Consider the following 72,089-nt stretch of genomic DNA (forward strand, 5'->3'; position numbering starts at 1 on the left):
AGGAGGGTATCTAGAGGCATTACCTAGATTTACGTGCCAAAAGATACTTAGGGTAGTGTCTGATGGCATCTGTAAGTACCGCGGTCCTTCGGGACGAAGGTTTCCTCAGCCCTTCTTTCTGGTGATTTTGGTGACATAGGATTTTGGGAGATACATGTGTGTGTGTATGGATGTGGATAACATTGTCAATATATGATAAATAGGGGATTGGGATCATGCATTAAAATATGTTAACCTAATGAGAAGTCGCCACCTAGGGTTAGGGCCTAGGACCCATTAAGTGTAGCCCTACCCGTGGTGAGCGGAATCGGGCTACGTGACTCCATATGGTCCAACCAAAGGTTCGGGCAAGGGGTCAGGTTACGAGTGTGGGAAGGTGTTAGGCACCCACCTCGCCCGGCCGAAGCCGGTCTCTCTGTGTTAGATGCTACGTAAGGACGAATGTTGTTTCTCTCTTATTACGGGGATGGGGGATATTATGAACTACATTCAGGTGCTATGAATTAAACTAAAGTACAATAAACTACATTATATATGTAAAAAGTGCAGATTAAAGCGGTAAAACATGAAAGGACTACATTGGATCGACAAAATGCAATAATTATACCTGTATGGTTGTATGCCCCTGGCTCAGGGGAGATGGACGAATGGACTGACGCTGCTTCTTTCTCGGCGGAGTAACGGCTCTTTCGAGTGATTTGGAAAAGAGTAAACAGACAGAATAGCGACTGTAACAAGGGAGTTTTGATGGTTATCCGTGCACAGATGGGATACCAAAGCGCTCTATACTCAGAGGGACAATCGAAGGATCTGTCTACCCCAGGGAAACCTCACATACTCACACACTCATGAGAGAAGAAGGAGAAATGAGGGTGAAAAGGGGGAAAAGATGCAAGGAATCACTTGGGGAGGGTCTCTCTACCCAAAATTCCTTGGGAAATGTGGGAGGGGACCCTCCTATTTATAGGGAGGGATATTTTCTCTCTCCTGGCCGAAAAGTCCTCCACGGCGCCGTGGAGATGTCCAGGTGCCGTGGGGGGCTTTTCCACGGCGCCGTGGGTGACGTCAGCAGGCTGATGTCACACCCCCTCATGGCGTCGTGGAAATCCGATACACCTCCCCACAGTGCCGTGGGAAGGTACCCACGGTGCCGTGGGCGCGCAGTGCCATTTTTCCTTTTTTTTGGGCCTAAAATGGGTCATTTTGTGCTCAGCATGATTCTTGGTCCTATGGGCCAGGTATCTTTGGGTTTGAAAAGAGGGGGGGGGTGCGTCGTCCATCGTCCATGTCCCGTTGTCATCATCGCCAATTAGGGGGTGACAAAAATCAGTGTCTACAGTTTGCCCCTCTTTGGCCGAGGCCTGTGCCAACAGCCGAAGGGTAAAGACAAAAGACCAACTAATTTTGTCACCAAGAGCAAGTACTGCTGACGCTTTGCTCAAAGGCGGCAGAGTTGCTAAAAATAGGCGGTTAATCGCGATGAAATCTTTCGATAATCCTCAAAAGAAAAACTCGAAAGAACCAAATCTTTATTGCTCAAACAATTTTTTAGGGTGATAAGGCACCGCTCGACCAAAGACCTAGGTAAGGCACCACTCGGCCTACCGGATCGAATATGAGGGACTCCACTGGGATAGAATTTTGAGGGTGATAAGGCACCACTCAACCGACGATCTAAATAAGGCACCACTCGACCCGAAGATCCAATTTGAGGGTGATAAGGCACCACTCGGCCCGAAGATCCAATTTGAGGGTGATAAGGCACCACTCGACCAAAAGTCAAACTTGGATGGTTATAAGGTTCCACTCGACCGAAACCATCAAGTCTGGAGGGTGATAAGGCACCACTCGACCAAAAGTTAGTATTGAGGGATTTCACTGGGGATATTTTATATATATATATATATATATATATATATATATATTTTTTTTTTTTATTTTTTTTTTTTTTTTTTTTTTTTTTTTTTGGGTCCACGACGCCGTGTGGGGGTCCGCACGGCCCAGTGTATGGGCGGCACCGTGCTTGCACGGCCCCGTGTGCACGGCACCGTGCCAGACTTCACGGCTCCGTGGGCAATCCTCCACGGCGCCGTGGGCCGCTGTTCCACGGGACCGTGGAGAATTCCACGGCGCCGTGGGCGCGATAGAGAATTTATAAATAGAGGGTTCCCTCCCTCATTCCTTCACTCCCATTTCTGCTGCGAAGCTCTGCTGTTTTTTATTTTTGACTTCAAACCCTGTTTATTTGCTCACACCATGTCTTTTCGCCGACGAGGATGCCAGTCTCACCGGGAGCCACTACTCGGTACCACTGATCGCGATGCACGGGCTGCATGGTATCTTTCAGGGGTCACCCTGGCCGACACGGCCCGCCATGGTTGTCGCTCCATATGGGGCCAGGTCAGTATTCTTACTCTTTCCCTTTCAATTTATGCATTTATTTATATTAGCTTCATACTTCATCGCATAGATTAGAGGTAATGCCCCTAGATTCTGCCCCAATGCTCCTAATGGCACGCAAACGTTGGTACTGCCCCCAGATATTATCTTAGGCACCTAGCAGCACACAAATTTAAGCGAGGCCATCAGACAAATATTCTAAGTGTCTTTTGGCACGCAAATCTAGGTAATGCCTCTAGATACCCTCCTAGGCACCTAGTGGCACACAAATCCAAGCGAGGCCATCAGACACCACCTTAAGTGTTATTTGGCATGCAAATCAAGGCAACGCCTCTAGATACCCTCCTGGGCACCTAGTGGCTCACAAATTAAAGCGAGGCCATCAGACACTACCCTAAGTGTCCTTTGGTACGCAAATCTGGGTAACGCCCCCTTTTACAGCCTCTCCCTCTTTCTCTCTTTTTTCTTTTTTTTTTTTTATTTTATTTTATTTAATTGTTTAATTGTTGTCCTCACTATCTCGGCTAACCATTTGCCTTATTTTTCTTTGCAGGGCAGCTCCCTTCCTTCGCCCAAGAAATATTGCGGGCTGGAGGCTGTTTCAGAGTGGTACCGCACACTTTGCCCAGCGGTACAGTCGCGGGTTGTTCGGACCGGGCTGGGGCACATCGCCTCGTCCCTGGCTCGCGAGTTGGACAGTCCTATGTGAGAGCTCTGATAGAGAGGTGGTGGCCGAGCACCCATACATTTCACCTTCCCTTTGGTGAGGCGACGGTCACCCCCTTAGATTTCTACATGATCACGGGACTCCCCTTTGGTGGATTACCCGTGACACTGACTCCGGAGGAGAGGATTATAGCCTCGGCAGAGCCATCAGAGCGTCTGGAGTACTACAGGCAGCAGTTGGGGATTGCCGTTATAGGGAGAGAGATCCCCGCGTCGGTCCTGAGGGGTAGCTGGGATGAGAGGGTTGTTACAAACCAGTCGCCGTCCGTCCTTCAAGATCAACAGGCTCGATGCTTCCTCCTATTCTTGCTGGCGGAGGTGATCTTCAGCGATATGACGGGTACGGTGATAGCCGACGCCGCATATGTTCGCTTCTTCGAGCATTTTGATGTGGCCGTGGGCTACGATTGGGGGGGCTCGGCGTATGCCTACTTCCTGGATATGTTAGATTATCTGGTTGTGGGGTCACCGAACCTGATCGAATGCTGCTATGTCTTATGGGTGAGTTCTCTCAACTTTTCCTTTTTCTCTTTTCCCTCTTTTTTTTTTTTGTTTTCATTTTATTCTTACTTTTTTGGGCTCATTTATGATTGCCTATTGCAGACGTGGAGCTATGAGATCCTTCGGTTTCGGGTCCCTACTTTCAGACCTGGGGATGACCCCGGAATCACCTTTCCTCGGACTACGCGATGGCGTAAGTCCCACTTACTCAGGAGCGGTCGCCATAAGGACCTTGGGTCCATTCGTGGCCTCCTAAATGAGCTGCAGCTGATCGAGGTAAATTTAAAGTGATTGTTTATCTTATTTTCTCTTTTCTCCTCTTCCTTTTTATTTTTGCATTGATCTGATGTCTCTCTTGACAGGCTTCTCTCCGTCCTTATTTGGGGGAGGTGATTTTAGAGCCGGACATGTTTGACAGGGCCTCAGCTCTCTCCACTCGCAGGGTCCTTTTTGAGGGCCCATGGGGGTTGGCTTTTTACTTGGGAGAGCGAGTGTCCCTGCAGTGGTCTGAGGCTCGCTTGGTGCCCTGCCCTCCTCCTGCTCGGGTCCATCAGCCAGCCTTGATGGATCGAGATGAGATCAGGCACTGGAGGGTTGGTGAGCCCGTGATTGGGTTGGTGCTAGCCGAGACGGACTACACCGACTTCCTTCTTCGAGAGACAGTCTGCGTCCCCCTCACCCGCGAGGGTCCTCAGGTAAGATCTTCTCCATTTTCCCCTCTTCTTCTCAGATTGTTAATCTATCCTTTATTCTGATGTGTTTTCTCCTCTTGACAGTTTCCAGGTCGCCCCATGATTCCAGGGGTCTATGGTGGTGGGAGTTCTTCTTGCGCCTCTCGAGTAGGGGAGGTGGAGTCAGGTGTTGGGCCTTCTGGAGAGGTTCCAGCCCTGCGGATTGCTGGTCCAGACGACCACATTCCAGGGTATCGTTCGTGGTTCATTCGCCACCACGAGCCTGGGATGGTTGAGGTCATCTTACCACCCCCTCGGGCTGCGGATACGGACCTAGGCCTCCCTCTTCCTTATGATGGGGTAAGCACATCCGACTTTCCTAACTTCATCCATTATTTTTCAAACTCTTGACATCTTGGGTGGTTATCATGGTTAGGTGGATGCGAGCCGATACGCCGATATGAGGCGCATGATGGCGAGCATGGATGAGATGATCATCTCGCGTGTGGACGCAGGCCATAGTATGGTAATACTTTGTCTCTCCCCCCCCCCCTTTCTTCTTTTCTTTTTTTTTTCTTTCTTTTTTTTTTTGATTTCAATTTTTATTATTGTTATTTCTTGCTTATCTTTTGATTTTCCTCTCTCTCTCTTTCTCTCTCCTTTTTTAGAGGGTTGAGCTCGACCATTGTCGGAGAGAGATTGAGAGACTCAGGCTTGCAAATGATCAGCTGCAGTTCAACCTTACGCGGGCTGAGGTCGAGAGGGATGCCTTGATAGCATCCCAAAGCGGAGAGGGGGGAGGCTTGGACGTTGACGATTATTCCCCTGAGTCATGACTGCTCTTCTCTTCTTTTTTTTTTCTTTTATATTTTTTTTTATTTGGAGATATTGTTACACTTATGTATTTTTATTTTCCTTCCCTTCTCTTTTTTGTTTATACACTTTGGTATGGATACTGGTGTAATTTTTATGTATACTTTTCTTCTCTTTTTTTTTTGTACACAAACGAATTGTCTATGAATTCATTGGATATTTCTTTCTTTGAAATGCACATGAGACTCCATCCCTTTCCTTAGAAGCACAAATTCCATTGGTAAATGGTTCCATTACATGAGCAAGGACAGAGAAATTGAGAAAAGAAAGACAGACAAGTAAAGATAGGAACATCCAATTGATATCACTTATTTGTAACATTTTTCGGATAATAGCATCACCACTTCTTGTGTCACATCTCTGAGGTTCTGAAATTTTCCATCTTAGGTTGTTCCTGCCTTGGAGATACTAAGGAAGTGATATAAAAACTGATGTGAGTTTAAACCATGAATCTCACATAATTGTTCCCTGATGTTTCTGATTTTTCTCTCTCGGCCTTCATCCAAGGACAGTTCCACTGGATTTCTTGGACATCTCTCTCCTCCAGATATTTCTTCCAGTCTTGGACCTTGTGGAATTCTGACTTTTCCCTTTGTATTTGATAATGCATAGGCCGGAGATGAGGACATGGAATTGGTGCGACCAATTTTAGTTTTTCCATCAACCACATTTGGAATACCGCCGGAGATCCATGAAGGAAATCTGTACCGTATTTCTGAGACTGACTCATGGTATCAAACCCTTTGAATGTTTCTGCTAAAACGGTAGGAGCGATGTCGCATCCTTCTTCAATTTGCCTCACCACTTCTGCAATTATTGATGGCATGCCTTTTCCTGGAGATGCTAGCAAGTACCTCCCAATCATACTGAATAAGTATGCCCACTTTCTGCGTCGGATCTGTCTTTCTTCTTCAAACCCATTGTTGTTGAAGATCTTCACAACTTTCAACGCATCCACCTTGTCATAATTGAGAACTTGTTTTAACTCCTTCTTATTCATGGCAAAGAAATCTCCCAACTTTTTGAAGAGCTGCTCTTTCTTCATAGTTGGGAGGAACTACTTTTCTCGAGGGGGTGACATCATGCAAGCCCGAAATTCTTCAATGGTCGGAGCCAGCCAGACTTTTCCGAAGTGAAACGTGTGCAATTGGGGGTTCCAGCACTTCGACACTTCCCTTAGCAAATCATGATGGAGCTTGAAACAACCGATCCTTCCCAATACTATCAGATGGTGATCCTCTAGGAGTGTAGGCTCGTCCACATTCATCCGGAGAGTCCACTGACGCAACCGTTCGTCGAGTCCTTCTTTCTTTGATCCTCTCATGCTACCTGTATCAAGGATGGGGTTAGCATTTTGCGACACAGAATGAATAAATTCTTTGTTAATAACCAGCTCTAGATGACTTTTACTTCTAAGCTAGGTCAAGGAATGGAAGGCCAAATGGCAAGATTTACCCATATGTGCAAGGGACGCCGGCTGGCGGAATTTATGGGAGGAAACCGATACAATGCCTTCTTTTTTTTTTTTTTTTTTTTTTGTTTTTTTTGTTTTTGTTTTTGAGACCGTACCCGAATACATCAAGTTGCCTACGTATCCCTTCGGAGGAATCAGGTCTAACGTAGTTCAAATTGCTTCACATATCTCAGACAAAATACTTCTTTAGTTGGTCCATATTGACCAGACCCCGAAGATCTTCTCCGTCAAGATCAGAGAGTTGGACCGCTTGTCTTGGCAATATGGTCTTGACTTTGTAGGGTCCACTCCAATTGGGTCGGAATTTTCCTCTTGGGTCATGGATCGGAGCTCGCTGCTCTCTAAGGACCAAATCTCCTTCCTCAATGCTCCGAGTGCGGACACCTTTATTGAATGCCCTAGCCATTCTTTGCTGATATTTCTTGAGATTATCCATGGCCTTCATCCTTTTCTCATCCAGGAGATTGAGCTCTTCGTACCTGGCCCTTACCCATTCTCCTTCTGGAAATTGACTATCGAGTAAGACTCGAAGAGAAGGGACCTGAATTTCCACCGGTAATACGGCTTCCATCCCATATACCAGAGAATACGGGGTAGCTCCGGTAGAGGTTCGGATAGATGTCCGATATGCCCATAAAGCTAGTGGAAGTTTCTCTGCCCAGTCATTGTGTGTATCTGCCATCTTTTGCAATATGACCTTCATATTCTTGTTGGCTGCTTCTACTGCTCCATTAGTCTGTGGTCGGTAAGTAGTAGACTTATGCCTCTTAATGCCAAATTGGTTGCAGAGTTCTTCCACTTTTCCCCTGAAATGCAGGCCTTGATCTGAAATCAACTGTTGTGGCACCCCATATCTGCAGATGAGATTCTCTTTTATGAACTTTGCCACCTTGGCAGAAGTTAGGACTACATAAGATTGAGCCTCTACCCATTTTGTGAAATAGTCGATGGCGACTAACACGAATTGATGTCCATTTGAAGCCTTTGGAGTTATTTTTCCAACCACATCAATTCCCCAAGTAGAAAATGGCCAAGGGGCATTTAATGAGTGCAACTCTGTCGGAGGAATATGAATGATGTTGGCAAATATCTGGCATTTATGACATCGCCTTACGAAGGTAGCACATTCAGCTTCCATAGTGGCCCAATAGTATCCCATCCTGAGAATTTTCTTGGCCAGCATCCTTGCATTCATGTGTGGTCCACATATTCCTTGATGGATTTCTTCCATGATGATTTGAGCCTGATCCTCATCCACACATAATAGTTGGATACCATCATAAGACCTTTTATACAACAAGTTTCCTTGGAGGATGAACTGAGTGGCATATTTTCGTAAATGCCTCTTCTCTCTTTCTGAAAACTCTTCAGGATATCTCCTTTCCTTGATGTAGTCGACCACTGGAGCATACCAAGGTCTTCCATCCTCGGTGAGCGTGTTGACTGGTTCTCCATATGCTGGGCAAGTCCTTCTTTCTATTAGGAAGGGCTGGACCTTGTCTTGAGTATCACATTCTACCATAGACGCTAAAGTGGCTAGAGCATCAGCGAACCGATTGCTATCCCTGGGCAGATACTCAAAAGAAACTTCCTTGAAGCATTGCGTCAGTTGTTCCAGATAGACTTGGTAGGGCTTCAACTTCTCATCCTTAGTCTTCCACTTTCCTTGTGTTTGACGAGATCACTACGAGAGGAATCCCCGTAAACTTTAATTTTGTCAACTCCTACAGACAGAGCCATTTCTAACCCAATAGCACAAGCTTCATACTCTGCTATGTTATTGGTACAACTAAATTCCAATCTGAAGGCCATCGGCAAGTAAAAGTCTTTTGGGGTTATCAATAACACCCCTGCGCCAAATCCTTTTTGATTGGCGGCTCCATCAAAAACGATTGCCACCCCTTAGTTGGTCGGCTTCCCACAGTACAAATCTTCATCGGGAAGAGGTCCTCTGTTGCTCGGGAATCATGCTCGAGGGAAATGCTGCTAGATGGTCGAGGCTGCTCGCCCTTTTCACGAGACTTTTGGTGACATAGGTTATGTCGGTCGATAATAGCAACAACCACCTAGCCATCCTTCCTGTCAATGCTGGTTTCTCGAAGAGGTACTTAATGGGATCCATACGAGAGATCAACCTGACGGGATGTGACACCATATAGTGCCTCAGGCGCTTAGTTACCCAAACCAGAGATGTACATGTCTTTTCTACTGGGGCATATCGAGTTTCATACTCGATGAATTTTCTGCTCACATAGTAGATTACATGCTCTTCTCCATCCGCCTTGCCAACTTGGGCCATCATTGATCCAACCGCTGTTTCTCCTACTAACAAATATAGGGGCAAAGGTTCACCGAACATTGGAGGGACAAGTATAGGAGGAGAAAGTAGATACTCTTTGATTTTCATAAAGGCATCTTGACAATTCTCATTCCATTATTTCGGCTCTTTCTTCCTTAGGAGTTTGAAGATAGGTTCACAAGTGGATGTCAACCGAGATATGAATCTGCTGATGTACTGGATGCAGCCCAAAAACCCTTGTACCTCTTTTTCTGTCCGGGGTGGTGGCATTTCCATGATGGCTTTTATCTTGTCAGGGTCCACTTCTATCCCTCTTTCGCTGACAAGAAATCCCAGTAATTTTCCTGCTTTGGCCCCAAACACACACTTCTGAGGGTTCAGCCTCAGCTTGTATTCGTTGATTCTTTCAAAGAACTTTCTGAGAGCTGCAACATGGCCTTGTCGGTCAATAGATTTGACTATCATATCATCGACATATACCTCTACTTCTTTGTGTATCATGTCGTGTAGGATAGCCGTGGCCGCTCTTTGATATGTTGCCCCAGCATTTTTTAACCCAAAAGGCATTACTTTGTAACAAAACGTGCCCCAGGGTGTGGTGAAGGAAGTTTTCTCCCTGTCCTCCGGGCACATACTAATTTGGTTATATCCTGAGAAACCATCCATGAAGGATAGTAGAGCATGGCCTGCAGTGTTGTCTACCAAAATGTCAATGTGGGGTAACAGAAAATCATCCTTCGGGCTGACCCTATTTAGGTCACAAAAATCCACACACATTCTGACCTTCCCATCTTTCTTAGGGACTGGGATAATATTGGACAACCATTGAGGGTACTGAGTTACTTGAAGAAATCCTGCATTCCATTGTTTGATTACTTCTTCCCGATCTTCTCACTCCATTCGGCCGCATCCTTCTTAACCACGCTTGGTAGGCGAGCCTCCGGATATGTTGGTAATTCGTGTTGCACAATCTTTGGATGATGCTAGGCATATCCTTGTAGGACCAGGCGAAGACTTCCTCAAATTCCTTGAGGAGAGAGATCATTTAGGATGTTTCGTTATTGTTGAGAGAAGCACCAATTTTGATTATTCGAGGGCATTGATCGGTCCCTATATTTACGGGGTGGGTATCCTCTCGGACGGGTTGAGCTCTTCTTTGCTCCAATTGTTCTAATAGATTACGATGTTCTAAGACATTATCATCATCAGAAGAATAGGAAGAAGAAGAAGAAACATACTTAGAATCAGTAATTTCATTCATGATAAAGGGAAGAGTACAGACAGGCCCAATGGACTGGACATTTCCACCGGACTCAGATACAGACTCAGATACAGACTTAGACAGGACTATACTAGAGCTGGTTACAACTTCAGATTCATTAATATGGAAATCTTCCATCATTACGGCCCAATTCGCTATGGATCCTTGGAGAGGTTGTATGAGAAGATGCGGTGCGGTCCTTATTCTTCTTCTTCAATGATCTTTGCTACTTGAGCAGTTTGCGATCCCTTGATCCCCTATGACTTCCTTCTTGCTGGCTTGATCCAATTCCATGGCTATCCGGTCTACTTCGTTCTTAAAGAATATTTCAAGTCCTGGTAGGCGTTCGCCTGTTCTTAATTGAACCATGGTTCGGATTTCCACGATGAGGAAGTCTTCTCCCTCTTTCACGAAGTACTGTTGAGTCTTGAAATATGGCTCACCATTTGCCATACTATTCTTACGTCCTGTGGTTTTCTTCCTTGGGTTCTTCGGGTTAAACCCTAATCCACAACAATTGGCATTGGCTGGTATCTCCGAGAACGCCGGTACCCCTTGTTGGTTTTTACCCAATCCCAATCCAGGGAAATATTTCATCTTTCTCATAATCTTTACAGAGGCCTCGCTCCACATTGTCAGGATTTTCCCTAGACTCTGGTCTTCTTCTCTTGCAGAGGTAGTACAAATGTGGCCAATTTCAAACCCCCCCAGCTGCACTTCTTGTGAGGATGAACCACCTACTTCAATGTTGGCCAAAGTGTGTACCATTTCTAGGTCTCCAAAAATGGTAATCACTTTCTGATCATATATGAACTTCAGCTTTTGATGAAGACTTGATGCTAGGGCTCCAGTTGAATGTAACCATGGTCTTCCAAGCAACATATTGAAGGATGCTTGAATGTCGATGACTTGGAAGTCTATGGTAAAGCAGGCTGGTCCAATCTTGACACTGGTGGTAAGAATCCCAATCACCTCCCTTCTGGAATTGTCGTATGCCCTGATGGTTTGACTGGACGACTCCATTTTGTCTAGAGATAAACCCATACATCTGGCTACTTTGAGGGGCATCACATTGAGGGCGGGCCCATTGTCTGTCAGAACCTGGGGGACCTGATTCTTGTTACATTCCACCGTAATGTAAAGTGCCCGGTTGTGATTCTTTCCTCCTGGGGGTAAATCTTCTTCTGAGAAAAAGAGTGACTGAATGGCATAAGTGGCTCCCACTATGTGAGATAACTCTTCAGGCCCCATTTCTATGGGCACTTGAACCTTGGTAAGAGCTTTCAGAACAGCTTCTCGGTGGGTTGGTGACGCCATTAATAAACCCCAGATTGAGATGTTGGCTTAGGCTTTCTTCAATTGGTCTAGTACTCGGTTTTTTGGCTCAACAACTGCCGTGGACTGGCTAGACCGATATTTTTCCACTGTCAACTCTTTATTCTTGAAGTTTCGGCCACTCCTGGTTTCCGCCACCTCTGACTCTCTTTCTTTAGTGACCAACCGGACTGGGCAAAAGTCCCCATCTTCTTCGTCACTATCAGTGATGATAAGAGGACCCTTGGGACAAATTCGGGTTTTACCTCCTTCGTCAGACAAGGCCACGATAGACTTCCGGGCTTGATTTAGGATTCCTGACAGGGTTTCTCGCTTTTCAGCAACCTGCTGGACTGTATGGGGTTCTTCTGGTATCAATTGGCCAATGGCATGAAAGGCTTCCGAAGCCACTTGGTACATCTTCCTTGCTTCCGCCAATGACTTATAGAAGCTGTGATCCTTCTTTTCTCCTTGAGAAACTAAAATTTCAGACCTCTTTGTTGAAATAATTGGGTGGATATTCCCTGTTGGGTCATTTACCGCTTCTCCCTCATTGACATGACACATATAGAAATCATCATGTGCTCTTGCCCATGCGCGGTATTCTCTGTTACCCTGATACGGAGACGAGGGAGGAGTCCCACACAGGTCTTGTGTCAAGGCCAAAGTTAACTTTACAGAGTGTTTTCCAAATGGCGAATTGCTTGAGGGAGCACCTTTGTTCTCTAATGATTCCAGTGTTGAAGCTCCTCCCTGGTACTTATCATCCAAGACCACCGTCCTCATGAGTGTTTCCTGGATTTTATCTACATCCCGGTGGATCTTGTTCACCCAGAATGATAATTCCCATGGTGCGGGTCCACAAGTGTTCTCATACTTCTCCAGACGTGTCCTTGGTTGCCAAGGTTCCTCATCCTCCGTTTCTTCTTCCCCTTCGGACACTTCATCATTGGATTCCTCTGATGCTGATTCTTGCTCACTTTCATCTTCTTCAGATGATTGTTCTTCTTCCAACGGTTCTTCCCCTTCATCATCGATGTCCATAGGAAAGATACCTCTGGTGGGGTCATTCTGAAATTCCCCGAGGCTGATATCATTGATCCATGCGTCCCAGGTTTCACTTCTTTGGGGTGGATCGGGATAGGAAAATGAATCTGAATACAAGACCAGGTCTTTTGGAGGAGTTCCGAACAGATCACAGGCCAAAGCATTGACTAACCAAGTCATATTTTTCAGCTCATGGAGGGTGCAAGCGAGTTCATCGCTCTCATTTGGCATCACCAAGCTCTCACAACGTGCTGTAAAGTTACTACACACCAGATCTGGAAATAGAGAAGTAGCCTTATACAGGATCTCTTGAGTATGGGTGGAAACGGCAGTATATCTGCGACACGATAGAAGGCGCTCATGTTCCAATGCTCGAAATCTTCTCTGGACACCGTCCAATCGCCTCTGGGAACCTCGGAGATGATATCTCCTCATCATCTCTGCTTTCATACTCATCGATGATACAGGTTGAATAAGGCCGGTAGGGTCATTATTATCATCGTTTCCGATGTTATTTACCCAATCCATCTCTTCTACTCCTTCGTCCTCCATCGTCGGACTTTGCTCGGCATACTCTATCCATCCCTCGTGGATATCTTGGTCGTCTTCCTCATCTGAGCTGTTGTCAATATCTCCCCTTATATGGGCAAGAGAGACTTCTTTGGTCAGAGCTTGTCCAATAGCTAACGCTGAGACTGCTTTAAGGAGCTGAGATGTGACTCTGGTGATTTTAGTCCCTTCTTCTTCTTCAGGAACCAGGTGAGATATTTCGGATGAGGAGAAACCATACTTGCACAATGGTGTCATCATCTCGAGACCCTCTAATCCATACTCCAAGAAATCCAACTTTCGAAGCCGGTTGATGGATGCTATACCTCTACCTTGGTCACATGGTTGCCCGCCTGTTCGGATATTCCAGTCACAGTTGGTTCAGGCGTAATAAACGCAAATCTACATCCTTTCTGCCCGTGCTTGCCGTGACCGCTTGTCTCTTCCTGAATACCACGGGATGGGCTGGATTGATGTGGTAGGATCTTGGAATGGTGTCTCTTCCTGCAGCATGTTCACTGATCCCGTAGACGACTCTGGGGAATAGGTCCCTTCCACCAATGGTTGTGAGATTTTCCATGCAGGTATCTGGTATTCTACCCATGTGGCACCTTCTGACTTTGGATGATAGAAAGGGGAATCAGGCCGATCCACTTCCTGAGACACCTCTTGTCGAATCTGTGGTTCTTTTTCCTCCTTGAGTTTCTTGGTCAACATTGCTATATAGACGTGTGCTTTCATTAGCTTCCTCTTTCCGACTGGATGAATCAAGGTAGTAGGATCTTCTTGCTCGGCACCCTCTTGAAGCATATTTACTCCATGGTTAGGTAGAGGATTTGTGGTGACATTTGGCGGCTGCTTCTTCTGAAGTTCAATTTTACCCTCGTCAATCAAGTCTTGGATCGCATGCTTAAGAGCTAGGCATCTATCCGTATGATGGCCTTATTGGTCGTGGTAATGACAGTACAGATTGCGCTTATACCAGGTAGGTGGATTGTTCAAATCCACAGGCTTAGGAGGGACGGAATTGATCATTCCCTGTTTCTTGAGCTTGGTGAATAACAACAAGGGCATCATTCCTTCAAAGTTGAAATTCCTCCTGGGTGCTTCATATTCAGTTTGGATCACGAGAGGGGTGGATCCTGTGGCTACCACCTGGACTTCTGCCGCCTGGCTGCTTGTCCCTACAGCATTTCCTCCTTTGGCTCTTGGGCTTTTCCTTGCTGAATAGCTTCCTGATGCTTCACGGGTCATACCCTGATTCTGTCTTTCTTTAAAGATCTTATCTTCAATCTTCTTCCCGATTGTCATAAGAGCATCAAATGTTTTGATGTCTTTGGTAGTATATCTTCTCACGGTACTCCCCATACAGATTTTCTAACAATATCTCAACCTGCTCCTCCTCAGTAGGGCGGTTCCACATTTTCGCGGCCTTCTCCCTGAACCGCATGATGTAGTTTGAGAACTCTTCACTTGGTTCTTGCCTCAAGGTTTCCAATTCTCTTCGAGTAATGTCCATCTCAGTGTTGTATGAATATTGCTTAGTGAAGGCTTTAACCACAGAGGCCCATGACTGGGTTTGGGTGTGATCAAGCTGGGTTAACCATCTCAAAGCAGATCCGGCCAAAGAATATAAGAACGCCTGTCCCATTTGGTTTTCAGAAAGTCCCCATGATCTGGCAATGGTGGTAAAAATCTTGAGATGAGCCCTAGGATCTCCCGATCCGTCGAACTTATCCAATTTCCATTTGAAATATTTGGGGATTTTCCCTTCGGGAAAGAACACCAGGTCTTCTTCATCTTTTTCTTTGACTTTGCCCTTGACAACCACTTCCAACTCAGCTACTTTTTCTCTCATTTTCTTCTCCCTTTCAGTCTCAGGAGGGTCCATAGGGTGGCTATCTTCCCCTTCTTCCACTGGTATGATGATTGGAGTCTTGAGGGTTGCGGGGTTAGTTTTTCGAACTTCTTGCTCTGCAGGTCTAGCTATGGATCCGGCCCTAGATAGTTCATTGACCGACTGAACTAGTCGTGCCATGAGTTGCCGTATTTCGGCCATGTCTACTTGTAGCCTATCCACTCGATCTTCGACGTGACTTTCAGACAAATGATCCTCCGGAGGATTCATGTTACTCACAAGTGATATCTCAGAAGATGAACTAGAAGAATGAGAAGGAATCAGGGATCTTGAGGAGAATGGTGGGTTAGCTCGAGTCAACCTTCCGTCGCGTCGGACCCAGATGGATAAGGACGGAATCGTGCTTCTACGAAAGAGAGAAGAATACCTAGTTTAGACCCTAAGAAGGCTAAAGAAGAATTTTATTTTATTTATCTTTTTTTTTTGTTTGTGATTTTTTTTGTATTTTATGACATTTGTTTCATTTTATTATTTTATTCGACTTAAGTAATCGGAGTGGTCATCAGAGTTTCAGCAGACTCCTTCTGAGACCAGACTTCGAATGCCGTCATTGCCCAAGTATTTTCAAACACAACAAAAAACAAACAAAAGAAAGATCCTAGTTACCGGGTCATTGATGATTATGTCTGGAGTCAAGATGAGATGCCTTCTTTTTTTTTTCTCGAGGGACATGTAAGGTTCCATTATATGGAAGTGGATTTCCATTTTTCTTTGAGGGACCATCGTGGGACTATGGAATTCCTTATCTTTGGCGGTATCTCATATCAAAACCAGGTTAATCGTCAAATGACCTTAAACTCGGTCTTTCTTACAGCTAACAAAGGTTAGTTTGTGTCGTACCCTAATCATATGTGGTCTATTTTCCTACATGATGCATGTAATGGGTAGGCTTTCATAGGACAGAACAAGGCCACCCTTGACAGAACCGATATACCTATCGCTCGTGGTCGCGAATTGTAGGCACGTGGTTCTTTTGATATACCTGGAGAATAGGTCACACAAACTCAGAGTAATCGAGCTAGTGCCTTTTTTTGAGTGGCAGAGCACTCCACAGCACACTAGTGAATACCCTCGCTGGTGATTCTAAACTCGTACAGTAAATATCAAGGGCTGTAGCTTCGCCGCGAATTACCCATGACTACTCATGGGGTCCAATGACTAACTACGAGGGTAAGAGGAGTTCCCATGCAGTCTATGTGTGCAAGAGAGTGGTACAGGAAGCGGCTATCATTCGATCTCAGAGTACTTAGTATGACGTGCCTCACCTCCCCGGGGGTAAAGGCACGACAGGGAGTACCCTCGCCGTTTGATTTCACTTCGAGCACTATGCATGATGCGGTTAGTACACACAAAGGTTAGCCAGACAAATATATTATGGTATTTATTTATTCATTTATTTTTTTTTTTTGTATTTTGTTTTGCATATTTTTTTTTTTATTTTTTTTTTATCATATTTTTTTTCTTTTTATAAAAGTTTAGAGAGAACATTCTGTCATTTATTGATAGCACCTATTTAGAGAGTTTGACCTCGGGTGGACATTTGCCCACCATTCCCCAGTGAAGTCGCCACTGTAAGTACCGCGGTCCTTCGGGACGAAGGTTTCCTCAGCCCTTCTTTCTGGTGATTTTGGTGACATAGGATTTTGGGAGATACATGTGTGTGTGTATGGATGTGGATAACATTGTCAATATATGATAAATAGGGGATTGGGATCATGCATTAAAATATGTTAACCTAATGAGAAGTCGCCACCTAGGGTTAGGGCCTAGGACCCATTAAGTGTAGCCCTACCCGTGGTGAGCGGAATCAGGCTACGTGACTCCATATGGTCCAACCAAAGGTTCGGGTAAGGGGTCAGGTTACGAGTGTGGGAAGGTGTTAGGCACCCACCTCGCCCGGCCGAAGCCGGTCTCTCTGTGTTAGATGCTACGTAAGGACGAATGTTGTTTCTCTCTTATTACGGGGATGAGGGATATTATGAACTACATTCAGGTGCTACGAATTAAACTAAAGTACAATAAACTACATTATATATGTAAAAAGTGCAGATTAAAGCGGTAAAACATGAAAGGACTACATTGGATCGACAAAATGCAATAATTATACCTGTATGGTTGTATGCCCCTGGCTCGGGGAGATGGACGAATGGATGACGCTGCTTCTTTCTCGGCGGAGTAACGGCTCTTTCGAGTGATTTGGAAAAGAGTAAACAGACAGAATAACGTCTGTAACAAGGGAGTTTTGATGGTTATCCGTGCACAGACGGGATACCAAAGCTAAGGAGCCAAAGCGCTCTATACTCAGAGGGACAATCGAAGGATCTGTCCACCCCAGGGAAACCTCACATACTCACACACTCATGAGAGAAGAAGGAGAAATGAGGGTGAAAAGGGGGAAAAGATGCAAGGAATCACTTGGGGAGGGTCTCTCTACCCAAAATTCCTTGGGAAATGTGGGAGGGGACCCTCCTATTTATAGGGAGGGACATTTTCTCTCTCCTAGCCGAAAAGTCCTCCACGACGCCGTGGAGATGTCCACGGCGCCGTGGGTGACGTCAGCAGGCTGATGTCACACCCCCTCATGGCGCCGTGGAAATCCGGTACACCTCCCCACAGTGCCGTGGGAAGGTACCCACGGTGCCGTGGGAATAGTCCACGGCGCCGTGGGCGCGCAGTGCCATTTTTCCTTTTTTTTTGGCCTAAAATGGGTCATTTTGTGCTCAGCATGATTCTTGGTCCTATGGGCCAGGTATCTTTGGGTCTGAAAAGAGGGGGGGTGCGTCGTCCATCGTCCATGTCCCATTGTCATCATCACCAATTAGGGGGTGACAAAAATCAGTGTCTACAGCATCACTTTGATTTACGTGCCACTAGGTGCCTAGGGTGGTATCTAGAGGCATTACCTAGATTTGCATGCCAAAAGATACTTAGGATAGTGTCTGATGGCATCACTTTGATTTACGTGCCACTAGGTGCCTAGGTGCCTAGGGTGGTATCTAGAGGCATTACCTAGATTTGCATGCCAAAAGACACTTAGGGTAGTGTCTGATGGCTTCACTTTGATTTGCGTGCCACTAGGTGCCTAGGAGGGTATCTAGAGGCATTACCTAGATTTACGTGCCAAAAGACACTTAGGGTGGTGTCTGATGGCCTTGCTTTGATTTGTGTGCCACTAGGTGCCTAGGATGGTATCTAGAGGCATTGCCTAGATTTACATGCCAAAAGACACTTAGGATGGTGTCTGATGGCCTTGCTTTGATTTGCATGCCACTAGGTGCCTAGGATGGTATCTAGAGGTGTTACCTTGATTTGCATGCCAAAAGACAGCTAGGGTAGTATCTGATGGCCTCACTTTGATTTGCATGCCACTAGGTGCCTAGGAGAGTATCTAGAGACGTTATCTAGATTTGCGTGCCAAAAGACACTTAGGGTAGTGTCTGATGGCCTCGCTTTGACTTATGTGCCACTAGGTGCTTAGGATGGTATCTAAAGGCGTTACCTAGATTTATGAGCCATGGGCAGAATCTAGGGACGTTACCTCGAATCTATGCAGTGAGGTATAAAGCTAATATAAATAAAATGCATAGATTGAAAGGGAAAGAGTAAGAGTACTGACCTGGCCCCATATGGAGCGGCAACCATGGCGCGCAGTGTCGGCTAAGGTAACCCCTGAAGGATACCATGCAGCTCGTGCATCACGAGCGGTAGTACCGAGTAGTGGCTCCCGGTGAGACTGGCATCCTCGTCGGCGGAAAGACATGATGTGAGTGTATAAAAAGGGAGTGAAGTCAAAAATCAAAAACAGCAGAAATGAGAGTGAAGAAATGAGAGAGGGAGCCCTCTATTTATAAACTCTCCATCGCGCCCACGGCGCCGTGGAATTCTCCACGATCCCATGGGACAGCGGCCCACGGCACCGTGGAGGTTTGCCCACGGAGCCGTGAAGTTTGGCATGGAGCCATGCACGCGGGGCCGTGCAAGCATGGTGCCGCCCATACACGGGGCCATGCAGACCCCCACACGGCGCCGTGGACCAAAAAAAAAAAAAGAAAAGAAAAGAAAAAAGAGAGAAGAAAAAAAAAAGGGGGGAAGAAAAGAAGAAAGAACATAAAGAAAACAAAAAAAAAAAAAAAGAAGAAAGAAAAAAAAAGGAGAAGAAAAAAAAAAAAAAAAAAAAGAGAAGAAAAGAAAAAAAAAAGAAAGAAGAAAAGAAAAGAAAGAAGAGAAGAAAGAACATAAAAAAAAAAAAGAAAAGGAAAAGAAAATAAAAAAAATCCCCAGTGAAATCCCTCAATACTGAATGCTTCGGTCGAGTGGTGCCTTATCACCCTCCAAACTTGATGGTTTCGGTTGAGTGGCACCTTATAACCATCCAAGTTTGACTTTCGGTCGAGTGGTGCCTTATCACCCTCCAAACTGGATGGTTTCGGTCGAGTGACACTTTATAACCATCCAAGTTTGACTTTCGGTTGAGTGGGGCCTTATCACCCTCAAATTTGATCTTCGGGGCGAGTGGTGCCTTATCTAGATCTTTGGTCAAGTGGTGCCTTATCACCCTCCAAACTTGATGGTTTTGGTCGAGTGGCACCTTATAACCATCCAAGTTTGACTTTTGGTTGAGTGGTGCCTTATCACTCTCAAATTTGATCTTCGGGCCGAGTAGTGCCTTATCTAGATCTTCGATCGAGTGGTGCCTTATCACCCTCCAAACTTGATGGTTTCGGTCGAGTAGCACCTTATAACCATCCAAGTTTGACTTTCGGTTGAGTGGTGCCTTATCACCCTCAAATTTGATCTTTGGGCCGAGTGGTGCCTTATTTAGATCTTCGATTGAGTGGTGCCTTATCACCCTCAAAATTCTATCCCAGTGGAGTCCCTCATATTCGATCTTGTGGGCCGAGTGGTGCCTTATCTCGATCTTTGGTCGAGCGGTGCCTTATCGCCCTAAAAAATTGTTTGAGCAATGCTCACAAGATAAAGATTTGGTTCTTCTGAGTTTTTCTTTTGAGGATTATCGAAAGATTTCATCGTGATTAACCGCCTATTTTTAGCAACTCTGTCGCCTTTGAGCAAAGCGTCAGCAGTACATGCTCTTAGTGACAAAATTAGTTGATCTTTTATCTTTACCCTTCGGTTGTTTGCATAGGCCTCGGCCAAAGAGGGGCAAACTATGGACGCTGATTTTTTGTCACCCCCTAATTGGCGATGATGACAACGGGACATGGACGATGGACGATGCACTCTCCCTCTTTTTAGACCCAAGATACCTGACCCATAAGACCAAGAGCCATGCTGAGCACAAAATGGCCCATTTTAGGCCAAAACACAAGGAAAAATGGCACTATGCTCCCACGGCGCCATGGACTCTTCCCACGGTGCCGTGGACGCCTTCCCATGGCACTGTGGGCGCCTTCCCACGACACCATGGGGATTTATACCGAATTTCCACGACGCCATGAGGGGGTGTGACATCAGCTCGCTGACGTCACCCACGGCGCCGTGGAGGACTTACCCGGCCGGGAGAGAGAAGGGGTCCCTCCCTATAAATAGGAGGGTCCCCTCCCACATTTCCCAAGGGAATTTTGGGTGGAGAGACCCTCCCCAAGTGATTCCTAGCCTCTTTCCCTCCCTTTTCACCCTCATTTCTCCTCCTTCTCTCATAAGAGTGTGAGTGCTTGAAGTTTTCTTGTGGCGGACAGATCCTTCGATTGTCCCTCTGAGTATAGAGCGCTTTTGCTCATTGGCGTTGTTATCCCGTCTGTGCACGGATAACCTTCAAAACTCCTTTATTACAGACATTATTCTGTCTGTTTACCCCTCGCCAAATCACTTGAAAGAGCCGTTACTCTGCCGAGAAAGAATCGGCGTCAGTCTATTCGTCTATCTCCCCTGAGCCAGGGGAATACAACCGTACAGGTATAATTACTGCATTCTTGTTGATTCAATGTAGTCCTTCCGTTTTTCATCGTTTTAGTCCGTACTTCTCATTAATGTAATGTAGTTTATTATGTTTAGTTCAATTCATAGCAACTGAATGTAGTTCATAATATCCCCCATCCCCATAATAAAAGAGAGAACATTCGTCTTTATGTAGCATCTAATACAGAGAGATCGGCTTCGACCGGGCGAGGTGGGTGCCTTACACCTTCCCACACTCGTAACCTGACCCCTTACCCGAACCTTTGGTCAGAACATATGGACTCATGTAGCCCGATTCCGTTCACAACGGATAGAGCTACACTTAATGGGTCCTAGGCCCTAACCCTAGGTGGCGACTTCACATTATATTAGCATATTTTAATGCATGATCCTAATCCCCCTATTTATCAATATTATACATTGACAATATTATCCATATCCATGTACACACACACATGCTTCTCCCAAAACCTTATGTCGCCATATACCATGAGGGCTAAGGAACCCTCATCCTGAGGACCATGGTACTTACACTTGTCGAGCAAGGAAACATGTTGAGTGGTTGAGACTCTTCGGAATAGCCAACCTTGCCAATCCAAAGATCGTCTGCCCATGGTTTTAGGAATCGGATAAGCATAATGATACCGATCTGATACCAATTGAGAGTGCCTTGTATTGGCCCAGACGACCCCTGGTCTTCTTCCACACACAAAACAAAAAAATATTGACTCATTTCCGACCAACCAATTGGGGGAATAAAGTAATATTAATTTCAGTCGACAAGAAATAGAAAAGTGAATCTTTCCTCGTATAAAAATCAATTGTTTTCGTCAATTGGAAAGCTACTTATCTTTAATAAATCCTACCTATGGCATAAGCAAACAAATGCGCACAAGATGATACAAAATTGTTATCCTCTCTTGTTACAGCACAGTGCTGTAGTGCATCGTGCGGTGACTGCAGAGGCTATGTGCACCATGTGGGGTGCGCTGTGCCACATGGCCTCTGCAGCACAGCACAATGCAGTACAGCACCGTGCTGTAACAGAAGAGGATAAAAATTTAGATGATACATGCCTATGTCTTTTTTTTATATTTTTTTTATGAGAAAAAAACCCTTATTTCTTCTTTCTTTCTTTTTTTGGGGGGGGGTGTGGTTGAAGCTTCTTTTCTGTAATTTATGAGAAAATATGCCAATGTCTTTAATACTGTATTTCATTAGTTTATGTTAATTTACTTTATAATCGTCCAAATGCAATTGCTTGCAAGTGCCAAGTCAAGTAAAACATAACTTAACCACTAAAAGGAACGAGAGAGAGAGAGAGAGAGAGAGAGAGAGAGAGAGAGAGAGAGAGAGAGAGAGAGATTCCATTGACTAGAATGGTCAAGGATCCAATAAAGGTGGATCATATGGTTAAGTGGAATTATCAAAGTCTTGCTATCTATCCAACTAATTACATTGGCCGTATCATTTCCCCGTATGGTTCCTGTGTTCCTCCAACCTCCATTTCATCTTATGGTCCACTACAAGCTGCTTTCTATCATTATTATTTAAACGGTTCAGTTCGATTTAAATCGTTTAATTAAATTGTCTTAATTTTGAAATCATAATTGAATCATTTATTAAACAGTTTTATTATTTTAATTTCAACGGTTCGATTCGATTTCAATAAATGATTTTTTTTTTTTTGGCACATTTATGTACATCTAAAAGTGTTAAACAGTTCAACTTGGTTTAAACTATTTATTTAAACAGCTTCAATTTTGAAACCATAACTGAACCATTTATCAACGGTTTCATGGTATTGATTTAAACAGTTCGATTTCAATAAACGATTTTGGTTTGATTTTGACATCCTTAGTTTTCCCATCTTATTCTTAAGGTTCAACTACCAGCTTTGTGTTTACTATTCCATAACTCTCTCTCTCTCTCTATATTCCTTAACTCATGGGTTCTCTCATGCATTAAAAGCTAGGAATTACAGAAGATAATAAGAAGGTTTTGAACTTCCATATTTTACTAACAGTCCATGCTTACAAGTTTTTATTATAAAAGCAACACCAACAGACAATTGACATGACTACGTACATATTTTTCATTACTGGAATAAAACATAAAGAACTGGAGTTCCTTCATCACTTTATTCTATAAGCTATAACTTATTATTATATAGTAGGGTAAGATGCTTTCATGGCAAGTCCACAAAGACCTTCTTTTTCAGCAACATCTCTTTGAATCTTCATGTACCCATTTTCACCCCAACCAGTCCCCCAAGAATTCTTCAGCAACCAATACTTAGTTCCATCATTATTCTCACCATAACCAATCACAGTAACTGCATGATCCAGATTAGTGCTACACTCCCCAGTGAATAACCCACTTGAGTAGAACTGAAAAGAAGATCCACTTCCTTCTATGGCAACAGAGACAGGTTGATTAGCCACTGCTTGGAGTAGTGCCTGCTCATTGTTAGCAGGAACATCTTCATATCCAGTGATCTTTGCTGCAGGGTAAGCTGCCATTTCCTCATGGCAAGTTCCATCAATTCCCTCATATGGATAGTTAGATTCAGTTGTGACGCCTTGGTTTTGTTGGATGAATTGGAAAGCATTGTCCATGAGTCCACCCTCGCAGCCCGAATTGTTTATATCACAGTCTACTAGTTCTTGTTCGGATAGAGAGACTAGCTTACCAGTCTTTAGTTCAGTAATTCCTTCCATGGCTGCAACTGCTGAGAATGCCCAACAACAACCTATATTTTGATAGGTAATATCAAATTTATTAGAAAGAAAAGAAAATAATATACATAAGGTTCATGTACTTGTTGTTGCCAAGTACGTCAACTAAGAAGTTGTAACCTTACTTTTTTTGCCCTTTATCTCATTCTCAAATTTTGTTTAATACAGGGTTAACCTCGTCATTTCACCTAAAGACAGTGACAATTTGTAAAAATAAAATAATAACAAGTCACTTCAACTTATTTTAAAAACCATTTTTTTTATCCATAACTAAAATCACTTTTGAAATTATGACGAGGGCATGAACTAAAAAATTGTAACCTTACTTTTTTACCCCTTGTCTTATTCCCAAAAATTTATTTAATACAGAGTTAATCCTGTCATTTCACATAGATAATGCCAACTTTTGAAAATAATATAATAATAAGTAACTAAAATCACTTTTGAAAATATGACGAGGAGCGAAAAAAGTAAGATTACAATTTTGTTGTAACCAACCTTAGTTACAAGAAGATTTTCGCAAAGTAGAGTTTAAAAAAAAAAACAAAACAAAACAAAACACTACTACTATTACAATAGTATTGATGAATGATTTGCAAATAATATGTAAATTAACAAAGCTAAGGTTCTCACCACATTGGCCTTGGTCTTTGATAGGGGTAACAGCTCCTTCACTTCTCCAGTCCAAGCTAGTTGGCACATCAGTCACGTTATGATACTTAAAAACTGTGTTTGAAGAAGATGACCTTTTATTTCCTGTAGAATTCATCATGTATCCAGTACGAACTGCTTTGAATTCTTCATTGTCTAAATCTGCAAACTGATTGATACTTAGCTTATATGATTTATTCCCAGCTTGATTGAAAGACTCTATACGTTCCACGTTGTTCTTGAACACCAAGAACCGCTTCTCCTTCTCTTTAACATCTTTATACACACGCCCATATTTAACCATCCATTGCTCATGCTTATTCACCATAGCCATTTCATCAAGAGTTCTAGCTTCTACTTGAGAAGCCCAAAACCCTAAACCAAGGCATATGGCTAAGCAGAAGCAGCACTGGAGTGTCAAAGCCATTGTTGTTAAAAGACTTAAGACTTGAAGTACTTCAATGAATTTGAATGGTTTTCTCTAGTTTATATAGACTATTTGCTTCCTAGTTCCTACACAAAAACACTTATTAGTGGAAATATTAATTTAAATGTTAAAAAAAAAAAAAAAAAAAAAAAGAGGGTTGGAGACTTCTAGTTTAGAAAGGGTGATATAGTATATTACTAATAAGTATCGGTTACTTTACTTCAATTAATCAATAAATAATGTTGAAATGGAATCTTTTTGTCAAAGTTGGGCGCAAAAGATACGTAGTGCTTTGCTGGGTCGCCCAAGTGTGGGGTTTGGATCTTGGATTAAGACTATAATTTATGTGTAGTTACATTACTACAATGGGATTGCTTGATTGACGGAGGCATGTAAAAAGGTTTCCTGTTCGACCCGTGAGTGCAAAGATTGAAGGGAGCGTCACCCACATGTTGGAGAGTCCAGTGTACGAGAATGGCTCTTAGTTGTTCAGATGGAATCCATTTTGTCGGACCCATCAACATGGATGGATTTCATCTAAACAGTTCGAAGCCGTTCACGTACCCAAGGCCAATTCCGTGTTGAGCAGGGACAAAAGTGGGCTTAATTTAGTGATCTGATGGTGTCAAAATGGAAGGAAGGGCCTCACTCAACAACGGATAAAAATCCAAGAGTTCACATCCACACGAGAAGGTTTGGCTTGGCACCTTGATTCCAGCTCTTCACCACTTAGGGATGTAGAAGTAAAGATTAACCACAACTTACTTGGAAGAAGTGACCATGGAAATTAAAAACAGTAGAAATTTTTGGAAGCAAGTCTTGTTATAGGACACTAGATACGCAATCCATCTTGGCCTTGAGGAATAACATATTAACATTCACCAGAAATTAAAAACAGTAGAAATTTTTGGAAGCAAGTCTTGTTATAGGACACACTAGATACGCAAGCCATCTTGGCCTTGAGGAATAACATATTAACATTCACCAGAATTTTTTTTTTGAGGAACTTGACAGATGTCTGTCAAATACATGCCATGGCATCCCGAGGGGTGTGCCAAAAAAATCCACAAGCCTACCTAGTAGTAGGGATGTAAATGAATAGCCGAAATCCATTTCCGTATCCGTGTCCATATCCGTTTAACATTATTCGAATCCATCCGAAAGCTAAACGGATGCTGATACGGGTAGGCTATAGCTATCCGAAAGCTATATTTACATGTAAACGGATAAAATATCCGATCCGTATCCGTTTAGCACTATCCGAATCCGTCCAATAGCAAATCGGATGCGGATGCGGATATAGCACTATCCGAACCAAATCCGATCCGTTTACAGCCCTACCTAGTAGTATCATTATGTATCACTAAATTTTCATCCATCATTGTTCACTATTTCTACATGACACCATTCAAAGGGTATAATCCTATTATATGGCCAATATAGGTTTGGTTTAGTTACGTGTAGATTGCAAGTCCAATTAGTTAGGAATCTTTGATAAGATGGATTGATTGATTGCTTTTGATTTCGTGTGAGTTCGTCCCAGAGTTGTCTCATTAAACTTATTGGGAATACTGGTTAATAAAAGCAAAAATTACATGATTAGCCACTTTTGGGTTTTCATTTACAAAACTGTTCACCCTATGTTTGAGTTAACAAAAATAGACAAAAACAAGTTTAGTTTTACAAAACTAGACAAAACAATGACTCTCCTTCCTTCCTCGGCAGTTCCCCTCTAAAAAAATCTCTTTTTTTTTCCTCTGTTACTTGGGGTAGCAGAGAATGGCGGTGGCTGGGACAAGGGTAGGGTTGCAGGGAACGGAGGATGCTTGGGCGAGAAGGCAATGACAGGGGTAAAAATGTCTTAAAAAGTAAGTGTGGGAGGGAGGGACACTATTTTGCCCAGTTTTGTAAACCTTAACTTGTTTTTGTCTATTTTTGTTAACTCAAACATAGGGTGGACAGTTTTGTAAATGAAAACCCAAAAGTAGCTAATCATGTAATTTCATCCTCCAATTTCTTGCTTGTTCCAGTTGAAATATTCTACCTCTATCATGGTTCAAGGAATCGATATCGGATCGGCCGATTCTTGACCTATTCAATATTGATATTGACTGAGACCGATTACTATATATTTTGATTTTTCAAATTGGAATCTTTATTTGTCATTATAGCAGAGACAATTTTATTCTGTTCTTAATTGAAACCATAGACGTACGTTAATGTTTAACCAATCCATTTCAGCAACAGTGAGCACATTATGAGTAATTTCGAAAATCAATTATTTGGAAAATCACTCACTGTTATAGGGAAGCAAATACAGTAGAGTAGACTTGTTGGCGAAGAATAGTACTTCACTATAGGTTTCTCATAGTTGGCCTTCTTCTCTTTTGTCTATTCCTCAGGATATTATTAAGAACTATCAGGAAACACCTTGCTATCGCTTTGATAGTGGTTGTTCTTAGTTCTAGTGTAGGCAGTTTTTTCATCTATCCCTTTTTTGTCCTAAGGTTTTTAAAAACAGTGACCTCCTGGTGAGCATGGGCATGAAGTGCACCACGGCTCACCAATTGCACTGGGCAGCTATTGGTTAATTAATAGTGTGTTATATTAAAAGAGAAACAAAGTAAAGTTATAAATTAGGGATTTTCTTATTGACACCTTTCAAGGTGTCAAATAATTTATAACCTTCCCTTTTTTTTTTACCCTTCGGTATGACACCATTTTTCTTAGAAAAAATTTCTTAGATCCACTAGATTAGAAAGAAAATTACAAAATAAGTAGGTCTCAAATTTGTTTTATATCCACTACTTTCTATTTTAAAAAGATTCAATTAATCCTCAAAGTTGATTGGTACTCATGCCATGCAAGAATAAAATAAAATCAAAGTTCCAAAATTGCCCCAACCTAATTTAACTGTTTTAAAAACCGTGCAATCTGATAAATTTGCACCTTAATTGTAGGAGTAGAAATCAAAGCTCCTATTACAAATTTTTGTCTGGTTCCAAGACTTTAAGGGGGAACAATGGGTTTACCCAAAAAAAAGAAAAAAAAAAGAAAGGCAGGGCGAGAGTAACCAGTCTTGATATGTGGAATGGGACTGGGAACAAAAGAAATCAATCTCTCTCAATTACAATCTTAGATTCTCATTGAGTTTTGGTGGAATTTTCAAGGAAATTAGAGAAATTGTGGAGAGATGATAGATAGCAAATTATGCAAAACGAGGTCATCACTCATTGCTCATTGCAGCAGAGAGGGAATCGCTAGACAATGGGACGGGCTGACCGTTGACGGGAGTAATTGAAACGCTGAAAGAAACTTTCATGTCTCTCGCCTATCACTTTGTGATTGTTTAATTTTTCTCATAGCCCAATAATCTCTTTCGTCCTCTTCCGCAAGACCCAATTAATGAAGACCCAAGTCAAGAGGAAAATGGAACGTTAGACAATGGGACGGGCTAACCGTTGATGGGAGTAATTGAAAGGCTAAAAGAAACTTTCATGTCTCTAGCCTATCACTTCGTGACTGCTTAATTCTTCTCATATCCCAATAATCTCTTTCGTCCTCTTCCCCAAGACCCAACTGACGAAGACCCAAGTCATGAGGGAAATGGAACATTAGACAATGGGATGGGCTGACCGTTGACGGGAGTAACTGAAATGCTGAAAGAAACTTTCATGTTTCTTGCCTATCACTTCGTGACTGTTTAATTTTTCTCATATCCCAATAATCTCTTTCGTCCTCTTCCCCAAGACCCAATTGACGAAGACCCAAGTCAAGAGGGAAATGGAACGCTAGACAATGGGACGGGCTGACCATTGAAGGGAGTAACTGAAAGGCTGAAAGAAACTTTCATGTCTCTCGCCTAGCACTTCATGACTGTTTAATTTTTCTCATATCCCAATAATCTCTTTCAAACCCAAGTCAAGAGGGAAATGGAACGTTAGACAATAGGATGGGCTGACCGTTGACGGGAGTAATTGAAAGGCTAAAAGAAACTTTCATATCTCTTGCCAATCACTTCTTGATTGTTTAATTTTTCTCATATCCTAATAATCTCTTTCGTCCTCTTCCGAAAGACCCAATTGACGAAGACCCAAGTCAAGAAGGAAATGGAACGTTAGACAATGGGACGAGCTGACCGTTGACGGGAGTAATTGAAATGCTGAAAGAAACTTTCATGTCTCTTGCCTATGACTTCGTTATTGTTTAATTTTTCTCATATCCCATTAATCTCTTTCGTCCTCTTCCGCAAGACCCAATTGACGAAGACCCAAGTCAAGAGGAAAAATGGAAGGATAGGTTGAAAGGTATCCTAAATATATGAGTATGACCCTGTACATCTCCAACTCCAAGACCAAGAATTATTTCTCTTTTCCTTCCATGAAGGCCATAAAATGCAGAGGAAGCAAGAGGACAACAAAAGCAACATGGTATTATCCCCTTTTAGGATAACGATTCCTAAAGCAGGCAGAGAGAGAGAGAGAGAGAGAGAGAGTAATCTTTAGTAGGAAGAGTCGTTTCTAATTTTTTTTTTTTGGAAGAATGGAAAAGTCATTTTTTTTATTATAGTCGTATCCCTATAATACGTATTTCCACTTACCTAAAAAAAGGGAAATTTCAATGTAAACGTATTTCAAGTTGTGCAAATCTCAATGTAAACTTATTTAATTATATCAATAAAAGTAATAATTAATAATTAAAATTTTTTTTTGATAGTCGTATCACTATTACTACTCATTCTTAACTTCTTAAATAATTTAAATCCACTTACCTAAAAAAAACCAAAAATTTCAATGAAAACTTATTTCAAGTTGTGTATATTAACTAAATATAGCTAAAAGTCAGCAAAGTGTATATTAACTAACGAAAGAGTACATAATACAAGATCGGAGAGGTCCCCAACTAGGAGTGTCAGGGCAAAATCAAAACCTCTCAACTATGGCTAGCAGCCATCAAAGTTCAGAACCAAACATAAAATTAGGAACCCTTTGGAAACACCCTAGTCCCTCAGTAGATCTTTATCGAAACCAAAACCTGCTCCTTTCAAGGATATCCAACTCTATCTCAATTCTAGCATAGCTTGGGGCTTCATCCCATCGTTGGGAGACATTAGAAGAGGCGCACCTTTTGGCTAGTAGATCTGCTACTGTATTTGCTTCCCTGTAGCTATGTGTAATTTTCCACATAATGTCTTTCAGATATCCTGCAACTTCCAGCCAAGATTGTTTGAACAACCAAGGAACTATACTATTTCTTATTGACGTAACCACCGCTTCTGCATCACACTATCCACAGCTTCTGTATTCCCTTCTCCCTCGCCATTTGAACTCCAAGAAAAAAAGTTGAGAACTTAGCTGTAAAGTTTGTAGACACTCCTAGGTACTGTGCAAAGCTTCCCTTAGGGTGCCCTTGGCAGTTTCGTAGGATCCCTGCTGCACTTGAATGTCCCAGATTCCCTATGGAGCAACCATCAGTGTTTAGCTTCATCCAATTTTCTTCAGGTTTTCTCCATTGAACTTCTATAATCCTTCTAGCCTGAGCAATTGGAAAAGAAGCACCAATATCACGAGCTAAAACCAGATCCTGCATAGACTTGATGAAACACTTCATTAGCGTTGAGGCGTCCCTGAGATCTAATTTCAAGAGTCGCAAAACTGAGCCAGACCTATTGCAACTCCCTTCAAAGCGTCTCCTATTTCGCTCACTCCATATATGAAAAGGGACCAGGATGAAACCCGCTAGCCACACCTTAGCGAGAGCACTAGAGTCGGCTTTCTCCTTCCACCAGACGAGCAACTCGTGCATTAATTCCTTTACTGGCCATGCTCTTTGAAATCAAGAGAGAAACCCTTGCCACAACTTCAAAGAAAAGGAACATTCAAGAAAAATGTGTCTTTGAGAATCAGTAGCTTTCAAACATAAGTTGCAGCATGAGGCTAATGGGATGCCTTTCTGGGCAACCAAATCATCAGTTGGCAATTTCTTCTGCATCAACCGCCAGCCAAACATTGAATGTCGAGGTTGCAAGTTGGATGCCCAGGCCACTGAATGCCAGGTTATCCGATTTTTTGCTCCTCTAACGCCCTCCCATGCCGATTTTACTGTGAACGCACCTTGTTTGGACAGGGTCCAAACTTTTATGTCATCAGCCTTGATGGATGGTAATGGTATGGAGGATGCTTGATTGATAATCTGCTGTAGCACCGGGGAGTCTACCATAGGGAAATTCCACTTTGAATTGGTAATGAAGCTAGCCAGTGGCATGTGAAGGGTCTTTATCCAATACTCCCACCTATGGAACCCAGGGTGAGCTGCGACAGTATCTCCCTTAAGCCATCGATCATGCTAGAAGTCAATTTCGAGCCATCCCCCACAACCCAAGCTTCATATGCTGAGACAAAATCCCACATCTTCTTTATCCCAAGCCAGATTGAAGATGAAGAATTGATCTGGTGTTTAATACTGCCCTTAGATGTGAATCTTGATCGAAGGAAGTTACTAATAAGGGAGTTATCGGCCTTAGTTCCCCAACAAAGTTTGCAAAGTAGTGCCTTGTTAACCTCCCTTAATTTCCTGATGCCTAGACCCCCTCTTCGCGAGGCTTGCACACCCACTCCCATTTCAACGTAATTCCTTTAGTTATATCTGGATCTCCGTACCAAATAAAGTTCCGAACCCATCTCTCCATTAAAGAAATGAAAGAAGTCGGCCACCGATAAACTGAGAAGGTGTGAATTGGCATGCTTGATATAACTGACCTGACCAGTTGAACTCTCTCTGCCATTGAAATTAGCTTTCCCTTCCATCCCACCAATCTGGATTTGAATTTATCCATCAATGTCGAGATTGCATCCTTCCTGACCCTTCCTTTAAAAATGTCGATTCCTAAATATCTAGTAGGAAAACTGCTCTCAGAGAATCCGACGATGCCCTTTATCCTGGCCCTTCTAGTAGCACTCACATTGCAAAGGAATATCTTACTCTTGTGTACGTTTATACTCTGCCCCGAGTACTCATGATAATCTTCCAAGAAATCCTTTAGACTTCGAACAGAGCAGATACCTGCTTTAACAAACAGGAAAACATCATCAGCAAAAAGCAAATGGGTGGGGACCGCGACCCCACGTGGCCCTGGAAGATGCGAAATCTTCCTTGCTTCCTTTAATTTTGTGAAACCCCTACATAAAGCTTCTTCTACAATAATGAATAGAAGAGGTGCCAAAGGATCCCCTTGCCTGAGTCCACTCTCAACACCAAAGAACCCCACAGGTCCATTAAGCAAAATAGAGAGCTTAGCCGAGGATAGGAGCTGATGGATCATGCTTACCCAAGAGGCGCAAAACCCAAACTTCCTCATAACATCAAACATAATGTCCCACTCCATTGTGTCATAAGCTTTTTGGATATCCAGTTTGAGACCCATTCCTCCCCCATAAGATTTTACATGTAAAATGTTTGTTAACTCAGATGCAGCATAAATGTTGGAAAAAATCACCTTCCCTTTTTGGAATGCCCCTTGTTCCTCGGAGATTAGCTTAGACACGAACCTCGATAATCGAGTGGCCAAGATTTTAGGAATCAATTTATACAAAAAATTCCCCAGACAAATAGGCCGAAACTTGTCCAAGGTAATTGCTTCATCCACTTTGAGGATTAAAGTGATGAAATTATTATTCACCCCCTTAGTGATAATGCCCTCACGAAAAAAGCTCATAATAGCCCTACATACATCTCTCTCGATGATCTTCCAGCAATGTCTAAAAAAAGCCCCAGGGAAACAATCAGGCCCTGGGGCACTATCTGGATCCAAATAAAAAACCGCCGCTTTAATCTCTTCTCTGCTAGGGACTGCAGTAAGGAAAGCGTTGTCTTCCTCTGAAATAACAGGGGGGATGGAAGCTAAAATCTCAGGGCGGGCCACTGAGGGAACTCGCTTGTGAAACTCCTCATAGAATTCTATAACAAAGCTACCGATCTGAGTGTTTTCAGGGAGAATAGTTCCATCTGGCTTCTTCAACATTCTAATAAGGCTCTTTGACCGTTTGATCTTTCTAGCAAGGTGAAAAAAATTTGTATTACAGTCACCACAAGTGAGGTACCTAACTCTGGACTTCTCCGCCCAGTATTTCTCCTGTAGGGTAATAGCTGAGACATATTCCTTCCTTGCCTGTTCTTCACACTGGACTAAGAACTCAGAGCTTCCCACAGTCTCCAAAACCTCTTATGCATCTTCTAAAGCAACTCTAGAACGGTCAACCTCCACATTCACGTTGGGGAACGCAAACCTAGACCAAGCTCTTAGGACCACCTTTACCCGCTTAAGCTTCTAAACCACCACAAAGAAAGGGGAACCCGATACATACTCAGCCCATGACCTTTCAACAACAGCAGCAAAATCATTATGTTCCAGCCAAAAATGTTGCATTCTTAAAGGGTCGTTCAAAGGCTTTGGCACCGCTTCCAAAGCTACCACTAAGGGGGAGTGATCAGAGACAGATCATGGTAGGAGGCGCTGGTAAGAATCACTGAACACATCTAGCCACGCCGCATTACAAAAGCTTCTGTCCAAAACTGCTGCTGCATTCCCTCGCTTCCTGTTATTGCTCCATGTAAATTTATTCCCTTTAGAAGGCAGCTAGATAAGGGAGGTGGCGTCTAAAAAAGTAGCAAACTCCATTACAGATCCATTATTAAAGGCACCAAGACCCCGCTTCTCTGAAGCAAGTAGGGTGGCATTAAAATCATCAATCACTAACCAGGGCATTACCGAAATAGGTTGACATGAAAGGTCCGACCAAAAATCTCTCCTCCGTGCATGGAAGCTACTAGCATGAATCGACGAGAGAAAGAATTTCTCCCCTCCCACCTGGAAGAAAACTGTAATTTGTTAGTTAGAGGAGCTAATAACCATAGGCTTTTGAATGCAGCTCCTCCATATGATCCACAGATTCGGGTTCTTTCCTTCTCTTTCATTGTGCACACACTCAACAGAGAACCCCAAATGCTTAAAGAAAACCTTTGGGTATTTTTCTAGACCAATCATTGGCTCTGCTATACATAACACATCAGGTGCATGAGTTTTGATTAGAATTCTTAACGTAGCCTTTGTTCGGCTATTCAGAATTCCACGCAAATTCCAAAAGATTACCTTCATTTTAAAACCAAGGTCTTCGTGGAATCCCTTGCGGCTCTGTGCAGTTGATTCCGCGCCTTCATAGGCTGTTTACCTGCTCTTCTGCTCGTTATTGGCGTAAAAGTGCCAACCAATGCTGCATCCACCTGCCTGACCTCATCAAAGGCCATCACCAAAATCGATGGATCTTGACCACTCCCCTGGCCTTCCAAGTAAAACTCTGCATTCCCCTTCTTCTGCTGCCTCACTTCCTCCACCTCTGAGGGCTGCTCTTGAATGCCCATAATGTCTTGGCACTCCAAAACCACTTCAATAGAACCCCCCAAATCTGCATGAACAGGCTGGACATCTTTTTCAGCCCCTTGATATACCACCAACTCCATAGCACTCGTTGAACCCTCATGAGCCGCTTGTACCTGTGGAACGTCCACCCCCATGCTCGCCTCTCCTGACCCCAAGGCCCCACTCGCCACGGCATGGTTTGGGGGAGAACCTGCCTTTCTTTACCTTCTCCAGATCCCACGTTGTGGTCTTTCATTATCATCAACGTAGACTACACCCAGAATCGAAGGTTCCTCTCTTGGCTCTTGCACACGATTTGGGCAAGAATCTGATTTATGACCAAACTTCCTACATTCCCCATAACGTGACGGAGGATCCTCGAACACAACTGGTTGTTTGAAGAGGAATAACTCTGCACTACCTTGTTGTTCCCGCTCCACCAATACTTCTGTAACCCTAGGCAGGGTTTCATCCACATCCACACAAACCCTAGCGAGGTGGCCATAAAACGAATCCTTTGTCTTCCTTTCAATGGTGACAGGTCACCCCACTGCATTAGCAATTGAAAACAAAATTTCATCATGCCAGTATTCCTGCGGAAGGCCAGGAAGCCGGATCCAGGTTAACCAATAGGTCATCTGCTACGTTTCCACATTGAAATCAGGGCAATATATATATATATATATATATATATATATATATATATATATATATATATATATATATATATGAAAACAAACTATAGCATCTAGTCCAAAGGGAAATTACACCTTAATTCTGGAATTGCAAACAATAGAAATGTATTAGAAAAAAAAAAAAAAACAAAATAAAACGAAAAAAAAGGTGAATGGTTCAAGGTGAATTGGATCCCATACCGCTCCTAGGGTTTTAGTATATTCCAAAATACCCTCATTATACCTATTCCCACCTTCTCCCGCTCCACGATGAATGTGATCCCATTCACCATGGGTGAAAGGAAACTCGATAAAAAAAAAAAAAAGGAAACAGGTAGAGAAAGTTGCGCGGCCCTTCCTTCCTATTTTACCCATCATGGTTTAGGAGCAATTTTGGAAATTTGCTTTTATTTTACTCTTTTGTGGCATGAGTACTAACTAACTCTGGGGATTGAGTAAATATTTTCAAAATGGAAAGTAGTGAATGTAAAACATATTTGAAACCTACTTATGGTAAAGTAGGTTTGATACCGTACATGTTATCGTCTACTGGAGACTTGGGGAAACTAGGCTTGACTTGAGAATTACTTGTTGCAGGCACTGATTTTTTGTCACCCCCTAATTGGCGATGATGACAATGGGACATGGACCATGGACGATGCACTCTCCCTCTTTTTAGACCCAAGGTACCTGACCCATAAGACCAAGAGCCATGCTGAGCACAAAATGGCCCATTTTAGGCCCAAAAACAAGGAAAAATGGCACTGCGCTCCCACGGCGTCGTGGACTCTTCCCACGGCGCCGTCGATGCCTTCCCATGGCACCATGGGGATTTGTACCAGATTTCCATGACGCCATGAGGGGGTGTGACGGGGTGTGACATCTCCACAGCGTCGTGGAGGACTTATCCGGCCAGGAGAGAGAAGGGGTCCCTCCCTATAAATAGTAGGGTCCCCTCCCACATTTCCCAAGGGAATTTTGGGTAGAGAGACCCTCCCCAATTCCTAGCCTCTTTTCCTCCCTTTTCATCCTCACTTCTCCTCCTTCTCTCATGAGAGTGTGAGTGCTTGAAGTTTTCTTGTGGCGGACCGATCATTCGATTGTTCCTCTGAGTATAGAGCACTTTTGCTCCTTGGCATTGTTATCCCGTCTGTGCACGGATAACCATCAAAACTCCTTTATTACAGACGTTATTCTATCTGTTTACCCCTCTCCAAATCACTTGAAAGAGTCGTTACTCTGCCGAGAAAGAATCGACGTCAGTCCATTCGTCTATCTCCCCTGAGCCAGGGGAATACAACCATACAGGTATAATTACTGCATTCTTGTTGATTCAATGTAGTCCTTTCGTATTTCATCATTTTAGTTCGTATTTCTCATATATGTAATGTAGTTTATTATGTTTAATTCAATTCATAGCATCTGAATGTAGTTCATAATATCCCTCATCCCCGTAATAAAAGAGAGAGAACATTCGTCTTTATGTAGCATCTAATATAGAGAGACCGGCTTCGGCCAGGCGAGGTGGGTGCCTAACACCTTCCCACACTCGTAACCTGACCCCTTACCCGAACCTTTGGTCAGACCATATGGAGTCATGTAGCCCGATTCCGTTCACAACGGATAGGGCTACACTTAATGGGTCCTAGGCCCTAACCCTAGGTGGCGACTTCACATTATATTAGCATATTTTAATGCATGATCCTAATCCCCCATTTATCAATATTATACATTGACAATATTATCCATATCCATGTACACACACACATGCTTCTCCCAAAACCCTATGTCGCCATATACCATAAGGGCTGAGGAACCCTCGTCCCGAGGACCACGGTACTTATAGTGGCGACTTCACTGGGGACTTGGTGGATAAATGTCCACCCGAGGTCAAACTCTCTAAATAGGTGCTATCAATAAATGACAGAATGTTCTCTCTAAACTTTAAAAAAAAAAAAGAATAAAAAACTTAATAATAATAATAATAATAATATAATATATATCAATGTACAAAACAAAATACAAAAAATAAATAAATAAATAAATACCATAATATGTTTGTCTGGCTAACCGCTGTGTGTACTAACTGCATCATGCATAGTGCTCGAAATGAAATCAAACGGCGAGGGTACTCCCTGTCGTGCCTTTACCCCCGGGGAGGTGAGGCACGTTATACTAAATACTCTAAGATTGGATGATAGCCGCTTCCTGTACCACTTTCTTGCACACATACACTACATGGGAACCCCTCTTACCCCCGTAGTTAGTCGTTAGACTCCATGAGTAGTCATGGGTAATTTGCGGCGAAGCTACAGCCCTTGATATTTACTATACGAGTTTTGAATCACCATCGAGGGTATTCACTAGTGTGCTGGGGAGTGCTTTGCCACTCAAAAAAGGCACTAGGTCGATTACTCTGAGTTTGTGTGACCTATTCTCCAGGTATATCAAAAGAACCACATGCCTACAATTCACGACCACGAGCGATAGGTATATCGGTTCTGTCAAGGGTGGCCTTATTCTGTCCTATGGAAGCCTACCCATTACATGCATCATGTAGAAAAATAGACCACATATGACTAGGGTATGACACAAACTAACCTTTGTTAGCTGTAAGAAAGACCGAGTTTAGGGTCATTTGATGATTAACCTAGTTTTGATATGAGATGCCACCAAAGATAAGGAATTCCATAGTCCCACGATGGCCCCTCAAAGAAAAATGGAAGTCCACTTCCATATAATGGAACCTTACATGTCCCTCAAAAAAAAAAAGAGGGCATCTCATTTTGACTCCAGACATAATCATCAATCACCCGATGACTAGGATCTTTCTTTTGTTTGTTTTTTTTTTTTGTTGTGTTTGAAAATGCTTGGGCAATGACGACATTCGAAGTCTAGTCTCAGAAGGAGTCTGCTGAAACTATGATGACCACTCCGATTACTTGAGTCAAATAAAATAATAAAATAATATGAAACAAATGTTATAAAATACCAAAAAATCATAAAAACTCAAAAGGAAAAAATGACAAAAAAAAAATATTCTTTTTTAGCCTTCTTAGGGTCTAAACTAGGTATTCTTCTCTCTTTCGTAGAAGAACGATTCCGTCCTTATCCATCTGGATCCGACGCAGCGGAAGGTTGACTCGAGCCAGCCTACCATTCTCCTCAAGATCCCTAATTCCTTCTCATTCTTCTAGTTCATCTTCTGAGATATCACTTGTGAGTAGCATGAATCCTCCGTAGGATCACTTGTCTGAAAGTCACGTCGAAGATCGAGTGGATAGGCTGCAAGTAGACATGGCCGAAATGCGGCAACTCATGGCACAACTAGTTCAGTCGGTTAATGAACTATCTAAGGGTGGATCCATGGGTGGACCAGCAGAGCAAGAAGTCCGAAAAACTAACCCCGCAACCCTCAAGACTCCAACCATCAAACTAGCAGAAGAAGGGGAAGATAGCCACCCTATGGACCCTCCTGAGACTGAACGGGAGAAGAAAATGAGAGAAAAAGTAGCTGAGTTGGAAGTGGTTGTCAAGGGCAAAGTCAAAGAAAAAGATGAAGAAGACCTGGTGTTCTTTCCCGAGGGGAAAATCCCCGAAGATTTCAAATGGAAATTGGATAAGTTCGATGGATCGGGAGATCCTAGGGCTCATCTCAAGATTTTTGCCACCATTTCCAAATCATGGGGACTTACTGAAAACCAAATGGGACAGGCGTTCTTGTATTCTTTGGCCGGATCTGCTTTGAGGTGGTTAACCCAGCTTGATAACACTCAAACCCAGTCATGGGCCTCTGTGGTTAAAGCCTTCACTAAGCAATATTCGTACAACCCCGAGATGGATATTACTTGAAGAGAATTGGAAACCTTGAGGCAAGAACCAAGTGAAGAGTTCTCAAACTACATCATGCGATTCAGGGAGAAGGCCGTAAAAATGTGGAACCGCCCTACTGAGGAGGAGCAAGTTGAGATATTGTTAGAAATTTTGTACGGGGAGTACCGTGAGAAGATATACTACCAATATATCAAGACATTTGATGCTCTTATGACAATTGGGAAGAAGATTGAAGATAAGATCTTCAAAGAAAGGCAGAATTAGGGTATGACCCGTGAAGCATCAGGAAGCTATTTGGCAAGGAAAAGCCCAAGAGACAAAGGAGGAAATACTGTAGGGACAAGCAACCAGGCGGCAGAAGTCCAGGTGGTAGCCGCAGGATCCACCCCTCTTGTGATCCAAACTGAATCTGAAACATCCAGGATGAATTTCAACTTTGAAGGAATGACACCCTCGTTGTTATTTACCAAGCTCAAGAAGCAGGGAATGATCAATTCAGTTCCTCCTAGGCCTGTGGATTTGAACAATCCACCTACCTGGTATAAGCCCAATCTGTACTGTCATTACCACGACCAATAATGCCATCATACGGATAGATGCCTAGCTCTTAAGCATGTGATCCAGGACTTGATTGACGAGGGCAAAATTGAAATTCAGAAGAAGCAGCTGCCAAATGTCACCACAAATCCTCTGCCTAACCATGGAGTAAACATGCTTCAAGAGGATGCTGAGCAAGTAGATCCTACCACTTTGATTCATCCAGTCGGGAAGAGGAAGCTAATGAAGGCACACGTCTATATAGTAATGTTAACCAAGAAACTTAAGGAGGAAAAAGAACCACAGATTCGACAAGAGGTGTCTCAGAAAGTGGATCGGCCCGATTCCCCTTTCTATCATCCAAAGTCAGAAGGTACCACATTGGTAGAATACCAGGTACCTGCATGGAAAATCTCATAACCACTGGTGAAGGGGACCTATGCCCTAGAGTCATCTACAGGGTCAGTAAACATGTTGCAGGAAGAGACACCATTCCAAGATCCTACTACATTGATCCAGCCCATCCCGTGGTATTTAGGAAGAGATGAGCAGTCACGGCAAGCATGGGCAGAAAGGATGCAGGTTTACGTTTACTGCGCCCGAGCCAACTATGATAGGAATATCCGAACAGGGGGGCAATCATGTGATCAAGGCAGAGGTATAGCATCCATCAATCGGCTTCGAAAGTTGGATTTCTTGGAGTATGGATTAGAGGGTCTCGAGACAATGACACCATTGTGCAAGTATGGTTTCTCATCATCCGAAATATGTCACCTGGTTCCTGAAGAAGAAGAAGGAAATGAAATCACCAGAGTCACACCTCAGCTCCTTAAAGCAGTCTCAGCACTGGCTATTGGACAAGCTTTGGCCGAAGAAGTCTCTCTTATCCATATAGGGGGGATGCTGACAATAGCTCAGATGAGGTAGACGACCGAGAAATCCACAAGGGATGGATAGAGTATGCCGAGCAAAGTCCAATGATGGAGGATGAAGGAGTAGAAGCAATGGATTGGGTAAATAACATCGGAAGCAATGATAATAATGATCCTACCAGCCTTATTCAACCCATATCATCAGATGAGGAGATATCATCTCTAGAGGTCCCCGGAGGTGATTGGACGGTGTCTAGAAAAGATTTCGAGCGTTGGAGCATGAGTGCCTTCTACCAGGTCGTAGATATACTCGATGTTTCCACTAATACTCAAGAGATCCTATACAAGGCTACTTCTTTATTTCTAGATCTGGTGTGTAGTAACCTCGCAGCACGTTGTGAGAGCTTAGTGATGCCAAATGAGAGCGATGTACTCGCTCGAACCCTCCATGAGCTAAAAAACATGACTTGGTTAGTCAATACTTTGGCCTGTGATCTGTTCGGAACTCCTCCAGAAGACTTGGTCTTGTATTCGGATTCATTCTCCTATCCAGATCCACCCCAAAGGAGTGAAACATGGGACACATGGATCAATGATATCAGCCTCGGGGAATTTCAGAATGACCCCACTAGGGGTATTTTTCCCATGGACATCGATGTTGAAGGGGAAGAGCCGTTAGAAGAAGAACAATCACCTGAACAAGATGAAAGTGAGCAAGAATCTGCATCCGGGGAATCCAATGATGAAGTGTCCGAAGGGGAAGAAGAAATGGAGGATGAGGAACCTTGGCAACCAAGGACGTGTCTGGAAAAGTATGAGAACATTTGCGGACCCGCACCATGGGAATTATCATTCCAGGTGAACAAGATCCACCGGGATGTGGATAAAATCCAGGAAATGATCATGAGAACGGTGGTCTAAGATGATAAGTACCAAGAAGAGCTTCAACAGCTGGAACTTGTTAAAGAATAGTGGGCGCTCCCTCAAGCAATTCATCATTTGGAAAACTCTGTAAAGCTAACTTTAACTTTGGCACAAGACCTATGCGGGACTCCTCCTCCGTCTCCATATCAGGGTAACAGAGAATACCATGCATGGGCAAGAGCACATGATGATTTCTATATGTGTCATGTCAATGAGGGAGGAACAATAAATGACCCAACAGGGAATATCCACCCAGTTATTTCAAGCCCGGAAGAGAGGTCCGAAAGTTCAATTTCTCAAGGAGGAAAGAAGGATCATAACTTCTATAAGTCATTGGCGAAAGCAAGAAAGATGTATCAAGTGGCTTCGGAAGCCTTTCATGCCATTAGCCAATTGATACCAGAAGAATCTCATACTGTCCAGCAGGTTGCTGAAAAGCAAGAAACCTTATCCGGAATCCTAAATCAGGCTCGGAAGTCTATTGTGGCCTTATCTGGCGAAGAAGGTAAAATCCGAATTTATCCCAAGGGTCCTCTTATCATCACTGATAGTGACGAAGAAGATGGAGACTTTTGTCCAGTCCGATTGGTCATCAAAGAAAGAGAGTCAGATGTGGCGGAAACCAGGAGTGGCCGAAACTTCAAGAATAAAGAGTTGACAATGAAAAAACATCGGTCTAACCAATCAACGGCGGTTGTTGAGCCAGAAAACCGAGTACTAGGCCAATTGAAGAAAGCCCAAACTAACATCTCAATCTGGGGATTATTAATGGCGTCACCAACCCACCGAGAAGCTGTTTTGAAAGCTCTTACCAAGGTTTAAGTGCCCATAAAAATGGGGCCTGAGGAATTATCTCACATAGTGGGAGCCACTTATGCCATTCAGTCACTCTTTTTCTTAGAAGAGGATTTACCCCCAGGAGGAAAGAATCACAACGGGCACTTTACATTACGGTGGAATGTAACAAGAATCAGGTCCCCCAGGTTCCGATAGACAATGGGTCCACCCTCAATGTAATGCCCCTCAAAGCAGCCAAATGCATGGGTTTATCTCTAGATAAGATGAAGTCGTCCAGTCAAACCATCAGGGCATACGACAATTCCAGGAGGGAGGTAATTGGGATTCTTACCACCAGTGTCAAGATTGGACCAGCCTGCTTTACCATAGACTTCCAAGTCATCGACATTCAAGCATCCTTCAATATGTTGCTTGGAAGACCATGGCTGCATTCAATGAGAGCCCTAGCATCAAGTCTTCATCAAAAGCTGAAGTTCATATATGACCAAAAAGTAATTACCATCTTTGGAGACCCAAAAATGGCACACTTTGGCCAACATTAAAGTAGGTGGTTCATCCTCACAGGAAGTGCAACTAGGTGGGTTTGAAATCGGCCACATTTGTACTACCTCTGCAAGTAAAGAAGATCAGAGTCTAGGGAAATTCCTGACGATGTGGAGCGAGGCCTCTGTAAAGATCATGAAAAAGATGAAATATTAACATGGATTAGGATTGGGAAAGAACCAACAGGGGGTACTGGCATTCCCGGAGATACCAGCCAATGCCAACCGTTGTGGATTAGGGTTTAACCTGAAGAACCCAAGGAAGAAAGCCACAGGGCAGAGGGACAATGCAGCGAATGACACGCCATACTTCAAGACTCTGAACAAGTACTTCGTGAAAGAGTGAGAAGACTTCCCTTACTGTGGAAATCAAGAACCATGGTTCAATCAAGAGCAGGGCGAACGTCTACCAGGACTTAAAATATTCTTTAAGAATGAAGTGGACTGGATAGCCATGGAATTGGATCAAGCCAGCAAGAAGGAAGTCACAGGGGATCAAGGGACCGACGAGCTGTTCAAAGTGGTGGTGATCATTGAAGAAGAGGAAGAAGGACTGGCACCACCTCTTCTCATACAACCTCTCCAAGGATCCATAGCGAATTGGGCAAGAATGATGGAATATTTCTATATTAATGAGTCTGAAGTTGTAACCAGCTCTAACATAGTCCTGTCTAAGTCTATCTCTGAGTTTGTATCTGAGTCCTATGGAAATGTCTAGTCTATTGGGTCTGTTTGTACTCTTCCCCTTATCATGAATGAAATTGTTGGTTCTGAGTATGTTTCTTCTTCTTCTTCCTATTCTTCTGATGATGATAATGTCCTAGAACATCGTAATCTGTTAGAACAATTGGAGCGAAGAAGAGCTCAACCCATTCGAGAGGACACCCACCCCGTAAATATAGGGACCGATCAATGCCCTCGAATAATCAAAATTGGTGCTTCTCTCCACAATGACAAAACATCCCAAATGATCTCTCTCCTCAAGGAATTTGAGGAAGTCTTCGCCTGGTCCTACAAGGATATGCCCGGCATCGATCCAAAGATTATGCAATATGAACTACCAACATATCCGGAGGCTCGCCCCATCAAGCAGAAGTTAAGAAGGATGCAGCCGGAATAGAGTGAGAAGATCAGGGAAGAAGTCATCAAACAATGGAATGTAGGATTCCTCCAAGTAACCCAATACCCTCAATGGTTGTCCAATATTGTCCCAGTCCCTAAGAAAGACAGGAAGGTCAGCATGTGTGTGGATTTTCGTGACCTAAACAGGGTCAGCCCGAAGGATGATTATCAGTTACCCCACATGGACATTTTGGTAGACAACACTGCAGGCCATGCTCTACTGTCCTTCATGGATGGTTTCTCAGGATATAACCAAATTAGTATGTGCCCGAAGGACAGGGAGAAAACTGCCTTCACCACACCCTGGGGCACATTTTGTTACAAAGTAATGCCTTTTGGGTTAAAAAATGCTGGGGCAACATATCAAAGAGCGGCCACGGCTATCCTACATGACATGATACATAAAGAAGTAGAGGTATATGTCGATGATATGATAGTCAAATCTGTTGATCGACAAGGCCATTTTGTAGCCCTCAGAAAGTGTTTTGAAAGAATCAAAGAATACAAGCTAAGGCTGAACCCACAAAAGTGTGTGTTTGGGGCCAAAGCAGGAAAATTACTGGGGTTTCTTGTCAGCGAAAGAGGGATAGAAGTGGACCCCGACAAGATAAAAGCCATCACGGAAATGCCACCACCCCAAACATAAAAAGGGGTACGAGGGTTTTTAGGCTGCATCCAGTACATCAGCAGATTCATATCCCGGTTGACATCCACTTGTGAACCTATCTTCAAACTCCTAAGGAAGAAAGAGCCAAAAGAATAGAATGAGAAATGTCAAGATGCCTTTATGAAAATCAAAGAGTATCTACTTTCTCCTCCTATACTTGTCCCTCCAGTGTTCGGTGAACCTTTGCTCCTATATTTTTCAGTAGGAGAAACAGCGGTAGGGTCAATGATGGCCCAAGTTGGCAAGGCGGATGGAGAAGAGCACGCAATCTACTATGTAAGAAGAAAATTCCTCAAGTATGAAACTCGATATGCTCCAGTAGAAAAGACATGTACATCTCTGGTTTGGGTAACTAAGTGCCTAAGGCACTACATGGTGTCACATCCCATCAGGTTGATCTCTCAAATGGATCCAATTAAGTACCTCTTTGAGAAACCAGCATTGACAGGGAGAATGGCTAGGTGGTTGTTGTTATTATCAGAATTCGACATAACTTATGTCATTCAAAAGTCTATGAAAGGGTGGGCAATCTCCGACCATCTAGCAGCATTTTTCTCAGAGGATGATTCCCGAGCAACAGATGACCTCTTCCCAAATGAAGATTTGCACTCTATAGAAGCCGAACCAACTAGAGGGTGGCAATTATACTTTGATGGAGCCGCCAATCAAAAAGGATTTGGCGCAGGGGTATTATTGATAACTCCAGAGGATTTTTACTTGCCAATGGCCTTTAGATTGGAATTTAGTTGTACCCATAACATAGCAGAGTATGAAGCTCATGCTAGTGGGTTAGAAATGGCTCTGTCTGTAGAGGTTGACAAAATTAAAGTTTACGGAGATTCCTCCATTGTGATCTGTCAAACACAAGGAAAGTGGAAAACTAAGGATGAGAAGCTGAAGCCCTACCAAGTTTATCTGGAACAACTGACGCAATGCATCAAGGAAGTTTCTTTTGAGTATCTACCCAGGGATAGCAATCGGTTTGCAGATGCTTTAGCCACTTTGGCGTCCATGGTAGAATGTGATAATCGGGACAAGATCCAGCCCTTCCTAATAGAAAGAAGGACCCGCCCAGCATATAGAGAACCAGTCAATACACTCACCGAGGATGGAAGGCCTTGGTATACTCCAGTGGTCGACTACATCAAGGAAAGGAGGTACCCTGAAGAGTTTTCAGAAAGAGAGAAGAGGCATTTGCGAAAATATGCTACTCAATTCATCCTCCAAGGAAACTTGTTGTATAAGAGGTCTTATGATGGTATCCAACTATTATATGCAGATGAGGATCAGGCTCAAATCATTATGGAAGAAATCCATCAAGGAATATGTGGACCACACATGAATGCAAGGATGCTGGCCAAGAAAATTCTCAGGATGGGATACTATTGGGTCACTATGGAAGCTGAGTGTGCTGCCTTCGTAAGGCGATGTCATAAATGCCAGATATTTGCCAACATCATTCATATTCCTCCGACAGAGTTGCACTCATTAAATGCCCCTTGACCATTTTCTACCTGGGGAATTGATGTAGTTGGTAAAATAACTCCAAAGGCTTCAAATGGACATCAATTCGTGTTAGTCACCATTGACTATTTCACAAAATGGGTGGAGGCTCAATCTTATGCAGTTCTAACTTCCGCTAAGGTGGCAAAGTTCATCAAAGAGAATCTCATCTGTAGATACGATGTGCCGCAATAGTTGATTTCAGATCAAGGCCTGCATTTCAGGGGAAAAGTGGAAGATCTCTGTAACCAATTTGCCATTAAGAGGCATAAGTCTACTACTTACTGGCCACAGACTAATGGAACAGTAGAAGCAGCCAATAAAAATATGAAGGTCATATTGCAAAAGATGGCAGACACACACAATGACTGGGCAGAGAAACTTCCACTAGCCTTATGGGCATATCGGACATCCATCCGAACCTCTATCGAAGCTACCTCGTATTCTCTGGTATATGGGATGGAAGCTGTATTACCGGTAGAAATTCAGGTTCCTTCTCTTCGAGTCTTACTCGATAGTCAATTGCCAGAAGGGGAATGGGTAATGGCCAGATACGAAGAGCTCAATCTCCTGGATGAGAAAAGGATGAAGGCCATGGACAATCTCAAGAAATATCAGCAAAGAATGGCTAGGACATTCAATAAGGGTGTCCGCACTCGAAGCATTGAAGAAGGAGATTTGGTCCTTAGAGAGCAACGAGCTCCAATCTATGACCCAAAAGGAAAGTTCCGACCCAATTGGAGTGGACCTTACAAAGTCAAGACTATATTGCCAGGATAGACAGTCCAACTCTCTGATCTTGACGGAGAAGATCTTCGGGGTCTGCTCAATATGGACCAGCTAAAGAAGTATTTTGTCTGAGATATGCAAAGCAATTTGAACTACGTTTGACCTGATTCCTCCAAAGGGATACGTAGGCAACTCGACGTATTAGGGTACGGTCTCAAAAAAAAAAAAAAAAAAAAAGGAGAGGGCATTGTGTTGGTTTCCTCCCATAAATTTCACCAGCCGGCATCCCTTGCACGTTTGAGTAAATCTCGCCATTTGGCCTTCTATTCCTTGACCTAGCTTAGGAGTAGAGTCATCTAGAGCTGGTTAGTAACAAAGGATTTATTCATTCTATGTCACAACATGCTAACCCAATTCTCGATGTAGGTAGTATGAGGGGACCAAAGAAAGAAGGACTTGACGAACAGTTGCGCCAGTGGACTCTCCGGATGAATGTGGATGGGTCTACACTTTTAGAGGATCACCATCTAACAGTATTGGGAAGAATCGGTTGCTTCAAGCTCCATCATGACTTGCTAAGGGAAGTGTCAGAGTATTGGAACCCCCAATTGCATGCATTCCGCTTCGAAAAAGTCTGGCTGGCTCCGACCATTGAAGAATTTTGGGCTTGCATGATGTCACCCCCTCGAGAAAAGTTGTTCCTTCCAACCATGAAGAAAGAACAACTTTTCGAAAATTTGGAAGATTTCTTTGCCATGAATAAGAAGGAGGTAAAGCAAGTTCTCAATTATGACAAGGTGGATGCGTTGAAAGTTGTGAAGATCTTCAACAACAATGGATTTCAAGAAGAAAGACAGATCTGACGCAGAAAGTGGGCGTACTTATTCTGTATGATTGGGAGGTACTTGTTAGCATCTTTGGGAAAAGGCATGTCTCCAATAATTGCAGAAGTGGTTAAGCAAATTGAAGAAGGATGTGACATCGCTCCTACCATTTTAGCAGAAACATTCAAAGGGTTTGATACCATGAGTCAGTCTCAGAAATATGGAACAGACTTCCTTCAAGGATCTCCGGCGGTGTTCCAAACGTGGTTGATGGAAACACTAAAATTGGTAACACCAATTCCGTGTCCTCACCTCCGGCCTATGCATTATCAAATCAAAAGGAAAAAGTCAAAATTCCACAAGGTCCAAGACTGGAAGAAATATTTGGAGGAGAGAGATGTCCAAGAAATCCAATGGAACTGCCCTTGGATGAAGGCCGAGATAGAAAAATCAGAAACATCAGGGTACAATTATGTGAGATTCATGGGTTTATCTCACACCAGTTTTTATATCCCTTCCTTAGTATCTCCGAGGCAGGAACAACCTAAGATGGAGAATTTCAGAACTCCAAAAAATGTTACAAATAAGTGATATCAATTTGATGCTCCTATCTTTACTTGTTTGTTTGTCCTTTCTCAATTGCTCTATCCTTTCTCATGTAATGAAACCATTTACCAATGGAATTTGTGCTTCTAAGGAAAGGGATGGAGTCTCTTGTGTATTTCAAAGAAAGAAATATCCAATGAATTCATACACAATTCGTTTATGTGTACAAAAAAAAGAAGAGGAAAAGTGTACATAAAAATTGCACTAGTATCCATACCAAAATATAAAAACAAAAAAAAGAAGAGGGGAAGGAGAGTAAATGTACATAGTTGTAACAATACTTCCAAAAAAAAAAAGAACAAAACAAAAAAGAAGAGGAGCAGTCACGACTCAGGGGAGTAGTCGTCAACATCCAAGCGTTCCCCCTCTCCGCTCTGGGACGCCATCAGGGCATCCCTCTCGACCTCAGCCTGCGTAAGGTTGAGCTGTAGCTGCTCATTTGCGAGCCTCAGTCTCTCAATCTCTCTCCTACAATGGTCAAGCTCAACCCTCTAAAAAAAAGAAAGAGAGAGAGAGAGGAAAATCAAAAGATAAGCATGAATAAAAAAAATGGAAATAAAATGAAATAAAAAAAGAGGGGGGGGGAAGAGACAAAGCATTACCATCCTATGGCCCGCGTCCACACGCGAGATGATCATCTCATCCATGCTCACCATCATGCACCTCATGTTGGCATATCAGCTCGCATCCACCTAAACATGACAATCATCCAAGATGTCAAGAATTTGAAAAATAATGGATGAAGTTAGGAAAGTTGGATGTACTTACGCCATCATAAGGAAGAGGGAGGCCTAGGTCCGTGTCTGCAGCCCGAGGAGGTGGTAAGATGACCTCAACCATCCTAGGCTCGTGGTGGCGAATAAACCATGAATGATACCCTGGAATGTGGTCATCTGGACCAGCAACCCGCAGGGCTGGAACCTCTCCAGAAGGCCCAACACCTGACTCCACCTCCCCTACTCGAGAGGCGCGAGAAGAGCCCCCACCACCATAGACCCCTGGAATCATGGGGCGACCTGGAAACTGTCAAAAAAAGAAACAAATCAGGATAAAAGCTGGCTTAACAATCTGAGGAGAAGAGGGAAAAATGAAGAAAATCTCACCTGAGGCCCCTCGCAGGTGAGGGGGACGTAGACTATCTCTCGGAGAAGGAAGTCGGTATAGTCCGTCTCGGCTAGTACCAGCCCAGTCGCAGGCTCACCAACCCTCCAGTGCTCGATCTCATCCCGATCCATCAAGGTTGGCTGATGGACCCGAGCAGGAGGAGGGCAGGGCACTAAGCGAGCCTTAGACCACTGCAGGGACACTCGCTCTCCCAAGTGAAAGGCAAACCCCCAAGGGCCCTCGAAGAGGACCCTGCAAGTGGAGAGAGCTGAGGCCCTGTCAAACAGGTCCGGCTCTAAAATCATCTCCCCCAAATAAGGGCAGAGAGAAGCCTGTCAAGTAAGAGTCAGGATTAATGCAAAAAAAAAGAGAGAGAGAAAGAGAAGAAAAGAGAAAATAAGATAAACAACCACTTTAGATTTACCTCGGTAGGCTGCAACTTGTTCAGGAGGCCGCGAATGGACCCAAGGTCCTTATGGCAACCGCTCCTGAGCAAATGGGACTTACGCCACTGCGTAGTCCGAGGAAAGGTGGTTCCGGGGTCATCCCCAGGTCTGAAAGTGGGGACCCAGAACCGAAGGATCTCATAGCTTCACGTCTGTAATAGATAATCATAAATGAGCTCAAATAAATAAGAATAGGATAAAAATAAAAAAGGGAAAGAGAGAAAGGCAAAGTTGAGAGAACTAACCCATAGGACGTAGCAGCATCCGATCAGGTTCGACGACCCCACAACTAGATAGTCTAGCATATCTAGGAAGTAGGCGTACACTGAACCCCCCCAATCGTAGCCCGCAGCCACGTCAAAGTACTCAAAGAAGCGAATATATGCAGCATCGGCTGTCACCGTACCCGTCATATCGCTGAAGATCACCTCTGACAGCAAGAAGAGGAGGAAGCATCGAGCCTGCTGATCCTGAAGGACGGACGACGACTGGTCTGTAATGACCCTCTCATCCCAGGTACCCCTCAGGACCGACACGGGGATCTCTCTCCCTGTAACGGTAATCCCCAATGGCTGCCTGTAGTACTCCAGGTGCTCTGATGGCTCCATTGAGGCTATAACCCTCTCCTCCAGAGTCAGTGTCACGGGTACCCCACCAAAGGGTAATCTCGTGATCATGTAGAAATCTAGGGGGGTGACCGTCGCCTCACCAAAGGGAAGGTGAAACGTATGGGTGCTCGGCCACCACCTCTCTATCAGAGCCCTCGCAGTCGGGTTGTCCAATTCGCGAGCTAGGGATGTGGCGATGTGTCCCAACCTGGTCCGACCCACCCATGACTGTATAACCGGGCAGAGAGTGTGGTACCACTCTGAAACAGCCTCCAACCCACAATACTTCTTGGGCGAAGGAACGGGGCTGCCCTGCAAAGAAAAACAAGGCAAATGGTTAGCAAAAATAATTGGGACAACAATTAAATAAATAGTAAAAAAAGGGGGCATTACCTCCATTTGCATGCCAAAAGACACTTAGGGTAGTCTCTAATGGCCTTGTTTTGATTTACGTGCCACTAGGTGCCTAGGATGGTATCTAGAGGCGTTACCTCGATTTACATGCCAAAAGATACTTAGGGTAGTGTTTGATGGCATCGCTTTGATTTACGTGCCACTAGGCGCCTAGGGTAGTATCTAGAGGTGTTACCTAGGTTTACGTGCCAAAAGATAATTAGGGTAGTATTTGATGGCATCGCTTTGATTTACGTGCCACTAAGTGCCTAAGAGGGTATCTAGAGGTGTTACCTAGGTTTGCGTGTCAAAAGACACTTAGGGTAGTGTTTGATGGCATCGCTTTGATTTACATGCCACTAGGTGCCTAGGAGGGTATCTAGAGGCGTTACCTAGATTTACGTGCCAAAAGACACTTAGGGTAGTGTCTAATGGCATCGCTTTGATTTACGTGCCACTAGGCGCCTAGGCGCCTAGGGTGGTATCTAGAGGTGTTACCTAGATTTGTGTGCCAAAAGACAGTTAGGGTAGTGTCTGATGGCCTCGCTTTGATTTATATGCCACTAGGTGCCTAGGAGGGTATCTAGAGGTATTACCTAGATTTGCGTGCCAAAAGACACTTAGGGTGGTGTCTGATGGCCTTGCTTTGATTTGTGTGCCACTAGGTGCCTAGGATGGTATCTAGAGGTATTACCTAGATTTACGTGCCAAAAGACACTTAGGGTGGTGTCTGATGGCCTTGCTTTGATTTACGTGCCACTAGGTGTCTAGGATGGTATCTAGAGGCGTTACCTTGATTTGCATGCCAAAAGACACTTAGGGTAGTGTCTGATGGCCTCGCTTTTATTTGCGTGCCACTAGGTTCCTAGGAGAGTATTTAGAGATGTCATCTAGATTTACGTGCCAAAAGACACTTAGGGTAGTATCTGATGGCCTCGCTTTGATTTACGTGCCACTAGGTGCCTAGGATGGTATCTAGAGGCATTACCTAGATTTACGTGCCATAGGCAAAATGTAGGGACGTTACCTCGAATCTATGCAGTGAGGTATGAAGCTAATATAAATAAAATGCATAAATTGAAAGGGAAAGAGTAAGAGTGCTGACCTGGCCCCATATGGAATGGCAACCATGGCGGGCAGTGTCGGCTAAGGTAACCCCTGAAGGATACCATGCAGCTCGTGCATCGCGAGCGGTAGTACCGAGTAGTGGCTCCCGGTGAGACTGGCGTCCTCGTCGGCTGAAAGACATGATGTGAGTGAATAAAAAGGGAGTGAAGTCAAAAATCAAAAACAGCAAAGCTTCGCAGCAGAAATGAGAGTGAAGAAATGAGGGAGGGAACCCTCTATTTATAAACTCTCCATCGCGCCCACGGCACTGTGGAATTCTCCACGATCCCGTGGGACAGCGGCCCACGGCACCGTGGAGGTTTGCCCACGGAGCCGTGAAGTCTGGCACAGAGCCATGCACGCGAGGTCGTGCAAGCACGGTGCCGCCCATACACGGGGCCATGCAGACCCCCACACGGCGCCATGGACCAAAAAAAAAAAAAAAAAAAAAAAAGGAGAAGAAAAGAAAAAAAAAAGAGAAGAAAAGAAAAAAAAAAAAAGAAGAAAAGAAAAGAAAAAAAAAAAGAAAGAAAAGAGAAAAAAAGAAAAAAAAGAAAGAAGAAAAGAAAAGAAAGAAAGAGAAAAAAGAACATAAAAATAAAATAAAAATAAAAATAAAAATAAAAAAAGAAAAGAAAAAGAAAAGAAAAAAAAGAAAAGGAAAAGAAAATAAAAAAAATAAAGAAAATAAAGAAGAAAAAGAAAATAAAAAAAATCCCCAGTGAAATCCCTCAATACTGAATGCTTCGGTCGAGTGGTGCCTTATCACCCTCCAAACTTCATGGTTTCGGTCAAGTGGCACCTTATAACCATCCAAGTTTGACTTTCGGTCGAGTGGTGCCTTATCACCCTCCAAACTTGATGGTTTCGATCAAGTGGCACCTTATAACCATCCAAGTTTGACTTTCGATTGAGTGGGGCCTTATCACCCTCAAATATGATCTTCGGGCCGAGTGGTGCCTTATCTAGATCTTCGGTCGAGTGGTGCCTTATCACCCTCCAAACTTGATGGTTTCGGTCGAGTGGCACCTTATAACCATCCAAGTTTGACTTTCTGTTGAGTGGTGCCTTATCACCCTCAAATTTTATCTTCGGGCCGAGTGGTGCCTTGTCTAGATCTTCGGTCGAGTGGTGCCTTATCACCCTCCAAACTTGATGGTTTCGGTCGAGTAGCACCTTATAACCAATCAAGTTTGACTTTCGGTTGAATGGTGCCTTATCACCCTCAAATTTGATCTTCGGGCCGAGTGGTGCCTTATTTAGATCTTCGGTTGAGTGGTGCCTTATCACCCTCAAAATTCTATCCCAGTGAAGTCCCTCATATTCAATCTTGTGGGTCGAGTGGTGCCTTATCCAGATCTTTGGTCTAGCGGTGCCGTATCACCCTCAAAAATTGTTTGAGCAATGCTCACAAGATAAAGATTTGGTTCTTCCGAGTTTTTCTTTTGAGGATTATCGAAAGATTTCATCGTGATTAACCGCCTATTTTTAGTAACTCTGTCGCCTTTGAGCAAAGCGTCAGCAGTACATGCTCTTGGTGACAAAATTAGTCGGTCTTTTGTCTTTACCCTTCGGTTGTTGGCATAGGCCTCAGCCAAAGAGGGGCAAACTGTAGACACCGGTTTTTTGTCATCCCCTAATTGGCAATGATGACAACGGGACATGGATGATGGACAACGCACTCTCCCTCTTTTTAGACCCAAGATACCTGACCCATAAGACCAAGGGCCATGCTGAGCACAAAATGACCCATTTTAGGCCCAAAAACAAGGAAAAATGGCACTGCGCTCCCACGGTGTCGTGGACTCTTCCCACGGCGTCGTGGACGCCTTCCCATGGCACCGTGGGGATTTGTATCGGATTTCCACGGCGCCATGAGGGGGTGTGACATCAGCTCGCTGACGTCACCCACGGCGCCATGGAAAAGTCCCCCACTGCGCCGTGGACATCTCCACGGCACTGTGGAGGACTTATCCGGCCAGGAGAGAGAAGGGGTCCCTCCCTATAAATAGGAGGGTCCCCTCCCACATTTCCTAAGGGAATTTTGGGTGGAGAGACCCTCCCCAAGTGATTCCTAGCCTCTTTTCCTCCCTTTTCACCCTCATTTCTCCTCCTTCTCTCATGAGAGTGTGAGTGCTTGAAGTTTTCTTGTGGCGGACAGATCCTTCGATTGTCCCTCTGAGTATAGAGCACTTTTGCTCCTTGGCGTTGTTATCCCGTCTGTGCACGGATAACCTTCAAAACTCCTTTATTACAGACGTTATTCTGTCTGTTTACCCCTTTCCAAATCACTAGAAAGAGCCGTTACTCTACCGAGAAAGAATCGGCGTCAATCTATTCGTCTATCTCCCCTAAGCCAGGGGAATACAACCATACAGGTATAATTACTGCATTCTTGTTGATTCAATGTAGTCCTTCCGTTTTTCATCGTTTTAGTCTGTACTTCTCATATATGTAATGTAGTTTATTATGTTTAGTTCAATTCATAGCATTTGAATGTAGTTCATAATATCCCACATCCTTGTAATAAAAGAGAGAGAACATTCGTCTTTGTGTAGCATCTAATACAGAGAGACCGGCTTCAGCCGGACGAGGTGGGTGCCTAACACTTTCCCACACTCGTAACCTGACCCCTTACCCGAACCTTTGGTCAAACCATATGGAGTCATGTAGCCCGATTCCATTCACAACGGATAGGGCTACACTTAATGGGTCTTAGGCCCTAACCCTAGGTGGCGACTTCACATTATATTAGCATATTTTAATGCATGATCCTAATCCCCCATTTATCAATATTATACATTGACAATATTATCCATATCCATGTACACACACACATGCTTCTCCCAAAACCCTATGTCGCCATATACCATAAAGGCTGAGGAACCCTCATCCCGAGGACCACGGTACTTACACTTGTCGAGCAAGGAAACAGGTTGAGTGGTTGAGACTCTTCAGAATAGCCAACCTTGCCAATCCAAAGATCGTCTGCCCAGGGTTTTAGGAATCGGATAACCACAATGATACCAATCTGATACCAATTGAGAGTGCCTTGTATTGGCCCAGACGACCCCTGGTCTTCTTCCACACACAAAACAAAAAAATATTGACTCATTTCCGACCAACTAATTGGGGTAATAAAGTAATATTAATTTCAGTCGACAAGAAATAGAAAAGTGAATCTTTTCTCGTATAAAAATCGATTGTTTTCATCAATTGCAAAGCTACTTGTCTTTAATAAATCCTACCTATGGCATAAGCAAACAAATACGCACAAGATGATACAAAATTGTTATCCTCTCCTGTTACAACACGGTACTGTAGTGCATCGTGCGGTGACTGCAGAGGCTATGTGCACCATGTGGGGCGCGCTGTGCCACATGGCCTCTGCAGCACCGCACAATGCAGTATAGCACCGTGCTGCAACAGAAGAGGATAAAAATTTAGATGATACATGCCTATGTCTTTTTTTTTATATTTTTTTTATGAGAAAAAAATGCTTATTTCTTCTTTCTTTCTTTCTTTTTTGGGGGGGGGGGGGTTGAAGCTTCTTTTCTGTAAGTTATGAGAAAATATGCCAATGTCTTTAATACTGTATTTCATTAGTTTATGTTAATTTACTTTATAATCATTTTCTTATTTTGGAGTAATCTTTGATTAATCGTCCAAATGCAATTGCTTGCAAGTGCCAAGTCAAGTAAAACATAACTTAACCACTAAAAGCAACTAGAGAGAGAGAGAGAGAGAGAGAGAGAGAGAGAGATTCCATTGACTAGAATGGTCAAGGATCCAATAAAGGTGGATCATATGGTTAAGCGGAATTATCAAAGTCTTGCTATCTATCCAACTAATTACATTGGCCGTATCATTTCCCCGTATGGTTCCTGTGTTCCTCCAACCTCCATTTCATCTTATGGTCCACTACAAGCTGCTTTCTATCATTATTATTTAAACGGTTCAGTTCGATTTAAATTGTTTAATTAAATTTTCTTAATTTTGAAATCATTTATTAAACAGTTTTATTATTTTAATTTCAACGGTTCGATTCGATTTCAATAAACGATATTTTTTTTTTGGCACATTTATGTACATCTAAAAGTGTTAAACAGTTCAACTCGGTTTAAACTATTTATTTAAACAACTTCAATTTTGAAACCATAACTGAACCATTTATCAACGGTTTCATGGTATTGATTTAAACAGTTCGATTTCGATAAACGGTTTTGGTTTGATTTTGACACCCTTAGTTTTCCCATCTTATTCTTAAGGTTCAACTACCTGCTTTGTGTTTACTATTCCATAACTCTCTCTCTCTCTCTCTCTCTCTCTATTCCTTAACTCATGGGTTCTCTCATGCATTAAAAGCTAGGAATTACAGAAGATAATAAGAAGGTTTTGAACTTCCATATTTTACTAACAGTCCATGCTTACAAGTTTTTATTATAAAAGCAACACCAACAGACAATTGACATGACTACGTACATATTTTTCATTACTGGAATAAAACATAAAGAACTGGAGTTCCTTCATCACTTTATTCTATAAGCTATAACTTATTATTATATAGTAGGGTAAGATGCTTTCATGGCAAGTCCACAAAGACCTTCTTTTTCCGCAACATCTCTTTGAATCTTCATGTACCCATTTTCACCCCAACCAGTCCCCCAAGAATTCTTCAGCAACCAATACTTAGTTCCATCATTATTCTCACCATAACCAATCACAGTAACTGCATGATCCAGATTAGTGCTACACTCCCCAGTGAATAACCCACTTGAGTAGAACTGAAAAGAAGATCCACTTCCTTCTATGGCAACAGAGACAGGTTGATTAGCCACTGCTTGGAGTAGTGCCTGCTCATTGTTGGCAGGAACATCTTCATATCCAGTGATCTTTGCTGCAGGGTAAGCTGCCTTTTCCTCATGGCAAGTTCCATCAATTTCCTCATATGGATAGTTAGATTCAGTTGTGAGGCCTTGGTTTTGTTGGATGAATTGGAAAGCTTTGTCCATGATTCCACCTTGGCAGCCCGAATTGTTTATATCACAGTCTACTAGTTCTTGTTCGGATAGAGAGACTAGGTTACCAGTCTTTAGTTTAGTAATTCCTTCCATGGCTGCAACTGCTGAGAATGCCCAACAACAACCTATATTTTGATAGGTAATATCAAATTTATTAGAAAGAAAAGAAAATAATATACATAGGGTTCATGTACATGTTGTTACCAAGTACATGAACTAAGAAGTTGTAACCTTACTTTTTTTGCCCCTTATCTTATTCTCAAATTTTGTTTACTATAGGGTTAGCCTTGTCATTTCACATAAAGACAGTGTCAATTTGTAAAAATAAAATATAGTCACTTTCAACTTATTTTAAAAACCTTTATTTTTTATCCATAACTAAAATCACTTTTGAAATTATGACGAGGGCATGAACTAAAAAATTGTAACCTCACTTTTTTACCCCTTGTCTTATTCCCAAAAATTTATTTAATACAGAGTTAATCTTGTCATTTCACATAGATAATGCCAACTTCTGAAAATAATATAATAATAAATAACTAAAATCACTTTTGACAATATGATGAGGAGCGAAAAAAGTAAGATTACAATTTTGTTGTAACCAACCTTCGTTACAAGAAGATTTTCGCAAAGTAGAGTTTAAAAAAAAAAAAAAAACAAAACAAAACACTACTACTATTACAATAGTATTGATGAATGATTTGCAAATAATACGTAAATTAACAAAGCTAAGGTTCTCACCACATCCGCCTTGGTTTTTGATAGGGGTAACAGCTCCTTCACTTCTCCAGTCCAAGCTAGTTGGCACATCAGTCACATTATGATACATAAAAACTGTGTTTGAAGAAGATGACCTTTTATTACCTGTAGATTTCATCATGTATCCAGTATGAACTGCCTTGAACTCTTCATTGTCTAAGTCGGCAAACCCATTGATACTTAGCTTATATGATTTATTCCCAGCTTGATTGAAAGACTCTATACGTTCCACGTTGTTCTTGAACACCAAGAACCGCTTCTCCTTCTCTTTAACATCTTTATACACACGCCCATATTGAACCATCCATTGCTCATGCTTATTCACCATAGCCATTTCATCAAGAGTTCTAGCTTCTACTTGAGAAGCCCAAAACCCTAAACCAAGGCATATGGCTAAGCAGAAGCAGCACTGGAGTGTCAAAGCCATTGTTGTTAAAAGACTTAAGACTTGAAGTACTTCAATGAATTTGAATGGTTTTCTCTAGTTTATATAGACTGTTTGCTTCCTAGTTCCTACACAAAAACACTTATTAGTGGAGATATTAATTTAAAGTTAAAAAAAAAAAAAAAAAAAGAGGGTTGGAATCTTCTAGTTTAGAAAGGGTGATATAGTATATTACTAATAAGTATCGGTTACTTCACTTCAATTAATCAATAAATAATGTTGAAATGGAATCTTTTTGTCAAAGTTAGGCTCAAAAGACACGTAGTGCTTTGCTGGGTCGCCCAAGCGTGGGGTTTGGATCTTGGATTACAACTATATTTTATGTGTAGTTACATTACTACAATGGGATTGCTTGATTGACGGAGGCATGTAAAAAGGTTTCCTGTTCCACCCGTGAGTGCAAAGATTGAAGGGAGTTTGACCCACGTGTTGGAGAGTTCAGTGTACGAGAATGGCTCCTAGTTCTTCAGATGGAATCCACTTTGTGGGACCCATCCACATGAATGGATTTCAACTAAACAGCTGGAAGCCGTTCACGTACCCAAGGCCAATTCCGTGTTGAGCATGGACAAAAGTGGGCTTAATTTAGTGATCTGATGGTGTCAAAATGGAAGGAAGGGCCTCACTCAACAACGGATAAAAATCCAAGAGTTCACATCGAGACGAGAAGGTTTGGCTTGGCACCTTGATTCCAGCTCTTCACCACTTAGGGATGTAGAAGTAAAGATTAACCACAACTTACTTGGAAGAAGTGACCAATGGAAATTAAAAACAGTAGAAATTTTTGGAAGCAAGTCTTGTTATAGGACACACTAGATACACAATCCATCTTGGCCTTGAGGAATAACATATTAACATTCACCAGAAATTTTTTTTTGATGGTTGTACAGTTCCAACACCACACAGTGCATGAAAAATTTATCCATAATATTTAACTACTATAACATGAGTTAGTCCCACAAATTTTGTGTGTATATATTTATTGTTATTTTTTTTTGAAAACACTCATTTTAGTGAGTGAGTGTTTTTTGTGGAACAGTGCATGCTCATAGCCTCATACCGAACCTGCCCTAACAAATTATCTGAGATAGACTGGCATTGGGCCAACATAATCATATGATCCTAACCATCCTATCAATTTCATGCTTTGAAGTTTATTCCATCCTCACACAAAATTGAGGTCTCTACGCATGTCTTTTTTTAAGTTTATTTCATCTATTTTGAAAATGCAATTCCACATGGTTGATACCCTTTTCAGAACATTGATTGGTTTGGTGTGCAAATTCCTCCCACGGTGCTGGCGTGGTAATCCCTCTCCCTTTATTTAAATTATAATCTTTATTTTATCTTGTTGGAGTTAGTTAACAACTGGTTTAGTAGGAAGTTGAATTTGAGTTGTATTTTGTAATGTTTCCTTCTATTTCTATTGATGGAGTCGTTGTTTGAGTTATATTTTGTTGCATTCATACCCTGACATCACATGTCTAAGCATCCCCAATGCGACGACCATATGATAAGGGTGCCCAGCCCAAACCCTAGTCGTGACTACCATTTTAGGTGAAACTTACGGACACATAATGCTCAAAAAGTTTATGTCGCATGTGATAATATTAAATCAAAATATATAAAGGTTCAATACAAAGTAAAACCGGATTGAACCGGACCGAACCGGGTTTGTTGGACACATAAATCCAACACCTTACCCAAGTGGGGTAAGCGGTCATTTCGCATTTGGATCCTCTACTACCAAGCTGCCCCGTCCTACCGTGTTGCACAGACACAGCAAGGTAGGAAATGACCACCTTACCCCTGCCCGAGCATCTTGCCCGAGTGGGGGTAAGGCGGTCATTTCCTGCCTTATTGTGTCTGCACAACACGATAAGACGGGGCAGCTCGACAGTAAAGGATCTGGATTCCCCCTGCCCCCGCAATTCCTATAACCCTCTCCACTGAATCCATCCACTTCCTCAGACCATGGAAGAATTGGAAATAACAATCAAGGCAGTCACATTTTTTACAGTTTCAATTTTTGTCTGGTTCCAAGACTTTAAGGGGGAACAATGGGTTTACCCAAAAAAAAAAAAAGAAGGGCAGGGCGAGAGTAACCAGTCCTGACATGTGGAACGGGACTGTGAACAAAAGAATCTCAATCAATCTCTCTCAATTACAATCTTAGATTCTCATTGGGTTTTGGTGGAATTTTCAAGGAAATTAGAGAAATTGTGGAGAGATGATAGATAGCAAATTATTGAGAGATATCAACTGATATCTTTTCCTTTCTCAGCCACTCACATGTGATCACAGAATCCTACCTTGTAGAACACAATCTCCACATGTGATCATAAAATCTTACCTTGTAGGACTCAATCCCTTGAATAGGGAAACACAATATTTGATTGTTATTCTTTGTAATTCATTCCTAGTTTAGAATAACTAGGATCTCATATCTTGTATCATGTATATAAGCTCTCCATTGAGAGGAATGAAATTAAGGCAAAATATTCCACGTTATTATGGTATGAAGAGCCATCTAAAGCTCCAACGAGCTCTCTCTCTATCTTCTATTTTTTTTTCTTTTCTACAATATTCTCTTCTTCATGGGGGACGCAACTTCCAGCCCTCTCTCTGTGGCTGAGAACAATCCATCCCTCTCCACCGCAATTGCTCCATCTTTTCATAATGCACACCATTATATTTCAATCAAGCTTACATCAAAGAATTTTCTGTTGTAGAAAACCCAGATTGAGCCCTTTCTTGATGGGCAAGAATTATTTGGTTACTTGGATGGCACACATACGTGCCCCGCTGATGCTACTGCAGCCACAGCCTGGCGACGCCAGGACTCCATGATCAAGAGTTTTCTTATCGCCTCCCTCTCTGAGGAGGTGTTTCCCCTCATTCTTGGGAAACGCACCAGTCAAGATATATGGCAGACACTCTCCACTGCATTCTCTTCCCCATCTGAAAGCCATATCATGTCTCTTACAATGGCACTACAAGAAATTCAACAGAAACCTGATGAACCTGTGTCGCAGTTCTTACAACGTGTGAAGTCTATTGCTACTGAATTAAATGCGGCTGGTCACACTCTTCCGCCTAGTACATTCAATCTGCACATCTACAAGGGACTCAAGCCTGAGTTCCAAGCTATGGTCTCTTCACTTTTAACAAGGACTGATCCTATATCCTATGATGACCTTCATGCCATGTTGCTCAACCATGAGTTCCTTCGTGGTACTACTCTGAACAAACTGTCTGTGACTGATGCTGCATCGAGTAGATCCTCCCCTTCTGCAAATACAGTTCAGTGTTCCTCTTCCCCTGGCCCAAACGGATCACCATCTCCTCACCGTGGTGGTAGTGGGGGTAGGGGGGGCAGGGGCCGTGGTGTTCGTGGTCGTGGCTTCCCAAATCAACAACCTGGTCGTTTCTGGTGCTTTATTTGTCGACGAACAAATCACTCTACTGATTGGTGCTATTATCGTCAACAGATTGCCTATCCCAATCAACTTACCTACCCTTCTCATTCGCCCATGGCTGCTGCCCATTACACTTATCCCATTCTCTCGGCCTATACTGCTCACCCATCCACTTACACTAAGCTAGACCCACCTCTTTTACCTAATCCGTCCCACCCCTCCCCTCTCCCTTGGTATCCTGACACTAGTGCTAGCCATTACATAACGCCTGATCTGCATTCTCTATTTCATTATGATGAGTATAATGGCCAGGACCAAGTACATGTTGGTAATGGTAAGTGCTTATCTATTGCTCATATTGGATCTACTTCTTTGCCTTCTAATTCTTCACGTTTATTTTCTTTAGGAAATATATTGCATGTTCCTTCTATGTCCAAGTCTCTTCTTTCTGTTCACCAATTCACTCGTGATAATAATGTGTATTATGAGTTTCACCCTTCTCACTTTCTTGTGAAGGATCAGGTCACCAAGGCAACCCTTCTTTCAAGGCCGAGTAAAGGTGGTCTCTACGAACTCCATCCCGTGTGCTCTCCTACTGCCCATCATGCTGTTCGTAGTTCTCTTGATATTTGGCATCGTCGCCTAGGACACCCACATGAGCAACTTCTCTGTCATATGTTAAAAATTAATAATTTACCAATTTCTTATTCTCGTCTTAGTAGTATTTGTAAGGCCTGTCAGTTGGAAAAGGCCAGCTGGTTATCTTTACCTGCTACGAACCATAAAAGTATATTTCCGTTAGATTTAATTTTTAGTGACGTTTGGGGTCCTTCCCCTACTGTTTCTGGTGATGGACATCGATTTTATGTGGTTTTTGTGGATGATAACACTAAGTTTATGTGGTTTTATCCTCTCATTCGTAAATCTGAAGTCTTTGATGTGTTTCTTAAATTTCAATCTCATGTTGAACGTTTATTTGGTCGCAAAATTAAGTCTATTCAAACTGGTTGGGGTGGTGCGTACCGCACCTTACACACCTATTTTTCAAAAATTGGGATTTCTCATAGGCTATCTGCACCCCATACCCATGAGCAACAGGGCTCTGTTGAACAGCGTCATAGACACATCGTTGAGGCAAGGCTCTCTCTCTTAGCTCATGGGTCTGTTCCTCACCGTTATTGGCATTATGCGTTTGAAACGGTTGTTTATTTGATTAATCGAATGCCTACGTCGGTTTCTTTTGGGGTGTCACCTTAGCAACTTGTTTTTCATCACAACCCGGATTATTCCTTTCTTAAGGTTTTTGGTTTGCTTTGTTTTCCTTTTTTGCGACCCTTTAACAAATATAAGATGGATTATCGCTCAGCTTCGTGCATGTTCCTAGGTTACAGCCCTTCCCATCTTGGGTACCGCTGTCTTAATCTTTCATCCAGCCGCATTGTCATTGCTCGTCATGTGCGGTTTGATGAAGATTCCTTTCCTTTTTCCACATCTATTTTGGGACCACCACCTTCCCAGCCCACTTTCTCTTCACCGTGGGCATCTGCCCCTTTAAGGGCTCCTTTGGTTTCCATGCACATGCCATTATCGGCAGTACAATCTCCATCCTCGGCATAACCAGTGCGGGATACCATACCACTCCACCAACCCACTCGCCCCTGGCTGCACCTACACCAGCCGCACCCAGTCCTCCCTCTCTACCACTAGCTGGCCCGTCCCTGGACTCCCCACCTCTTAAAACCCACCCACTACATGCGCTCTATCCGCCCAACACTATTCCCCAAACCGGCCCAACCCAACCAACCCACTCCATGAACCTACGATCCAGGCCTCATGCTCTAAGTGCAGTGCCTGTTGCTACTGAACCGACTTGTTTTTCGCAGGCAAATAAAGCCCACGAATGGCGGGTCGCGATGTCGGAAGAATTTAATGCTTTAATCAGGAACGGGACGTGGACCCTTGTCCCTCGTACACCCAACATGAATGTCATTGGCTGCAAATGGGTGTACCGTATAAAAAGGAAGGCAGATGGATCTCTAGAGCGTTATAAGGCACGCTTGGTGGCAAAAGGGTTTCATCAGCAACATAGGCTCGATTATGGTGAGACCTTTAGCCTAGTCATCAAACCGACCACGATCCGGTTGGTTCTCTCCCTTGCTGTGTCCCACGAGTGGTCCATCAGGCAACTTGATGTCAGCAATGCATTTTGCACAGTGTTCTAACAGAGGAGGTCTATATAACTCAGCCTCCAGGATTTGTTGACTCTTCCCAACCGCAGTCAGTATGCAGGCTACATAAGTCCCTTTATGGGCTGAAATAGGCACCCCGTGCCTGGTTTGCACATCTATCTACCTTCCTCGGCAATATTGGTTTTCGAGGGTCCAAAACAGATACCTCTCTGTTTATTAGACACACAAGCAGACAGGTGTGTTACATCCTTATTTATGTTGATGATATCATCATCACAGATAGCGACACGGCTATGATTTCTTCTCTTAGGGATCAACTGTCTGGCGAATTCTCAGTCAAAGAACTTGGGCCGCTGAATTTTTTCTTGGGTATTGAAGTGGTGCAGCATCCTCGTGGGCTGGTCCTAACACAGTCTAGATATATCTCTGATTTATTAAAGCGAACAGGCATGGTTGATTGCAAACCGGTCAAAACTCCAATGGCCACAACGACAAGGTCAGACTCAGGGGGTGCATTGATGTCTGATCCTACAAAGTATCGATCTGTTGTGGGTGCTCTTCAATATGTTACTCTTACTAGGCCTGATGTCAGTTTCTCGGTCAACAGGGCATGTCAGTATATGCACGCTCCAACGGAGAATCACTGGCAGCTTGTTAAATGGATCCTTCGTTATCTTCAGAGTACACAATCGCATGGCCTTTTCATTGAGCGTTCCCCTATACGCTCTCTTCAAGCTTTCTCGGATGCTGATTGGGTCGGTGACAGCACTGATCGCAACTCTATAGGGGGGTTTGCAATTTTTCTCGGGCCTAACTTAATTTTATGGACCTCTCGGAAGCAGTGTACTGTGGCCTGTTCATCAACTGAGGCTGAATATAAAGCCCTGGCCGATGCATCAACCGAACTGGTCTAGTTGGAATCTCTACTGCATGAACTGGGTTGTCCACTGGCAAATCCACCAATCTTGTGGTGTGATAATATCGGAGCAACCTACTTGTCTGCAAATCCAGTGTTCCACGCGCGCACCAAACATGTGGAAATTGACTTTCACTTTGTTCGTGATTGTGTGTCCAAATGGCAGCTTCAAGTTTAGTTTATTTCTACCCATGATCAGCTCGCAGACACACTCACCAAGCCACTTGGTTCGACGCGGTTCAATTTCTTAAGGGACAAGTTGAAGATTCGGCCAACCGATTCTCCACCTTGAGGGGGTGTATTGAGAGATATCGACTGATATCCTTTCCTTTCTCAACCACTCACATGTGATCACAGAATCCTACCTTGTAGAACACAATCTCCACATGTGATCATAAAATCTTACCTTGTAGGACTCAATCCCTTGAATAGGGAAACACAATATTTGATTGTTATTCTTTGTAATTCATTCCTAGTTTAGAATAACTAGGATCTCGTATCTTGTATCATGTATATAAGTTCTCCATTGAGAGGAATGAAATTAAGGCAAAATATTCCACGTTATTACAAATTATGCAAAATGAGGTCATCACTCATTGCTCATTGCAGTAGAGAGGGAATCGCTAGACAATGGGACGGGCTAACCGTTGACAAGAGTAATTGAAAGGCTGAAAGAAACTTTCATGTCTCTCGCCTATCATTTCGTGATTGTTTAATTTTTCTCATATCCCAATAATCTCTTTCATCCTCTTCCGCAAGACCCAATTGATGACCCAAGTCAAGAGGGAAATGGGACGGGCTGATCATTGACGGGAGTAATTGAAAGGCTGAAAGAAACTTTCATGTCTCTCGCCTATCACTTCGTGACTGTTTAATTCTTCTCATATCCCAATAATCTCTTCCGTCCTCTTCCCCAAGACCCAATTGACCAAGACCCAAGTCAAGAGGGAAATGGAACACTAGACAATGGGACGGGCTGACTGTTGACGGGAGTAATTGAAAGCCTGAAAGAAAATTTCATGTTTCTCGCCTATCACTTCGTGACTATTTAATTTTTCTCATATCCCAATAATCTCTTTCGTCCTCTTCCCCCAAGACCCAATTGACGAAGACCCAAGTCAAGAGGGAAATGGAACGTTAGACAATGTGACGGGCTGACCATTGACGGGAGTAATTGAAAGGCTGAAAGAAACTTTCATTCTCTTGCCTATCACTTCGTGACTGTTTAATTTTTCTCATATCCCAATAATCTCTTTCGTCCTCTTCCTCAAGGCCCAATTGACGAAGACCCAAGTGAAGAAGGAAATGGAACGTTAGACAATAGGACGGGCTGACCGTTGACGGGAGTAATTGAAAGGCTAAAAGAAACTTTCATGTCTCTTGCCAATCACTTCGTGATTGTTTAATTTTTCTCATATCCCAAGAATCTCTTTCGTCCTCTTCCGCAAGACCCAATTGACGAAGACCCAAGTCAAGAGGGAAAATGGAAGGATAGGTTGAAAGGTATCCTAAATATATATGAGTATGACCCTATACATCTCCAACTACAAGACCAAGTATTTCAAGTTGTGCAAATTTCAATGTAAACTTATTTCAAGTTTTGCAAATTTCAATGTAAATTTATTTAATTATAATAATAAAAATAATAACTAATAATTAAATTTTTTTGTTTTTTATAGTCGTATCATTATTACTACTCATTCTTAACTTTCCAAATAATTGAAATCCACTTACCTAAAAAAAAGAAAATTTTAATGTAAACTTATTTCAAGTTGTACAAATTTCAAAGTAAACTTATTTAATTATAATAATAAAGTTAATAAAGGATAATTTTTCTAGCTTATTAATATTGTTGAAGGGTATTTTTGGTATGAAAAGATTTGCCATGACTTTTTAGTTTCTACACTTATATATATATATATATATATATATATATATATATATCTTATAAAGGTACGTACTCAAAAGTTTTTATCAAAATTTTCAGATATCCAAAATGACCCAAATACCCACCCATTCAAAGTCCAAAATACCCATCCATCCCCTTTCAATCTCACAAACCGGTGTTTCTTCTTCCTAAGAAGAAAAAAAAAAGCCGTGATCCCAACCCCCCCCCCTCTCTCTCTCTCTCTCTCTCTCCCCCCTTCCAAACTGGTCTTTGTCTTTCCAAGAAAAAAAACTACCAAATACCTTTGAGCCCACCCCCGCCTCTATCTCTCTCTCCCATTCCTAACCGGTGTTCCTTTGTTTTTCAAGAAAAAAACTACTGAAACCCGGAAATCTCACACTCTCTCTCTCTCTCTCTCTCTCTCTCGAACAGGGGGTCTCCCCTTGCTCTGCGCGGTCGTCTACTTGGATGACAACTCACCCTTCCTGACCTTCATTCTAGTTCTAGTATCGGTTGGGGAAGATGAAAGAAAGCATCTATATTACCTTCGAAAAAAGCTATCTCACAAGGACGATGGGGTTCGACTGAGATTCACTAAGAGGAAGGAGTGTATGCCGGAATTGATCTTCTGCATCTTTTGACTAGCCAGCAATTACGATGATACAGTGAAGGTGGGAAGAATGGTATTCTCCAACATCTTCTCTACCAAATTTGTCATCCAGACCGTTGGTATGAGGCAGAAGAAGTATAAACTGGTCTTTAGAATCTTGCTTCCGTTTCATCGAACTGAATCTTGGGTATTGATTCTTGTTTATCGAACCATAAACCCTTTTGTCTCTTTTTTTTAATAATAGTAGAAATTATTCACATCAGAACAATCGACAGATCACCAATTAAAAAAATCTATAAGGTTACAACTTACGCAGACTGAAAACCTTGTCTCTCCCTGTAAATAATTAATGGAGGACCTAAGCATGTTTATTGATTTATCACCTCAATCATTGATTGTTAAATGAGGTGATAAATGAATGGCATCAGAACCAGAAACGTCGAGTTCAATCTCTACTTGCAGGCCATAGAAAGAATATGAAAAATGGAAAATGTGGGTGGAGAGAGTGAATTAATTGGAAAATTGAAAGATAACCACTACCGGCCAGAGCTAATCAATCCATGCATCCCATCCTATTAGGGGCGTGTCTGATTGCTCTGAGACTCTGTTTCATATTTGTGGTGTTTCTTGGCTTAATCTGACTATTCCTCTCCTGTTAATTTCTATATTTTCTTTCAATTCCTGGCATTTCTTGGTTTGGAGAGTGCATGTGACGTATCTTTTGATTAATTTTTGATCAGTTTCTAGGAGATACGAAACTCATGTATGGGATGGTAGTTTCAGGTTGGAATGACAAACGAGTAAAAGAAGTTAAGGTGAGAGGAACTCAGAATCTAGGACAATATCTTTGTGCTTTATGATCAATCAGAGTATAGGAGAAAGGTAGAGAGCCACTCTTCCTATGAATGTCTTGTGCTTTCTTTCTTTCTCTCTCTCTCTCTCTCTCTCTTTTTTAAATTTATTCTGCATTTCCCCCATTTTCAACCGCCAATTTCCGAAGAGGTTTGTTTTGTATGTTCTTGTGGATGACAGCTTGAATATTACTAATGATACAAGGATTAGGGCTGTTGTTCCCATAATCAGGTACTTGATGGGTACCTTTGAAGCTATTTTGTTAGCATTTTTTTTGGAGTTTTTGTTCTTTATGTAATAGTTGATTTGCTTCCCTTTCCATCTGGAGGCATCTCTCCCTCCAGTCGTCTCTAATGGTGTCAAGAAAAGTGGGTTCCGAGAATTAATGAGCGGAGGAATACTGACTCTCTATTTATATCTCTCTGTTATGTTCTGAGTTTAAAGTCTCTACTTCAGTATCTCATTCTCTCTCTCTCTCTCTCTCTCTCTCTCTCTCTCTCTGTTTCAAATATTCCTGCACTTTGAACAATTGATTGAAGTTTTGATATGTTGACAGTTGCAAACCTTTCAACTGAACTTTAATCTATTTTTTTACAAGCTGTATAAAGCTTTGTAAGGGCAATGACCTCTTTCTTTTTCAAAATTCAGTATTAGGCTTCCTTTACCTTACTCCTAATGTTGTAGTAATAGAGTTTCTTACATTTAATTTTTTTTCCCTCTTATTTCCTCTCCCCCTAATATCACTGCTCCTGTTGAAAGAGGAATTACCTCAGCAAACGTACATAACCCTGTAGTAAAATATAAGCAATGTTGTAACTTAGAAGTAGTATCAACATGAACAGGTACAAAACAAGTTTTTGTTCAAAATATCAAGAGGATGTCATGGTAACGGACATAATTTACCAGCCTCACCTTTGATTCTGTGAGATTTCTCAATGGAGAATAATTCTGTATATTGTATTGATTGAGAGTGTACATGAAATATATATATTAGTTACAAAGAGCCAATCCCATTGACATAGCGAACGTGGCTGGAAGAAATACAATCCCACTGATATAGGGAATGTGATCAGAGGAGATATGTATGGAGAAGGAAACTAAGATACACTCGGATGTGGAGTCTTAGAGATAAAAAAGGGAACGAGATATGGGAGACGTGTGTTGTGCGGGTACCTCCCATTGAAACCGTGTAATAGATTCTGTGGTAATTAAAGCCTTGAAGTGTTTGATGATGTCTTCAAAATCCATTCCTCCTATTTTAAAGTGTAAACCTTGGTAGTAAGTGCTTGCAGTGGTGTGGGCCTGTGGAGATGTTTGATCAAATTTGAGAAGCCCTAAAAAGATAGGGATGAGAATCAATATAAAGGATTGGCTAAAAAGCCAATTAATTTTTGAGGATGTGTAAGCCCTTTGATAAAGATTTCATGAATATTAGTTAGAGAATGATTTGCCTTCTGTTTGTGCCCAGTGAATGTGTTAGCATTTATCAAACATTGCAGCTGTTTTCCTACATGATACTGTTGGATTTTTATGCTGCTACTTGCTTTTCCAAGATTGTTATTTGGATGGATACCTGTTATGTATGATTCTGTACCATTCAAGGTGTCTGAAATGACTTACTCCAAATATGTTATCACAGATTAGTGCCCAGAACTCTGATTCCTTAGAACTCTGTCATGTTTAATGTTTTTTGTTGTTAATCAATAGAATCAGAAGAAGGTTAGCTGGTCTGGAATTGTTCTAATTACAAGTTACAACTGAGGGCTTAAACTCAAACATTGCTTGTCATCTCAAAGTTGGTGTTCAGAATCCTCAATTCAATATTATAGCACCCATAATTTGAAGCTATCGTGTAAATTTGTACATTCTCACATATAGCTGACTATGTACTATCATGTAAACATAGTCACAACTTCTACGTATCAAATCTAAGTACACACTCAATTCAGTACTAATCAGTATTGATCTTTGTATCTTCACTTCCCATGCTTCTTCTTTTTTTTATCTTTTATTTATTTTTCCATGTACTTTGATATCAAGTGTAGCAGCAACCTTTGACTATAATGCTTTCTATGTGCCTAAAAATCACATGTAAACTGCACTTCTATTATGTGGGACAATTTAAAAGCTTTTATGGCATGCTTGGAAACTTAATTATCAGAGAATATCTTTATAAGTTATGCAAACTGTTGAACTTTCAAGAGGTGGTATTTTTTGGTGTTCACCCATATCCCTCAAATGTTGGGAGTTATTTTATTTTATTTTTTTTTATCATAGTAACCCACGTGACAGGAAGGTAAAAATTGGATTTGATATCTGGAGGGCCTTGAGGTGTTGAACTATTAGATGAGGCATTAGTTCTTCTTTCCTCTTAGATTGTTAGGTTGTGATGAGGCATAAAACACCCCACCTATCAGAGGCTACCACGTGGCCGACCCGACCTCAGTCCGAGAATCGAGTTGGGCCGAGCAGGAAATTTGGCCGACCCCATATCCAATAAGTCACCTGACAAAGCCTGTTTTGAGCGAGCTAGCCGGTGGCTGAGGCCGAGATTATACGGGTCAGCCATAGACACCTAGCCGAGCTCATGGCCGAGACCAACCTCCCGAGCTCGACCTCCATTGCCGACCCCATGGGCCGACCTCGTAGGCCGAGCCCTCCTCCATTGAAGCTCTCATAGCCCCCCACCGGGGATCTCCGGGCCACGTCAGCACATCCCGAGAATCACGGGATAAGGACCGAGCCACGATCCCAGCGCGACACGGAATCGCACCACACATGGACTCTTACCTTAATAAGAGTCCGACCCCGAAAATAACTCTCCACTCCGCTCTACGCGAGAGAACCTTCCGAAAGAAGGACTCCTACCATACTAGGACTCTTCCAAACCGTCTCATCTCCTCCTTACCCTATAAATACCGAGGTATGGAGCACTATTCCGCATCTTGCTTTCTACTACACAGTTACGCTGTCGCGTTGGAGACCTGACTTGAGCATCGGAGAGTCCTAGGCCGGAGCCACACCGGCCCTCTTGCGCTCATTGCTTGGTTTTTGCAGGTTCATCCACGGGCGAACCAAGCACCGGAGGTTTTCACACGCAACAGGTAGAAAGAAGACCTGGATATGTGGCTTGATTCAAATTCTGAACATGAATGGATATGTCCATGAATGGATTTGTGACTTGAGTTCTAGAATAAGGCATGGACAAAATTATGAATAAACAAGTCTTATCCCAGCTAAACAGGTCGGCAGGACAAAAATATGATTTATCAGAACAAGAAATATAAACTCTTATCAGAAATAGAAATTATCCATGTCTAGACAAATTCGTAATTGGATTAGCCATGACAAATGAGTTTGGTGTCTTTTCCAGATTATGCAATACTGGAAACAAATTTACTTATACAAATTTTTTTGATGCATTTTAGGAAAACAAGGAAACTTCCAAATAAGGTACTAGATAAAAAGTCCCAACGTATAATACCTGAAGAATCTTTCCACACGAAGGGACGGCTAATTAAAAGAAAAAAAAAAAAAAAAAAGAAAAAGCACTAAGCTCTCTTATTCTACCAATACTTACTCGTGATGCTTCCACCCCTATATGTAACATCATTGAATTAGTTATTTTGTGTTAAATTGCATGCTCATGTAGGAAATAAAAACTTCACTCTTTGTCCTCATATTAGCATTTAAACATTTAATTTGTTACACATATATACTCTTTCCATCATCTAACAAATGGTCACACGTGCATTTGCGCCCTGAAACCAAAAGCCGAATGGCATCAAAGTATCTTAGAGTCTTGGAATTCTTTTGTGTAGGTCATTGTGTGTGATGATCATACGGCAATTTTTATTTTGTTTTTGTACCTTAATCATGAAATTTTAATTATCTTCACTTTAGCTAAGATATAAATCATCCCATTTAATAGTCATTATGTGTACGTAGGATGATCATACGTCAATTTTTTACCTTGTTCTCCCTCTTTCTCTCTCTAACATATTGGTACACATGCATATGCACTTGTGAGTTTACTAGTATATATATATAAAAACAAACTGTAGCATCTAGTCCAAAGGGAATTACACCTTAATTGTGGAATAGCAAACAATAGAAATGTATTAGAAAAAAAAAAGAGGATGGTTCAAGGTGAATTGGATCCCATACCGCTCCTAGGGTTTTAGTATATTCCAAAATACCCTCATTATACCTATTCCCACCTTCTCCCGCTCCGTGGTGAATGTGATCCCATTCACCATGGGTGAAAGGAAACTCAATAAAAAAAAAAAAATATGAAACAGGTAGAGAAAGTTGCACGCCCCTTCCTTCCTATTTTCCCCATCATGGTTTAGGAGCAATTTTGGAAATTTGCTTTTATTTTACTCTTTTGTGGCTTGAGTACTAACTAACTTTGGGGATTGAGTAAATATTTTCAAAATAGAAAGTAGTAGATGTAAAACATATTTGAAACCTACTTATCTTATAATTTCCGTTCTTATCTAGTATATCTAAGAAAT

The 72,089-nt window shown here is 42.6% G+C and overlaps 3 protein-coding genes across 3 annotated transcripts; all 3 read right to left on the reverse strand.

Annotated features, from left to right (window-relative positions):
* Positions 1-23,090: 23,090 nt before the first annotated feature.
* Positions 23,091-24,768, reverse strand: LOC122639569 (senescence-specific cysteine protease SAG12-like). Its single transcript, XM_043832434.1, has 2 exons — positions 24,324-24,768; positions 23,091-23,704 (listed from the first exon to the last, which is right to left on the reverse strand). The coding sequence occupies exons 1-2, from the start codon at positions 24,766-24,768 to the stop codon at positions 23,118-23,120; spliced, it is 1,032 nt and encodes a 343-aa protein (XP_043688369.1). The 3' UTR covers positions 23,091-23,117.
* Positions 24,769-30,048: 5,280 nt separating this feature from the next.
* On the reverse strand, positions 30,049-30,573 carry LOC122638750. Its single transcript, XM_043831600.1, has one exon. The coding sequence runs from the start codon at positions 30,571-30,573 to the stop codon at positions 30,049-30,051; it is 525 nt and encodes a 174-aa protein (XP_043687535.1).
* A 16,136-nt stretch (positions 30,574-46,709) lies between these two features.
* LOC122639570 (senescence-specific cysteine protease SAG12-like) lies at positions 46,710-57,680 on the reverse strand. Its single transcript, XM_043832435.1, has 3 exons — positions 57,236-57,680; positions 56,027-56,619; positions 46,710-46,720 (listed from the first exon to the last, which is right to left on the reverse strand). The coding sequence occupies exons 1-2, from the start codon at positions 57,678-57,680 to the stop codon at positions 56,033-56,035; spliced, it is 1,032 nt and encodes a 343-aa protein (XP_043688370.1). The 3' UTR covers positions 46,710-46,720; positions 56,027-56,032.
* Positions 57,681-72,089: the final 14,409 nt, after the last annotated feature.

The sequence above is a fragment of the Telopea speciosissima genome, chromosome 9 (genome assembly GCF_018873765.1).
Source record: "Telopea speciosissima isolate NSW1024214 ecotype Mountain lineage chromosome 9, Tspe_v1, whole genome shotgun sequence".
NCBI classification, from domain to species: domain Eukaryota; kingdom Viridiplantae; phylum Streptophyta; class Magnoliopsida; order Proteales; family Proteaceae; genus Telopea; species Telopea speciosissima.

Excerpts from the sequence above, each read along its gene's own strand:
- LOC122639569 (XM_043832434.1), bottom strand. The coding sequence starts at position 24,768 with ATGGCTTTGACACTCCAGTGCTGCTTCTGCTTAGCCATATGCCTTGGT. Across the intron at positions 23,705-24,323 it reads CAAAGACCAAGGCCAATGTG|GTTGTTGTTGGGCATTCTCA; the intron begins GTGAGAACCTTA and ends ATCAAAATATAG.
- LOC122639570 (XM_043832435.1), bottom strand. The coding sequence starts at position 57,680 with ATGGCTTTGACACTCCAGTGCTGCTTCTGCTTAGCCATATGCCTTGGT. Across the intron at positions 56,620-57,235 it reads CAAAAACCAAGGCGGATGTG|GTTGTTGTTGGGCATTCTCA; the intron begins GTGAGAACCTTA and ends ATCAAAATATAG.
- LOC122638750 (XM_043831600.1), bottom strand. The coding sequence starts at position 30,573 with ATGCACGAGTTGCTCGTCTGGTGGAAGGAGAAAGCCGACTCTAGTGCT.